Source organism: Vombatus ursinus, unplaced genomic scaffold (genome assembly GCF_900497805.2).
Source record: "Vombatus ursinus unplaced genomic scaffold, bare-nosed wombat genome assembly UNPS02014858.1, whole genome shotgun sequence".
In the NCBI taxonomy this organism is placed as follows: Eukaryota; Metazoa; Chordata; class Mammalia; order Diprotodontia; family Vombatidae; genus Vombatus; species Vombatus ursinus.
The window spans coordinates 1,164,931-1,237,019 of record NW_020954636.1 but is presented as its reverse complement, the minus strand read 5'-3'; the positions used below and the strand labels follow the sequence as shown (position 1 = coordinate 1,237,019).

Genomic DNA, 72,089 nt, shown 5'->3' with positions numbered 1-72,089 from the left:
CCTCTAGAAAAATAGCATGACTACCATTCAACTGCACTTCTAATCAAACTCTTGAAATTTTTCTATGGCTTCCACACCACTTTTGGGTCTACTTTACTGAGGAGTAAGGTTGGATTGTTAAGTGTTTGAAATAGTTATCTCCAGATTCCTTAAGTAACCAGTTAATCCCTAAAAGATCTCCACTTCTGTAGATGCTGAGGGGTGGATTAATTCAGAGCATAGGTAAAAGAGCCTTTCAACTTACTCTAACTTAGTTAAAAATTAGTCAAAGGCAATGTAAATCAAAGGGCTGCAAAGGGAACAACTGTAATTGAGCCTGTGGGAGATTTGCATCCATTTCTTTCAAGATAAAATGCCGTTGGCTTGCAATCATGTATCTGCCTATCCAATTCTGCTACAGTTCTGAATCACCAAAGAAGAACCCAGAAAGAGGGCTTAGAAAGGGAGAAAGTGCTCTAGAAATCTGTACATATCAACAGCCATACTCCATTATTGGCTGTTTTTTTTTCTTCATTCTTGAAGAAGGCCAAAATGGCATCACTGTGTTGGAGTCAAAGTAGTGTGTCTGACTGTGGCCTATCAGATCAATATGAGATCTAGAAGACTGTACTATAGGAAGGATGCAAATAGCCCACAGGAATATTTGGAGTGCAGATATCTCTAAATTTGTGCATCTCACATTTCTTTTGACCTACTGCAATTCTGCTTTGCTTACAGAGCACAACCACTTCTTTGATGCCAGCATACCAGGCCAAGCAGTATTTTACCAGGATCTCTCATGTCTCATAATGGATTCCAAAGCTCTTCAGGGAGACCTTGAAGTGTCCTCATATCAATTCTCTTGATCTCCATGTGAGCACTTGCTTTGTGTGAGTTCTCTGTGGTCTTTTAGGCAAACATGCATTTGGCATGCAAGTATCATGGCCAGCCCATTGCAGTGGGAATCCATTATTACAGGGTGGGGTAGAACTTTTTTATCAATCAAGTAGGAGGCAATATAGTATAATTGAAATATTGATAGACCTCGGTTCACTTTCTGGCTCTGCCTTGTGCTATCTGTGTGTGATCTGTTGCTGCGTACTCTAAGGGTGATGAATGGAAAGACAGGCATAACATTTTCAGAAGACAAGAAAGCTTGAAGAGATTTAATTTTATATATTGGTGGAGGGAGGCTCCACATTAAGTTAAATCAATAAGCTTTTATTAAATGTTTACAATATGCTGAGCACCATGCTAAGCATTGGGAATACAAATAAAAGCAGAAAGACAGACCATCCCCTCAAGGAGCTTATACTTTACCATATATTCTAATAAGGGAAGACATATAAAAGGGAGCTGAAGGTGGGATGGGATTGTAGACAAAATCTAGAAGAGTCCAGGGTGCAATAAGAAAAGAAATGAAGATATGGCTGACCTGAGCCTCCTCTTTAAAATAGAGGTAGTAGGAGGAACTAGCCAATCAGAGATAGAGTCCACAGGGGCAGACAGCATTTCCAATGTGAGGATTCTAGGAAGTAGATGTTTCTGGAACATTTTAGTGAAAGTCCTGGAGAGTAAGGAGGGTAGACTAGAGATAATAAAAAATATATCACTAAGACATCAAAGTACCAGTGTCCAGAACAATATTTTGCACTTAGTAGGCACATAATTAATGTGGGTTAATTAAATGAGAAAATGAGGGAAGAATCTGGTAGCTTAACTCCTTGATATCTTGATAGAAAAAACTGGTCCCTACTAACTCCACAAATAGTACAAAGATGATGAAAAGAATAATACATAGTATCATCATTTTCCACATCACCCAAAATAGAGTAGTTAGTAGGGTTGCTCCCTTTTCACTTGTCTCCAAATATATATAAAGAAAACTGTGTTCTTTATCTGCATATCTAGATTAAGGAGAGTAGATGCAAAGAGGTAAGTCATTTAACTATCCCTTCATTTGGAGATGCAAATGCCCCTTGAATAGAATTACTATAGCTCCCTTTTCCAGTCCTTGTTTATCTAGCTAGCATTTGCCTAATCCTTACTGGAGCTGTGGGCAGTGGATCTGCAGAATGTGGAGCACCAGAAGATTAAAAAATAGTATGAGTCTACTACACATGGTCCCTTTTATGCTTGTTCACACGGCCTGAGAGCAGAGTTTATGGACACTGTCATTCCTCAATATTGGCCTCCTCATTAGAGGAGGGCTATTTCCTAGGCAGTCAAATTCCAGAGTTTTAGCCTATTAGTCAAAAATGGAGATGTCTTGAGCAGTTCCAGTCTTGAAGGTTGTTTCTCAAGACTATGACCTATCCTGAGAAGAGAATCTTCCAGTGCAGCGTATCTCTTGAAGAGAGAATAGGATTATCCATGTACCTGCTGCCCTCAGATGGAGGAGCAGTAAGGAGCTAAAGCCAAGACATGAGGAGAACAAAATATTTTGGCTTGATTTAGACTATCCAAATAGGTCTAATAGGAAGGGGTTTATCTGCCCAGAGCATGTTTCACTTCCAGGGAGATAAAATTCACGGGATGGCAATGTAACTTTGAAGGAGTCCGTATAGGACTCCCAAAGAGAAGACTCACTAGCATGTCAGGGTATTGCCCTGATGGTTACCCCAAGTTCTGTCTATCTTGTAGGGAAATTCAAATCACAGGGTAGTGCTGAATGAGTCTACAGCACCCTGTGAAAAAGTGGAACCACCTGGAGAAAGAAGAGAATTGTGCATATTGTTGATGAGTCTCGGAGAATCCCCTTGTGATTTCTACATTTGAATTCCTTCCAATCCCCAGCAGCTTCTGCATTTTCAGTAGGGTGAAATGTAGGCAGTCTTACACTCAAAACCACATGTTACCTTGAGTAGTTACACAAGAGCTAGTTTTACCTACATTTATAGAAACCAAGACATAAGCTATACACAAACTGTACTTGGAAGTTCCCCATAGTAAATTCTATGTGGAAATATAAAGAGTAAATGAAATAATAATTTTGCAGTATAGCTTCCAAAATTAATCTCCCTCTATTTAACCAAGAGTCAGGGACCTCTGGGCCACAGATTACAATATACACTTTACACTTTAAACCATTTACTTACCACTCCTGTGTGGTAAGGAGAACCAATCTGAGCAACCTAAGCCTGACTCACAAAGATAATATAAGATACAGTCAGCCTCTTGCCCTCTATTTTTGACTGGGTAAAAGGGAAGCTACTCTTCCTCTTTCCACCAACGCTACTCTAGATTTAGTCCCATCTCTGATGTTCCTCATATTCCAGTTCTAGTACAGTCAATATCACCCACGATTATCACTGTTTTATTCAACAAGCATTTATTAAATATTGACTCTGGACAAGTTCCAATGCTAATTGCTGAAGATACAAAAATAAATTCAAACTAGACTCTGTTTCTCAATCACCATCTAATATTTTTTCTAAGTATCCACTGTGGGGAAAGCATTACACCAGGTCCAAAAGACTCAAAAGAGGCTTTCCATATGTCCTCTTCCTTCAAGAAATTACAATCTCGTTGCAGACAAGCACATATACTGACAAAAAATATTTAACAATATAAGACAGAACATTTTAAATGGAAAGTAAAGTAAATGGCATAGGCAATAAGTCCTACAAGAGTTCCCAGGAGGGAACAATTGTTGAGGTTTGGGTGTTTAGGGGTGCTGGGACCCCAAAATCACAACACTCAGGTCCTGCCTTAATGACTTTGACCCAAGTCTTCTTTCAGCCAGAGACAAAGTTTATTAGAACATCAACCATATAGACCAGACTCTTAAGGCATCTAAGCACTTGTATCACTAATGCGAGTAGGTCAGATCTTAAGAATCTGAGCAGTGGCTACATTTTAAGAATCTGAGCACTTGAATAGAGACAAGGTGGATCTTATAATCAGAATGACTGGGGGAAGGATCTAGGAGTGAGCAAGTGGTTTGAGGTGAATGGAGGAAGGATCTCAGGAAGATCTGGATGGGAGTGGCCAGTAAGCTAGGGTGAACAGAAAGCCTGGAACCTGGACCTCTTGGCATCTAGATAGGATTAAGGTTGGGAAGTGGCTAGGGGCCATCTGGAGGTAATAGAAAATGGAGGGCTAGGTAACAGAATTGGAAGATCCCAATATCAACTAGGCAATGAAGAAAGGCCAGTTGATAGGATTATAGCCTCAGGTGAAAGACAGATATTTGGCCATATAAGAAAGTCTAGGATTTTTCCTTTTTTTGGGGTCCAGATCCCAAAGCTATGGTATTTTCCTTTCAGGGGCTCAGATCCTATCCCCATCACAATCACTGAAAACCAGGGAAGTCAGGAAAGTTTTCATAGAGAAGATGAGACTTAGAGCTTGTCCTTGAAGGAAATATGGGACTTAGATAAGTTGATAGAAGAGAGAACAGTATGGCAGGCAGAGGGAACAACTGGAGGCAGGTCACCATGTTCAAGGAACAAAGAGTAGGACATTTTGACCACTATTTTAGGGAATAATTTGTGGAGTGAGAGATAAGATTGAAGAGGTTGGAAGGGACCAATTATGGAGGACCTTAAATGCTAAGCTAAGGTGTTTAGATTTTATCCTATAGGAAATGAAAAGCCATCAGTGTTTCAACTGGCATGGAATGAAGAGGGCTTTATCCCAACATCCCGTGAGGCATGCTACCTCCTGAGAACAGAGTTCTTACCCTTCACCCTCCCAATCTCATGAATTCCCTTGAAGTCCTCTGCTGTCCCATGCTTCTGGGACCACCCCCAGACCACCTACTACCACTCTTCTATTACCATGGCTCACCTTTCCCCAGGCCCACTTTCCCTCCCAACTTTTGCTAGGCAGTGCCAGACTTTCTGGAAAACAGGCTTTCCCCTCTCCTTGCACTGCTGCTTCCATGACTGGACTGTCCTCTGCATAACTTCCTACCCCTTCCCTGTGACTGTTTTTGCCCACAGATGGGCATGGCTTGGGGGGTGGGGAGGACGAAGCCTAATTATGGCACTACAAGCTAATAAGTTTTTAAGGCTATCTGACAACAGATTTTAAAGAGAATACTAGAAAAACAAGAACTCATCAAATTTTGCAGTGTGCCTGGTAGGCATAAGAATCATGGTGTGGACTATGTTAATTCACAGAGTATATTGTTATATAGCAATTCATGGACTCTTTGTACATTTTTTGCTCCTCCTTTTCACTTTTGAGTAACTAGAAGAAGTAAAATATGTCTGTCCCATGGATACTCATGGTGATTAGTGGGACTGGTAACTTGGATTGGAAAAGAAGGATCTTCAGGGAGAGAAGACAAGGTCTCAAGAACACTTTTCTTTTTGCCCTCTTCTTGTACTAAGGAAATGAAATAGAAAGACCAGAGAATTCTATGGAAACATATTCTAGCTTGGCCCAACAATGAGGACAATGATCTATGCTATAGAAGGATGGGGAAACTAGAAAGATGGAGTACTATTCATATTTTTTGCTTATAGATATATAGAAATTAGAGAAAGAAATGAAGATGGACATGAAGATGGAGATAAGTATGGATATAGGTATAGATATCGATATAGGTACAGGTATAGGCATAGATACGGATACAGGTATAGGTATAGTATAGGCAGAAGGAGATGGAGAGGGGAAGGGAGGGAGGGAGAGAAAAAAGTGACAGAGGAGGGGAGAGAGAAGGAGGAGAGGAGAGAGAGGGAGGAGAAATAGACAGAGGGAAGAGAGAGAGCTATCTTTGGAACAAATTGTGATTGATTCTAAGAATTCTATTCTATTTTCCATCTTACCAAATGATAATAACAATGAAATAGCTTACACTGCATGATTGCAAGTGAATATTTGATCTCCAGACAATGGGGGTTACAACATATACTTTCCTTAGGTATCCTGAGTGGGGACTGTGAGCTATGAGAGTGAGAAAATTTTCCAAAATAAATCTTGGATCTTCATGTTATGGGATCGTCTCTGACACTAGAGTGACAGCCATTAACATCCTCAACAAAATGTTTGTAACATATATGTGCTGACATACAGACAAAAGATAGCTTGTCTTCTAGTTGCTTGCAATCCAATGGGAAGAGAAAATTTCTACACGTGTGCAAGGCAAAAAAAACAAAAATCAAAAGCTCAGCTTCTCTGTTTCCTGCATAGAATGAGTCACTGGGCTGGCCCCCTACAAATATAAGCTACCCTTCTTGAGTTCATCATGACTACTTCACTACAATGGGGATTAACTAGAATATAGATACCACCCCTAAAATGAGAGCTCTTTGAAAGAAATGCATGTATGTATACATGTAGATATGTGTGTATACATACATATATATGTATAAATAGGTACACATAGGTATACATACCTATGTACACATATATATGTTGTGTACATATGGAAAATATTTACCAAAAAAATCTTTCTGTTTAAATTCATTTCACTCATTTTTATCATCACTACTCTCTTTATCTTCTTCATAATCAGTATTAACTAAAAGACAAATCATAGGCCACATTCTGTAAGCCAGATTTAGAAGGGGGGGAACTGTGTCTACATCAATAAATAAGCTATATGCCAAGCCCTGTACTAAGCTCTGAACTCAGACCAATGTGATAAATAAATGTGCATAGAGGTGAAAGATTATTTATACTTTAGATAATCCAAGGGTGTAGAATACACTGTACTTAGTTGAGCAGGTAGGTTCTCTTCACCTGTCCAAAAACCATCCCTGCTCTTGGTTCAGGCCTCTCCTCCAAGACTCTCAAGTGTCTTTTCTTCCTTCTTTTCACTTTATAACTCTTGGCTTCTTTTTATTACTCTTCTTGACTCCTTCCCTTTTTGCACTGCGCCAGAACTATCAGTTACTGAATAACAGTGTTACTTTGGGCAAGTCATTTAACTATGTAGGGGCACATTTCCCCAAGTAGGGCATGATGACTCAGTTCTTCCTAGGTCTATGATTTTATTTTCATTTTTCCTATTTCAAATATTTAGATTTCCTCACTCTATAGTGATAAACTCAGATTTACTAACATCTTCTAGGTAATAAACTTTAACAGTTTTTCAGAACAAGAGAAAAGTGGGGGAAATGGAGAAAGGAACATTTCCTTTTTATCTCCATCTCTTATTTGTCCAAACCTTAGGGAAATATTTTCCTCTTCTGTAAGGCATCTTCGTTTCACGATTTCATGAAATGAACGAGCCATTTTTCTAATAATAATATATTACTAGTGTTGCCATATAGCAGTGGAATACCATTGCCTCTAAGAAATTAAAAACGAGTGTAATATAGCAGGCAACGGAAAGTAAATGGTGAGTGTGAGCAAACTTCACCATAGAGCTAGTGAGGAACTACAAAGAACAGGAGTAAAGAATGTTATCAAGGAATTGCTTGTCAGGAAGAGATGACAGGCTGGTCATGTGTGTTGCAGACGTGAATCTAAAGCTATTACACGTTTGGAGCAACTTCACAGTTGTGACAAAATGAGGTATTCGCAAGTCACTGAACATTTAATAAAGAAACAGGTTTACCTTGCTCTAACAGAGCAAGAATATACAACAGGGATATTAGCTTCTCTGGACATGGTCCTCTTCCTCTCCATCTGGAAACTTCATCTGGTCAATAAATCGTGTGGGTATGGAGACTTACATAATGGCAGGCACACACCAGGCCTGAGGGGCTTTGATTCCATTGGGCTGGGACCATTTCAAGACCCCAGATGAGGAAGCTATATCAGGGAAGCTAGAACCAATCGGCTTTTGGAGGGGAAGAGAGAAGTCCTGGAAAATGAGTCATTAAAATTCTGGTCCTATTATAACATGGCAAGAGAAAAGTATGATGTACAAACAGGCAGAGTACTCCATGGTATCTTCAAGATGTTGGGAAAAGATGAGGAAGGTCTTCCTTCATTACAGTGGACATACCCCCTATAAAGAACTTATAAGAGTACAATGACAAGATCACAGGAAATATACAGACATGTATAAAATGTGACCTGCAACACTGGAGAGAAATCCCAAATGGATAAGATCACAAAACTATCTGAGTATTTCTTCCTTTTTTAATTAATAAATTTATTTATTCATTTTTAGTGTTCAATAATCACTTCCATAAGATTTTGAGTTCAAAATTTTCTCCCTATGTCTCCCCCAACCCCCACCCTAAGATGGTGTGTAAGTTGATATAAGCTTAACATATAGATTCATATTAAACTTATTTTCATATTAGTCAAATTGCAAAGAAGAATTAGAACCACTGGGAGAAACCATGAGAAAGAAGAAACAAAAAAAGAGAGAGAAAAAACAAATAATATGCTTCAATATGCATTCAGACTCCATAGTTCTTTTTCTGAATTTGGACAGCATTTCTGTCATGTGTCTTTTGGAGTTGTCTTATATCCTTGCATTGTTAAGAAGAGATAAGTCTATCAAAGTTAGTCACCACACAACATGGCTGTTACTGTGCACAATGGTCTCCTGGTTCTGACCATTTCACTCAGTATCAGATCATATAATTCTTTCCAGGTTTTTCCGAAGTCTGCCTGCTCATCATTTCTTATAGTACAATAGTATTCCATTACATTAATATACCACAACTTATTCAGCCATTCCTCAACTGATAGGAATCCCCTCAATTTCCAATTCTTTGTCATCACAAAAAGAGCTGCTATAAAAAAATTTTGTATATGTGGGTCCTTTTCCCATTTGTATGATCTCTTTGGGATACAGACCTAGAAGTGGTATTGCTGTGTCAAAGGGGAACTATCTGAGTATTTCTAAGCCATACAGACTTTATTATATTCAAGGAACAATAACAGATAAATTCAAACAGATAAATTCTCAGTAACTAATATAACACCAAGGTGGGCACTATGATCAGTGCCTAGACTGTTTGGTAGTGAGGTCCATGCTATATCTGCTATCACTCAAATATTTTCCCACATGCCATATGAACTACCAAACTGGAGAGGGTGTCCAGAGTCATCCCAGCTCCTTGAGCATCTCTCAGGCCTATAGGGAGCCAACTACCACCCTCCTCTGGATGCCATCTCTTTCTGGGTGCTATTCCAGATTCATATTAGTTTGTGATTTGTTATATAAATTATCCAATTGGATAAATAGCTTGATGTTCCCATACTGCTAGATTCCCCTTCTCAATGCATAGTGTATGTGACTGATATTTGCAGGATAGACACAGAGGCAAATAAAAAGGATTGTACCATCATGTGGACACAAGGAGTTTAGAGCCCAGGACAGGGGCTATTCCTGTGCCTTTGGGTGTGAGGATGAGAACAAAAGTCAAGGAAAGATAATAACATTGTGAAGTGAATTGAATGCTGGACTTGGAATCCAGAAGAGCTGGGTTCAAATTCTGCCTTAGACACTTACCAGTTGTTTGACCCTGGACAAGTCACTTGATTTTTCATGACCTTAGTACCCATCACCCAATCTGTAAAATAAGGGACTTAGCCTGCAAAATACCTTTCAATTAACTATAAAGTAGTACAGAAGAAATATTAACAGGGTTTACGAATGAATGAACGAGCCAGTGAAGGAAGAGAGAATGGTGAACATGAAAAGTCAATACCGAAGTTATTGTATAGGTATCACCAAAATATCATAAGTATGTAATTAAATATCTTTTTCCTTCCTTTCTTCCTTCCTTCACTCCTTCTCTTCCTTCCTTTCTAACTCTTATGCATCTATATCACAAATAGCAACATTGGTCATCACTCAGTATCTAGCACTGACATTGATCACTTTAGAGCTGATTTCCCCCTATGCAGTCTCTGGGTCATGAAGCATCTTCTTCAGAGCCCTTCTCAGTTTTGAGGTGTTCAGGATCAGTGAGGCAGAATGGATAGAGATGCCATCATAGATGACTGCCTCCCATAGCCAAAACCAAGAGCTGTAAATTGAAACAGGTGCTATGAGGGCAATGATCAGAGGCAGAATGTATGATGTATAGAGGATGAGAAAGAAGAAAAGTGACTTCAGGGTTGTAATGTGGACCTGCATACTCTGATCTTGAGGACCACAGCTGGGGTGCTGCATGTTCCTCAAGTGTTGGCATAGGGAGGAAATGAGCAAGATGGTGGAGGCCAGGAAGAAGAGGAAAGGAATTAACAAAACTAACATTTTCAGTGACAGGTGAGAATACCTCTGTAATACCCATGTCCTATCATCCAAAGTGGTCTTTTCTGAATAATTACCAGTGACTGGCAGTTGGAAAATAAGATAGGCTTTTACAAGAGATGGGATGATTATTGAATTGAATATCAGTAGGGAACACAACAGTAGCCAGGGGACAAATCAGGAAATTCTCAATTTCAGCCGAGGAAGATTGGGTGAGTGAAGGAAGAAGTTTTCACACAATAGAAAACGGCAAGCCAAGTGGTGAACCAGAATGTGGCTACTAGTAAGAATCCAGAAAAGGCCAAAGTATAGACTGCTGTTAGTTGAGGAGAAATATCTGTAGAAGTTACTAAGAACTGCTGTCCACTGTAGAAAGAAGCAGGAGATGCCCAGGCTGGCCAGGATCATGTCACCGGGGGTAAGGTACAATATTGCACCCACTCCCTGCCCAGCACCATGGTGATGAAACCATTTTCTATGATTCCTGCCATAGACTCCATCAGAAAGAAGATCATGAAGAAAAGATTGAGTAGGGTGGGCATTTTTTTCTACTGAGCATCTGCTGAGACTGAAATTTTACAAGACACTTTACCCAGAAGTGATCAGATGGTAGGCCAGACTCTCCAAGGATTCAGCACCTCTTTTTGCTTTATGCAGGAGCCCAGCTGGAGGAGAAAGTGAAGGAGCAGGAGGACACTATGCATGCCTGATGTGAATTCAAAAAGAATCCTACCACCTCCATGGATGCAAATTTGACTTAGATGACTCACTGAACCCAGTCTCTATTTGTTTATCCTAGACTTGCCTTTCCCTGACCAGAGCCAGGGCCAAGAAAATATCTGGATATGGGCTACTGATCCTGGCACCTTTCGAGAATCCTCCCAAAATGTATACTTCTTGCCTGCCCATCTGGCTTCTCTCTTTAAGTCTAGTTATAAGGCTCCACCAGATCTACCCCTACTCCTGTTCTTGTGGTGACACATTTATCTACCATCTCCCCAACTCCAACTACTAAACATCCCCTGTCTATAATGTAAACACTTAGTCATCCATTTATGACCCAGAGCCATGCATCTATTTTGCTCTCTGTGACTAGTGTATCATGTGTCAAGTTGACATTGAACTGCTTATTACTTCTGTTTGGACCCCACCATTCAACCAGTTCTGAATCTGCCTAATTGCACAATCACTCAACCCACATCTCTCCATCTTTTCCACAAGAATAGCATTAATTCACACTTTGGCATTAATTTGTTCCTGATCCCAGTCAGTAGCAAGGCCCTGGAGGAGCATAAAACAGGACAGATGAATTTCTATGAAGGGAAAAGGAAAGAGATAAAACAGGTCTCTACTCAGAGAAAAAGTATCCCAGGAGGTTAAGTACAGGAGTAGGGAGGGGAGGTACTCTGAGAAACTGGGGGTAAATAACTGTGAGCAATTTGAGTAATTGAAAGGGAGAAGGGGGAGGTTGGGTGGCATGGAATGAAGGCACAGACTTTTCCTACTTTATTTTACCCTGGGCCAACTCTGCCCTATAATTAAAATGAGAAACAAAGCAATACAATGGAAAGCATATTGAAAGTGAAATCAGAAGGCTTGGATTCACATCCTGACTCTGCCAATAACTACATTTCTCAACATCTCTGGGCCTCAGTTTTCTCACCTGTACAATGAGGGGGTTGGACTCTCTGATCTCTGAAGGCCCTTCCAATTTTCAATCAATGGTTCTGTCCCATTAGGGTTCTATGATAATACTTCAGATCAGCCAATTCAGAAATTGGGAAAAGAGATGGATGAGCCAGAGGAAGGCCTGGTATAGCAGGCATAGTGAGAGGACATCAAGAGAGCTAAGTGGGAAAGGGTCTATCAGCACAAACCCCACTCTATGTAAGCCAATGAAAGAGAGTTAAGGGAGGATGAAGGACAAATTAAGAAAAGAACAGGGATAAAGGGGAACTAAGGAGAAAGGAGACAAATGGGAGTCCTTGTGTCTCTACTCACATATGACAGCTGAACCAGGTTCTAGGCACATTGTGCGTCAGTTTCCAGTCAAAATCACATCTCATGACATTACCAACCAGTCAGAGATTACATTAATCTAAAGCAAAAGACATGTAATTAGATAACACAGCAAAATAAATGACAAGAAAGACTCTCCTATACAAAGACTGCCGTATGTCCACTGAGAGAAAGGATGCAGAAGATGCATCATCAGGGTAACTCAGGTTTCTACTGCAGATGCTTATTCCCCCACAGAGCAACCAATATCCTTTGGTGGTATTATCAGGAGAGCTGCTTCCTTCACAGAGCTGAGATTCATTATGCATCTATTATTACTTCTGTTTGGATCCCTAAGAAGGGGCTCTACTGAATGGCTGCCACTGAGTTGCCATCTACTGCTCTTCAGCTTTATGGGGCTTCTTCTCCCCTCTTCTTCAGTTCTTAGCTCCAGGACTGTTACAGCTCTTTTGTGACTATGGCACTACTCTGCTACACCTAGCCACCTAACAGAAGTCCTTAGGAATTTAAGCCCATTGTTTTTTTATTAATCAATCTATGTCTTTCTTACATGCCACTCCATGACCCTAAGCTACTATCTCATCTGAGTTTAGCAATTTCCTTTCCTTACGGGACCTTCCCAGCGATCCCTAAGTCACTCAGGGATTTGGCCACCTGGCTTTGGATGCTATGTTTTCCCTCCAGAGCCTAACCAGCTTTCAGTCCGGGATCTGGCTACCACCTGTCCAACCTCCTCACACTCACATTGTGTCTTTCCTCCAAGCCCTTCATAAGGACCTCCATGAGGTCTATATCAATTCTGTGAGAAATGAATACATCTCTCTCATATTTAGTATCTAATTTTTGTATTAGGACCAAGGTTTTTCCCCTTTTCTACTTCCTAATTCAGAAATCAACCAGTGTGGGAAATCTCCCTTAGAGATTTGCCCAGCTCAAGATCTAATCAGACAGTAGAAGAAATTCTAAGTTTAGGTTAATGGGTATATTCCTGTTCATTTTGTTTGTATTTGTTCAGACAGGTCTGGGGAAATGTTGATTCTCCCTATAATCATGATAGATGGATATAGAACTGATATCTCTTTGACCAAGATTTAAGTGACCTAAGTCAAGTATTCCAAGTTTGTCCACCTCCCGTTTGATTCACTAATCAGAGTTCAGTAGGAACACCTTCTCTTACAAAGGGATATAGACCATGACCCCAACATCATTATCTGTCTTTGGTCTGAGAGAGCCAGCAAAATGACCACCCTTTTGATGAGGTAGAAAGGAGTGCTCAAGGCAGATGGAGCAAGCAGGATGCAGGATGTGAGATATAAGTTAAGATACAGGATGTGACCAACCAGAAAAGTAATCAAAGAAGACTATGCATTGAAGCCCCCCACCATGGACTTGCCTGTGTGCTTTCACAAATCACCCCGTTATTTGACATTCCAGAACAACTCTTCCCCTCCCCTTTCCTGTTCTCTTTATTCCTCTGTATGGACTCCGGAGCAGCACTTCTCTTTGCCCCTCTTCCCCTTTCCTGTTATCCTTGCTTATGTATATGACAAAGGCACCTTCAGATTACCTGATATTCTAGGCATTCCAGAGCTGTGCTTGCCCCTCTTCCCATTATCTTTTCCCCTTTTCCCTTATTCCATAAAATTGCATTTAAACCAGATCTTTAACCTGGCCAACTGCTCTGCCTCCCATGTGGAATAGAGCCCACTGGGGCTCTGCCTCATGAGAGTAGGCCCACTTGGGTGCATCACTCCAATAAATGCCTTTCTTTAAATTGGAGACTGTCCCAATGAATTTGAATTCTTTCAAGACACTAGGATCCACATGTCTTTACTCCATCATTTCTGGTGCACCCATTTTGGGGTGCCCTTGAACTCATTACTTTTATTAATAACTTACAGGTCATATTAATAAAATGATTAAATTATCCAGAAATTATGTCTCCTGACTCTTTTAATCATCACAGTTATGGTGACCAGAGGAAGGGATTGTTGAGGTAAAGAGACAGATCTGACTTGAGGTCTCCCAGGAAACAGTAAATGTTCTTTCCCAGGAAATGCTCTTTCCTTCAAACACGCAACAAGTGAAACTCTGTCACCTAGGAAAAGGGCTTTTCCTGAGAAATTGCAAGTTGAACTTTTGACTTCCTCCTCAACTTGAAACTTCTGATCCTAACCTTTGATCATCTCTGAGTAATCACATATGTGTCTATATGTCTGCTCTAAGTGTTTGAACTACAGTCTTTCTGAATTTTTACTCTCTACAGTAGGGAGTGATCTTGGCACAGGTATAGAAACATATTGATTGCTATTGAGAGCACAGATTTTTGGAGAGCCACATGGGAGGTTTGGATACACTGTGGAATAGGGACCTGTACCATTTCAGTCTTGTCAAACAGGCATGGTCCAAAGTCTCTGGCAAGAGAGTTTAGGTAGAAGAACCCTAGATTCTGGAAAAGATGTAGTGTTCTGCCAAAGAGAGCTTTTGAGAGTTCCATTTAACAGGGCTCATATCTGAACCAAGGCCATTGTGAGAATTCCCTGTATGTTTTTGTCTGTGTTCTGTCTCTGTCTTTGGGATGTAGTCTGTATTTGAGAGGTGTAGGGAATTGAAAAAACAGAGTGAGACTTCCTCAGGCTATCTGTTTCAAAAAAGTAATTGTGAGTTTTGGAGGGGAAAATCAGGGAAAGCCTTTCCTCTCTGAGAACTTCCTTGAAGTAAAAGGCCCAGTTTTTACCTAGAGGCTCAGACCTATAGCCTGCTAGGGCTGATTAGAGAAAACTGTCTTTGATTGTTTTTAATGGACCAAGTGAAGTAAAATTCAAATTCATTTAAAGTGAAACTAAATAGCCACAAAGGGTTTTTTTTTTCTGTGCCTGAAGAAAGGAAGACAAAAGGAAAAGCCAGTGCCAGATGTGGCAGGTGAGTAATAGCCTTGAATGCAAATACTTACAGGGAGCCATAAAATCCTAACTGAAAGATGAGACTAGGTAGAGATTGGAAAAACTGCAGAAAAAAATCTATTTTGTCCAGATAAAAGATAGCACCTTAGTTATCTTAGTCAGATGAACATTTTAAACTTGATTTGTAGACTTAAAGCCTGTACTGGTGAGAGGGCTTTCAGATATATATATTGCCCTCATTGGTTTAATGGAAGGGAGCTTTAGAAGAAACACCCTGTTTAGGAGGTGAGGGGAGAACAACCAGCCCCAACCCCCAGCTACATGGAAGTTTGATTCTTCTGTAAATGGAATTTAGAATTCTGAGGGGGAGGTATCCCTTTCTGTAGTTACATAAATTTAGAAGAAATTCCATAAGCAAGGTGTTGCTAAGTGTGATAATTAAAATCTGTTATATACTACCACTTTTAAAATCTTTTGTAGTGGATTAACTGGACATTTAATTAATTATTTAATTCCATTTAAGTGAAATTTATTATTATTTTATTAGTAGTAGTAGTATTATTATTATACTATATCAGGAACCTTATTAACTCTGTGGTTTTAAGCCCAGTTACCCCAATTATGTGTTTTGTAATGTGCCTAAAGATAATGCCTAACATTAATTTGATAATTTACTATATTAGAAAGATTGTTAGAAATGTGAACTCTTCTTTAATTCTTTTGGGTTATTGATTTAATTAATAAAAGACCAATATAAAGAAAATAATCAGTAATCCAGATAATTTGGAAGTGCATCCAACTATATTATATATAGGAATTATAGGAACATATTGAAGAATTAGCACAACCTCCTTATTGGTGCCCATCTACTCTACTTCTCTCTTGGTAAGAACATATGTAGACCATGGTATTAATTCCAACTATCTAACGTTAGGAAAGACATTGATAAGCTGGAGAATATCTCAAGGAGGACAACAAGAATGGTGAGGGGCCTCAAGATGAGGCTATATGAGAACTGGGTGAAGGTATCTGGCACACTTCCTGAAGAATAGAAGACAGGAAATTATGATAGCTGGCTTCAAGTTTTTATTGGGTTGTTTCCTGGACAAGGGATTTAAATCTGTTCTTCTTTTCCCCAAGGAAGTGAATAAGGAATACTGGGTGAAAATTGGAAAAAGGTAAAGTGGGATTATAGTGAAGATAGGAGGGAGTCATTCTAGAATTAAAGAAGGAAAAGGTCTTTCTTTTTCATTTTGCCAACCTGTGAGGAAAAAGGAAAAGTGAGGATATTAATGAAAATTGTATTAATGAAGTATGATGACCTAAAATTGAATGCTGAAAACTTTTATCACACTTTTGCATTAGACATATCACTCTCACCCAAGTGTTCCACCTGTGTTGCCAAAATGATCTCAGTAAAACACAGAAATGAAATGGAGCCACTTGCAATCTACTATTGCCAAGGATTCAACATCATGATGTCATTCTACTCCTTCACAATCCTTCCACTTGCTTCATGGTGCTAAAAGGAACCAACATTGTTTACTGTCAGTTTCTGGGCTGTGCAACCCTGCTTACAACCACTCAGTTCTTCTGAAGTGGGAAAGGTGATAGTATATGTGTGCTTGTTTTCACCTGGACTCATTTCTTCTTTTCAGGGCCTATCACTGTTAGATGATAGGATTTAAGCATATCCCAATAAGTGACCTTAAAGGAAAACTTCTTACAAGTTACCCCACACCACCCCCACCAAACACTGCCCGACATACCCCAAGTATGCTTTACTAGAAATCGAGAAACTTGATTACTAATTCATCTATTATCAATTGTAAGTAATAATGAATGCTTTGCTTTAAAAATTAAAATACTTTATCATAAGAAAAATAACATATAGAACCAAACAATAGAAGTTGTAATTCAATTCAACAAGCAAAGTGCATTACAAATCACATCTTATTTGATCCTCACAACATCTTTGGGAAGTAGGTGCTATTATTATCCTATTTTATACAGGAAAAAACTGAGGCAGGTAGAGGTTAAGTGACTTGCCCAGGGTCACATAGCTAGTAAATGCCTGAGGCTGAGTTTAAAATCCTCTCTTCCTGACTCCAAGTGCACTGCTCTGTCCACTTAGAAGGGATGCTAAAGCTGCTAATCACCATCTACATGTTAAAAAATAAAACATAGGTACAAAGGGGGTGCAAATACAAAAGCAACCCAGTCTCCACCCTTAAAGAGATTATATTCTTCTGTGGGAGTGTGGGGAAAAAAAGAAGGACTGGACAGACAGACACAGAGAGAGAGAGGGACCTAAAAGGTCTTTGTGTAACAGGGAATACATGAGATGTACCTTGAGAGAAGCTAAGGATTCCAAGAGACAAAGTGACGGAGAAGAAGGTGCATTGAGGGATTATCTAGGGAAGACCAAAAGGCACAAGATGAATTGATATGTTCCAGAGATAATTAATACACCAGATTAACTGCTTTTACATTAAAGGAAGAATATTAGGTGAACTGAGAAAGGGAGTGGGAGTCAGATTGCAGGGAACCTTAAATTTGCAAACTAAGTATTTTATATTTTTCCCTGGACCAAACAGGGAGCAACTAATGACTTTTTTTTAAGTCATGACTACGAAAAGAATGGAATTAATACTGGATTTGGAACCAAAGTTCAAGCCCTGTCATGTATTAGCTGTGTGATCTTCAGCAGATGACAGGATAATCATAGACATAGAGCAAATAAGTAACTCAGAGGCCATCTGGTCAAACCCCTTCATCTTTAAGTGGATGTGAGACCTCACTGTAACAATTCTTCCATTCCTGCCTCCTTGGAATGAGATAATTGGCCCTATTTTACCTCTCCTTAACCAATTTTATTTTTTAGGATCATCAAATCATATGCAACTGAACCATAAGCCTTCTATCATGTATGCTTTTCCAAACTACCAAGTAATGATGACATTCATAAGTTACCAATAGCATTTCCTCTAGAAGAATTAAACTGCTTAAGCTTATTAAATCCCTTATAATTGATCTTTAAAGTTTACCTTTTTATGTTTCTACTGATTCTTGTAGGTCAAGTTTTCTGTTCAGTTCTGGTCTTTTCCTCATGAATTCTGAAAGATATTTTTTCATGCAGGATTACACTCAGCTTTGCTAGGTAAATTATTCTTGGTTGCAAATTCAGCTCCTCTGTTCTAAAGAATGTAATGTCCTATGTCCTTTGCTCATTTAATGTAGAAGCCACTAAATCTTGTGTTATCCTGAAAGTAGCTCCACAGTATTTAAATTGTTCTTTTTTCCTAATTGCAGATAGTATTTTCTCCATGACCTGAGAGCTTCAAAACTTGATTATAACATTCCTATGGATTTTCATCTTGTGATCTCTTTCAGGTGGTGATTGGTGGATTTTTTCTATTTCTATTTTACCCTTTAGTTCTTAAATCAGGGCAGTTTTGCTCAATAATCTCCTGAAGTATAGTGTTTAGACTCTTTGTTGATTATTACTTTCAGGTAGTGCAACAATTCTTATATTGTCTCTCCTTAATCTGTTCTCTAGGTCAGTTGACCTTGCCCAATTCAGATTTTTATGGAGTTACCTTCTTCTGTAAGTTTTTGGATCTCTTTTCCCAATTAGTTGACTTTCTTTTCATAATTTTCTTGCATTACTCTAATTTTTTTTCCTAATTGTCCCTCAAACTCTGTTATTTAACATTTTGTCCTCTTAAAACTCTTCCAAGAACTCTTTTTGGGTTTGTTATCTTTTTTTTTTGAAGTAGACATAGCTATTTTCACTCTACTGTCTTCTTATGAGTTTGAACCCAGATATTCTCTATCGCTGTAGTAACTATGTTGTGTTCTTTCTCTTTTGCTTACTCATTTTTTTTAAAGAGGCTTATTCCTGGATTTTGACTTCAGGTAGCCAAGATGGCAGAGTAAGCAGTAAGCTGCTCTCACTCTCCTTTGTTGACCTCTAAAAACTCAGAAAATATCATGCCAGGAAAAATTCTGAAACAGCAGAGCCAGCAGAAAGATGAGATGCAGCAGTCTTTTAGCCCAGGAGGCTTGAGGGATCAATGGGAAACATCACTCTTGGTCTGGTAGAAGGGGAGCAGTACAAGATGGGAGGCATACTGGCAAGCCAGCAACAAGCCCCACCTCAGCAAACCAGCAGGAGATCCTGAGCTCCAAGTTGGTGGAGCAAGCAAGTGCCAACACAAGGACCCCCCACATGCCTTGGCACAATCAGAGGAACCAGAAGACTCCAGCTTGGAGAACTACTATGTGTGCCAGCAGAAGGCATCCTCCAGCAGCCAAACCTCCTTGTCCTTCAGCAGAACTCCATGCAGGTAGGCATCCTCCAGTAGCCAAACCTCCCTGTGCACAACTGAGATCAGCAGGCATCCTCCAGGTTCCAGACCCTCCCACCCCACCCTGAGAGTTTCAGTTTGGCCCCAGGGAAATGCAGAAAAACCCCACCTGGCCTCAGCACACACCAGTCACCACCACTAGGACCCCAGCTCAGCACCAGGCAAGCTGACAGTACCTGAGGCCCCAGCACACAAAACCACTAACCAGACCCTTAGCCCACAGCATAAAAAGCCTGGGACAGTGCCCCCTGTGCCCAGAAGCAAAGATCAACTTTAAAAGTCAGGAAAAAAACAAACAACATGAGCAAGAAGCAACAAAGAAAAACAATGACCATAGAGAAATATGTTGGTGACAGGTAAGATCAAAACATAAATTCAGGAGAGGACAACATTGTCAATATACCCACATCTGAAACCTCAAAGAGGAATATGAATGGGTCTCAAGCCCAAAAAGCATTCTTGGAAGAACTCAAAAAGGATATTAAAATTCAGATAAGAAAGGTAGAAAAATAATTGGGAAAAGAAATGAGAGGTATGCAAGAGAGTCAACAGCTTAGAAAAGGAAGGAGAAAAATTGACTGTAGAAAACAATTTCTTAAAAAATACATTTGGCCAAAGTGTGGGGAAGAAGTATACTGAAGAAAACAACTATTTAAAAAGTAGAATTGGCCAAATGAAAAAATAGACACAAAAACTCACTGAAGAGAATTCTTTAAAAAGTAGAATTGGCCAAATGGAAAAGGAAATACACAAGCTAACTGAAGAAAACAATTTGTTAAAAATTAGAATTGGGCAAGTGGAAGCTAATGACTCTATGAGACATCAAGAATCAGTCAAACAAAATCAAAAGAATGAAAAAATAGAATAAAACATAAAATATCTCATTGGAAAAACAACTAACCTGGAAAATAGATCCAGGAGAGATAATTTAAAAATTATTGGTCTACCTGAAAGCCATAATCAAAAAAAAAAAAGAGCCTGGATAGCATCTTTCAAGAAATTATTAAGGAAAACCACCCTGAGGTCCTAGAATCAGAAGGTAAAATAGTCATTGAATGAATCCACTGATCATTCCCTGAAAGAGATTCCAAAATTAAAATGCCAAGAAATATTGTAGTCAAATTTGAGAATTATCAGATCAATGAGAAAATACTGCAAGCAACCAGAAAGAAACAATATACATATTGTGGAACCATAGTCAGAATTATGTAGGACCTTGCAGCTACTACTTAAAAGACCAGAGGGATTGGAATATGATATTACAGAAGACAAAGGAGCTTGGATTACAACCAAGAATCAATTACCCAGTAAAACTGAGCATAATCTTTCAGGGAAGGAGATGGACATTCAACAAAATAGGGGACTTCCATACCTTTTTGATGAAAAGACAAGAGCTTTAATTAATTCAGTGTCAAATTCTGACTTCAAAAAACTGATAGTCAATTATGCCTCTCTATTCTCAGCAGAGATGTTGTGGACTACAGGGGCCAAATGAGGCCAACATCTTCAGGAAAGACCAATATGTTCATTTGTTTTGCTTAACTCTAGCTATTTGTTAAAAAGAGAGGATTCATCTATGGGGTAGGTGAGTCATTGGGAAGAGGCAGTGATGGAAAAAAAAATAAAAAAAGAAAAGAGAATCAATAAAACATTTAAACAGAAAATAAAAAGTAAGAATCTCCAGGTAACTTGATAAGATGCTCTACAATTGGGAACCATCTGATCTTTCTTATTTTTTATTCCCCCTCAACATTCTCTCTGTGGACTTGCCAAACTGGACTCCTTTCTGAAGATACTTTATACTTTCCTTCCTCTGTGACTTTGCACAAACTGTTGTCTCTGCCCAGAATAGTCTGTCTACACTATTGTTTTTGCCCATTGCAATCCTACCAACCTTTACAGAGCAATAGAAAGGCCATTTCCTCCAGAAAGTTTTCCCAGAATCTCCAAGTGGTAAAGACATTCTTTCTTGTACCTCATTACCACATAGCATTTTTTCCTGAACTTTAATAATGTACTTGTCATATATTGTTGTGTTAAATATGCAGAAATCTTTGTCTCTACTAAGCCCAAGATGAGTTTTGGTCTATCTTCATCAGTGGCATTAGGACACTCTTCCAAAATCATAGGCACTGGAAGTATCAAATTATAGTCATTTATGGGTGACATTTGCCACTTTTGAACAAACATATTCCAGGAGAGTAGGAATCCTTTCTCATCTATGCTTCATAGCTCTCCCAGCAGCTAGCATACTCCTTTGTATGTAGTAGGCAATTAATAAATATTTGGTGGTGATTTGGGAGCCAGAACAGGGACAGAAGGATGAGTTGGATTTTGAGTGGAATGGAGCCCCCAATAAAAACAACAAGATGGTATTGAATCAAGTGAGAGGGGGCATGGTGCTCCTTGACTCATCAGTCAAAAATCAATTAGTTTTACTGATAGAAAAATAAGAAGGGATGGCTTCATCCTTTGAGTTTTATTTGACCCATTTTAGGGAGGGTATTGATAAGCTGAGAGCATCCAGAGGAGAACAACAAGGATTGTTAAGGGCCTCAGGTTGATGCCATGACTATTTGATGAAGTGGTGATGTTTCACTTAGAAAAGAGAAAACTTGGGAGAAACGTGAGAGCTATCTACAACAACCATTTATTAATCACCTACTATAAAGCAGTCACTATGATAAGTGCTGAGGACAAAAAAAAGGCAAAGGACAGTTCCTGACTTCAAGGAGTTCACATTCTGAAGAGGGAGACAGCATACAAACAACTATGTACAGATTAGAGAGAGACATGATAAATTCACACACTTGAATATAACTATCTTGAAGTGAATGAATGGCTAAGATGTACAAGAGGAATTAGATTTGTTCTCCTCAACACAGAGGACAGAATAGTGGTAGAAACTGGCAAATAAACAAAACCAAAAAAAAGACCAATTAAAGTAAAGATAAACTTCCTAACAATTTTGTTGTTGTTCAATCATGTCCAACTCTTTATGACCTCATAGACCATAGCACATTAATGCTGTCAATGGAGTTTTCTTGGCAATGGAATAGTTTGCCATTTCCTTCTCCAGGGAATTAAGGCAAACACAGGTTAAGTGATTTGCCCAAAGTTACAAAGCTAGTAAGTGTCTGAGGCCAGATTTAAACTCAAGTCTTCCTGACTGCAAGCCTAGCGCTCTATCCACTGAGTCAACTAGCTGCCTCCTCCTAATATGGAAAGCTGTCTGAAAGTGGAATGGACTACCAGAGGAGGTAGTAAGATCCATTCACTGTGAGTATACAAACAAAATCTGGATGATCATTTGTCAGACAAGTTGTGGAAGGGTTTCTTATGGAAGCATGGGCTGAGCTGGATGGCCTCTGAGGTCTCTTCCAACTCTGAGATTCTGGGATTCTATTTCAGACTCTCAGAGAAACCACACACTAGACGAGCAATAGAAATAGCTTTGTCTGTTTTCCTGGCTTTCCAGGAGGATGCTTACCTGTACCCATGCTTACCTGCAAAATACCTGCATGCCATTAGGTTAGAGTTAAGTGTGTTTTTTTTCTTTTTTTCTTAAATAGTATTTTATTTTTTCCAATTATGTGTAAAGACAATTTTTACATCCATTTTTAATAAAATTCTGAGTTCCAAATTTTCTCCCTCCTTCCCTTCCCTCCCTCCTCCACAAGAAGGTAAGCAATTTGATATAGGTTATGTATGTGAAGTCATGTAAAACCTATTTCCATATTAGTCATGGTATGAACAAAGAAACAGTCTGAAAAAAAATTATAGTTTGTAGAGGGAAAAAAATGAAAAAAAGAAAGAAAGTGAAAATACTATGCTTGAATCTGCATTCAGATTCCATAAGTTCTTTCTCTGGATGTGGATAACATTTTCTATTCAGTCTTTTGGAATTGTCTTGGATCATTTTATTGTTGAGAAAAACTAAATCAATCATAGTTGGTCATCTCAAAAGGTTGCTGTCACAGTGTACAACATTTTCCTGGTTCTACTTACTTCACTGCACCAGTTCACATAAATCTTTCCAGGTTTTTCTAAAATCTGCCTGCCCATTGTTTCTTATAACACAATGATATTCCATTACATTCATATACCACAACTTGCTCAGTCATACTCCAATTGATGGGCATCCCTTTAATTTCCAATTCTTTGCCACTAGGAAAAGAGCTGCTACAAATATTTTTGAACCTGTGAGTCCTTGTCTCTTTTTATGAACTCTTTGGGATATAGACCTATTAGTGGTATTGTTGGATCAAAGATATGCACAGTTTGATTACTCTTTGGGCAGGGTTAGAAATTGGTCTCCAGAATGGTTGGATCAATCCACAACTCCATCAAAAGTGTATTAATGCCCCAATTTTCCCACATCCTCGCCAACGTTTATCAATTCCCTTTTCTATGATATTAGCCAGACTGATAGGTGTGAGGTGTTAACACAGAGTTGTTTTAATTTATATTTTTCTAATTAATAGTCATATAGAGCATTTTTTCATACAACTATAGATAGCTTTGATTTCTTTATCAGGAAAACTGTCTATTCACATCTTTTGACCATTTATCAATTGGGGAATGACTCATGTTGTTATAATTTGACTCAATTCTCTACATATTTGAGAAATGAGACCTTTATCAGAGACAATTGCTGTAAACATTGTTCCCCAGCTTTTTGCTTTTCTTCTAATCTTGATTCCATTGGTTTTGTTTGTGTAAAACCTTTTTGAATTAATATCAAAATTATCCATTTTATTTCTTGTAATGCTCTCTTTCTCTTGTTTGATCATAAATTTGTCCCTTCTCCATAGATCTGACAGGTAAACTATTCCTTGCTTTTGGTAACACCCTTTATGTCCAAATCATCTACCCATTTTGACCTTCTCTTCATATATGGAGTAAGATGTTGGTCTATATCTAGTTTCTACCATACTATTTTCTGGTTTTTCCAGCAGATTTTGTCTTTGGGTTTATTAAACATTAGATTACTATGGTCATTTAGGACTGTGTCTTGTGTACCTAATGTATTCAACTGATCCACCACTCTATTTCTTAACAAGTAGTAGATTGTTTTGATGATTACTGCTTTATAATATAGTTTGAGATCTGGTATTGCTAGGCCACTGTCCTTTGCATTTTTTTTCATTAATTACCTTGATATGCTTTTATTCTTCTTTGAGCTTTTGTTCTTCCTGATGAATTTCATCATTACTTTTTCTAGCTCTATAAAATAATTTTTGGTATGTTGAATGCTATGACCCTGAATAAGTAGGTAGAATTCTTATTTTTATTATATTGGCTTGGCCTACCCATAAGCAACTGATATTTTTCCAGTTGTTTAGATCTTACTTTATTTGAGTGAAAAAGGGTTTTGTAATTGTGTTCATACAGTTCCTGGGTTTCTCTTGGCAGGTAAACTCTCAAGTATTTTAAATTGTCTACAGTGATTTTTGGGGGTGCAATGGAGGTTAAGGGACTTGCCCAGGGTCACACAGCTAGTAAGTGTTATGTGTGTGAGGCCAGATTTGAACTCAGGTCCTCCTGAATCCAGGGCTGGTGCTCTATCCACTGTGCCACCTAGCTACCCCTCTGCAGTGATTTTAAAGGGAATTTCTCTTTCTATCTTTTACAGCTAAGTTTTGTTGGTAACATATAGAAATGCTAATGATTTATGCGGGCTTATTTTCTATCCTGAAACTTTACAAAAGTTGTTTATTATTTCAAATTGTTTTTTAATTGATTCACTAGGACTCTTTAAGTATACCATCCTATCATCTGCAAAGAATGACAGTTTTGTTTCCTCATTGCTTATTCTAATTCCTTCAATTTCATTTTCTTCTCTTGTTGCTGAAGCTAACATTTCCACTACAATATTGAATAATAATGGTGACAATGGCCATCCTTGTTCCACCCTTGATCTTATTAGGAAGGATTCTAGCTTATCCCCATTATGAAGTTTGCTAATGATTTTATATAGATACTGCTTATCACTTGAAGGAAAGCTCCATTTATTTCTATGCTCTCTAGTGTTTTTAATAGGAATGGCTGGTCTATTTTGTCAAATGCTTTTTCAGCATCTATTGAGATAATCACATGGTTTCTGTTGGTTTTGTTATTGATATGGTCAATTATGCTGATAGTTTTCTCAATATTAAACCAGCCTGGCATTCCTGGTATATATCCCCTCTGGTTATATCATATGACCCTGGTGATAGATTGCTGTAATCTTGTTACTAGTATTTTGTTTAAAATTTTTGTATCAATGTTAATTAAGGAAATTGGTATGTAGATTTCTTTCTCTATTAAGGCTCTTCCAGGTTTGGGTATCAGCACCATATTTGTGTCATTAAAGAAATTTGGTAGGACTCCTTCTTTGTCTATTTTCCCAAGCTAGTTTATATAGTATTGGAATTAATTCTTCTTTAAATATTTGGTAGAAATCATTCGTGAATCCATCTGTCCTTAGGGATTTTTTCTTATAGAATTCATTAATAGTTTGCTCAATTTCTTTTTCTAAAATGTGATTAAATATTTTATTTCTTCTTCGGTTAAAGTGGGAAATTTATATTTTTGTAAATATTTATCTATTTTGCTTAGATTGCCAGATTTATAGTCATATAATTACACAAAGTAGTTCCTAATTATTGCTTTAATTTCTTCCTCATTGTTGGTGAATTTATCCTTTTCACTTTTGAAACTGGATATTGGGTTTTCTTCTTTCTTTTTTTTTAATCAAATTAACAATGGTTCATCTTTTTTTTTTTTTTCATAAAACCGGCTCTTGGTTTTATTTATTAGTTCAATACTTTTCTTACTTTCAATTTTATAAATCTCTCTTATAGGCCCTTACCTTACCCATAAACACTTCAGGGCCTGCGTGGTCTTGTTGAGTCTGATGAAAAAAAAGGCTTTTGATTGGCTGGCAAGTCAGAATTGTGCATGCATACAAGAGGCTTGAATAGACAAAATTTCTTTCTCTTCTTTGGCAACTTTCACATAAGGAAGAAGAAATTCATGGGTTGCTAGGTGGTGGGAAGAGAGGTAGCTCTGATCATTGATCCTAGCTGCCTTGTCTCTCCACTTGGTCACCATGTGGCTATGGATACATCATGCCTCTGTTTCTTTTGTCTCTTTGTATTTCTTCTTGCCTGATCTTAAGTGAATTGACCCTGTGAGCTTCAAAAGCTATACACTTATTACACCTTTTTCTTTGAATCTGGGTGTCCTGAAAGGATGATAGAGATATTTTTCTTGCTTTCACTAGAGGCCTCAGTGGTTCCAGATCTTTAGAAATTGCCCTTGGGCCCCTGTGTGAAAAAAAAAAGGTTGTTTCAATCATGGCCCCAAATGTAATCCCATAGAGTCATCAACAACAGACATCTGGATCTCACTGGGAGAAGTAGACAGACAAAGAAGGGTAGCAGAAATTGTTCCTATCTTTCTCCTTTGGCACAGGCCCCAGTTTCTAAAGAAGTTGCATCGCCCCTTTCCCTTCACATGGGTTTTTAACCTGAGTTCTTTTAAAAATAGATGGTGGGCTTTTTTTTCTATAATTGTGTTTCAATATAAGAAGATTCCATGGTAATCATGGATGTTTCACTTTCTGAATTTAAAAACATTATTCTGAGACAGGAATATAGACTTAACTGGACAGCCAATGGGGGTCTGTAATCCAAAAAAGGTCAAGAACCTCTGATTTAGCAGTTAATTTTAACTGCCTCTTGATGGAGGACTGTAAGAAACAGGCTAGATCAGCTGCCATAAAGGGGTCATAGGAATATATAGCCAGAAAGGAGTTCAGAAGCCATCTTTTTTAACCTTCTTTGTGTCTGGTCCCTTTTGGAGTCTGGTGAAGTTTATGGACCTCTTTTGAGAATAATGTTTTAAATGAATAAAATAAAATATGTAGGATTACAAAGGAAACCACTTATATTGAAATTGTTGTCCAAAAAAAAAATACATATTTTTAAATTCATAAACCCAAGTTAAAAACCCCTGATTTAGTCAAACCCATTCACTTTAAAGAAAAACTGAGGCTTGGAAAAGTTACATGATTCATCCAAGGTCACATAGGTAATAGATATCTGGGCAAGGATTTAAACTCTGGTCATCTGACTCTAGAACCAATGTTCTTCCCATTGCCTTTCCCTTTCATAGAATAGAAAAAGGCAGTTGGAGAAAAAAAGGGAAGATTCTCTAAACCTCAAGAATCAGTTGGGAAGTGCTGACAGAAGCAAGAAACATAGAACCTAAATGCTGAGAAAAGGAGAGAAATGGTTCTTATGAAAATGAAATTGCATTCTCAGGATACACAACTCATTGACAGTGGGAAGAGGGAAGTACATGGAGTAGCAGGTAGAAAGCAGGTTGAACTGTACTAGAAAGAAGCAGGGATTATGAAATAAGCTTCATGTAAGCCTGCCCACCTTGGAAAGGAGGCATTTCATTGTGTGCTGTTAACGTTTTCTAATACTTGCCAAATAGCAGTGTTGCCCTTCCAAGGACAGGCAGCCATCCCTCTGGGTTTATGTCACCTAAATTTCTCCACAACTGCCCATTCTGGGGATTGAGGTCCATTGATATTGAGATGGAGTTCCATCCTGCTATTTATCTACACTTAGAAAAATTCTTATATCTATACTAGGGACATTTCCTAATTTGTTAACAAGGCCTACATTCTTCCTCATTGTGCTCACCACTGAGTCACTGTAGTCTCACCCACAAGATTTAGTCCTAAAGTAATGTCTTCATCTAGCCTATCCAGAGTGACTCTCCATACACCTAGCTGTGAAGATTACTTTGTTCTATGGTGTAGTTATCTTATTATCTCTTCATCTTCCTAAAGAATGGAGTGCAGAATTAGACCTCTTCTCCCTCCACAACACAGAGGGCTCTTTCCTTTTAGGTGGGATCTTCAGGTGTCTAGCCCACATCAGGATCTGAGTCTTGATCTGAGATAGAATGAGGAGAAAAGAAGAAACAGGGCATTCCAGACAGGTAGACAGATGCTTCTGAGAGAATGAATTGGTTGAATTATCAACAAAATAATGGACATAGTTGTCCAAGCAAGAGGCATCTAAAACATTAGTCCCAACACCACTTACAAGGCCTCTAGAAAACTAAGATGACTACCATTCAAGTGTAAATCCAATCAAACTCCTGAGAATTTACTATGGCTTCCATATCACCCTTATGGGTCTCCTTTACTGAGAAGTAAGGTTAGGTTGTTAAGTGTTTGAAATCACTATCTCCAGATTCCTTTAAGTAACCAGTTAAACCCTGAAATAATTTATGAAAGTTAATTCTAGGGTCATAGTTGAAGGCAAGGAAGATTTTTAACTAACTGAACAATAGAGATATGAGGCATATGGAGAACAATGTGAAGGGGAGTTAAATAAGAAAAAAATAAGAAAAAAAAAACCAGGTCATCCACAGAAGTGGAGGGATGGATAGATTCAGAGCAGAGACAGAAGAGCATTTCAACTCTTTCTAACCTTCTGACATTCAACATTCTAACAAAAAAATTAGTCAAAAGCAATGTAAATCAAAGGGATTCAAAGGGAAAAGCAGTAATTGAGCCTGTGGGAGATTTGCATCCATTTCTTTCAAGATGAAATGTCCTTGGCTTGCAATCATTTGCGTATATATATTTATATCTCCATACTCCATTATTGGCTGTTTTTTTTTTTCATTCTTGAAAAGGACCAAAATGACATCACTATGCTGGAGTCAAGGTAGGATGTCTGACTGTGGCCTATCAGATCAATATGAGATCTGGAAGGCTCTACTATAGGAAGGGCACAAATAGCCCATAGGAATATTTGGAGTGCAGATATCTCTAAATTTGTACATCTCACATTTCTTTTGAGCTACTCCAATTCTACCTTTCTAACTGAGCACAACGAATTCTTTGATGTGAGCATACCAAGCCGAGCAGTCCTTTGCTATTGTCTCTCATGTCACACAATCAATTCCAAAGTTTTTCAGGGGGACCTTGAGAGTGTCCTTGTATTCATTCTTCTGATCTCCATGTGAGCACTTGCCTTGTGTGAGTTCTCTGTAGTCTTTTAGCAGACATATATTTGGCATGCAAATAACACGGACAGCACATTGGAGTTGCACTCCAATATTATGGTTGGGGAAACAGGGGGAATCTTTTATCACTCAAATAGGAGGCAATATAGTACAACTGAAATGTTCATGATCTGGGTTCACATTCTGGCTCTGTCTTGTGCTATTTTTCTGTGATCTGCTGCATACTCTAAGGATGATGTATGGTAAAACAGGGATAAAATTTGCAGAAAACAAGAAAGCTTGAAGAGATTTAAATATATATTTGTGTAGGGAGGATCCATACTAAGTCAAATCAACAAGCTTTTATTAAATAATTATAATATGCCAAGCACTATGCTAAGCATCAGGAATACAAATAATAGTAGAAAGAAAGACAGACTCTTCCCTGAAGGAGTTTATACTCTAGGTTATATTTCTAACAGGGGAAGACATATAAAAGGAAGCTGAAGGTGGGCTGGGATTAGAGACAAAGCCCAGGAAAGTGAGGATACAGCCTGAAAAGGAATGAAGATGTGAGGAGCCTGAGCCTCCTCCTTAAAATAGAGGTACTAGAAGGAACTAGCCAATCAGAGATAGAGTCCACAATGCAGAAGGCATTTCCAATGTGTGGATTCTAGGATGAAGATGTTTGTGGGGCATTTAAGTGAAAGTCCTGGAGAGTCAGAATTATAGACAAGAGACAATAAAAAATATATCACTAAGACATCAAAGTACCAGTACCTAGAACAATATTTTGCCCTCACTAGGCACATACTTAATGTGGGTTAATTAAATGAGAAAATGAGGTAAGAATCTAATAGCCTGACTTCTTGATACCATGATGAAAAAAAAAAACTGGTCCCTACTAACTTCACAGATAGCACAAGGAATATGATGAAGAGAATACATAGTATCATCTTAACAAAAAAAGAGAGTAGATCATAGGGTTGCTCCCTTTTTAGATGTCTCCATATGTAAACAAGGAAAGCTCAGCTCTTTAGGTGTATATCTAAATAAAAGAGAATGGATAAAAAGAGGTGAGTCATTTAACTATCCCTTCATTTGGAGATGCAAATGCCCTTGGATAGGATTCCTATAGCTCCTTTCTCCAGTCTTTGTTAACCTAGCTAGCATTTGCCTAATCCTTACTAGAGCTATGGGCTGTGGGTTTCTAGTAAGTGGAGTAATAGAAGATAAAAAATAATATTGATGGGGTTGGGATCTGAGCCTCAGAAAGGAAAAGCCCTGGACCTTCCCACATGGCCAAATCTCTGGCATTCACCTGAGGCTATAATTCCATCAACTGGCCTTTCATTGGGCTATACCCAATCTCCCCTCCATCGTCTTACCTCCCTATATATGGCCTCTGGCCATTTCCACCCTTAATCCTAGCTAGGCTCCATTCTCCCTAGGCCAAGAGGTCCAGGTCCCAGGAGTTCTGTTCACCCTAGCTTACTGGCCACTCCTAGGTCCCTCCCATAATCTTTCTGGATACAAAGTCCATCTTGTCTCTATTAAAATGCTCTGATTCTTATAATTTAACCACAGTTTAGATTCTTATAATCTAGCCACTGCTCAGATTCCTAAAATCTAACCACTCCTTAGATTCTTATAATCTAGCCAATAGTTTACAAATGTTCAGACTCCTTAAGAGTTTGCCCGATATGACGGATGTTCTAATAAACCTTGTCTTTGGCTGAAAGAAGGCTTGCATTGAATTCTTTCGGGCAGGACACGAGTGTTGTGATTTTCAGGTCCCAGATCCCTGAACCCCTAAACAACATCAATATGAGTCTACTACACATAGTTCCATCTGTGATGTTTCTCATATTCCAGTTCTAGTATAGTAAATTATCGCTGTTTTATTCAACAAGCATTTATTCAACAAGCATTTATTAAGCATTGACTCTGGACAAGTTCCAGTGCTAGTTACTGAGGATACAAAAACAAATTCAACATAGACTCTGCTTCTCAATCACCATCTAAAATTTTTTCTAACTATCCTCTGTGGGGAGAGCACTACATCAGGTCCAAAGGACTCAAAAGAGGCTCCCCATATGTCCTCTTCCTTCAAGAAACTACAATCTCATTACAGACAGGAGCAAATACTGACAAAAATAATTAATAACATAAGACAGAACATTTTAAGTGGCAAGTAAATGATACAGGCAATAAGTGCTCCAGGAGTTCCCAGCAGGGAGCAATCGCTGAAAACTAGGGAAGTCAGGAAAGTTTTCATAGAGAATATGGGACTTAGAGCTTGTCCTTGAAGGAAATACAAGATTTGGATAAGTTGAGAGAAGCGAGAAAGGCATGCCAGGCAGAGGGGATAACTAACTGGAGGCAGGCCACCATGTCCAAGGAACAAAGATTAGGACACTTTGATCACTATTTTAGGGAATAATTTGTGGTGGGAAAGATAAGGTTGAAGAGGTTGGAAGGGAACAATTATAGAGAGCCTTGAATACTAAGCTAAGGTGTTTAGATTTTAGCCCATAGGAAATGGAAAGCCATCAGTACTTCAACTGGCATAGAATGAAGAGGGCTTTATCCCAACATCCAGAGAGGCATGCTACCTCCTGAGAACAGAATTTTTCCCCTTCACCCTCCCCATCCCATGAATTCCCTTGAAGTCCTCTGCTGTCCTATGCTGCTGGAACCACCCCCAGGCCACCACTACCAGTCTCCTGTTAGGCTCACCTTTCCCTCCCAACTTCTGCTAGGCTGTGCCAGACTCTCTGGAAAACAGGCTTCCCCTCTCCTTGTACAGCTGCTTTCATAACTGAACTGTCCTCTGCACAACTTCCTACCCCTTCCCTGTGACTGCTTTTGCCCATGGAGGGGCAAAACTTGATGCAAGTTCAGTGTTGAAACAAATTGAGGTAATTGAAAGTCACTGAACATTTGATAAAGGAGCATGCTTATCTTGCCCTAACAGAGCAAGAATATACAACAAGGATATTAGCTTCTCTGGCCATGGTCCTCCTCCTCTCCATCTGGAAACTTCATCTGGTCAATAAGTCATGTGGATGTGGAGACTTACATAGTAGCAGGCATGCACCAAGTCTGAGAAGCTCTTATTCCACTGGGCTGGGAACTTTTCAAACCCCCAGACCAGGAAGCTATGTCAGTGAAGCTAGAACCAATTAGGTTTTGGAGGGGAGGAGGGAAGTCCTAGAAGGTGAGTCATTAAAATTCCGGTTCTACCATAACATGGCAAGAGAAAAGTATAACATACAAACAGGCAGAGTACTCCATGGCATATTCAAGATGTTGGGAGAAGGTGAAGAAGGTCTTCCTTCATCCCATTGGGCATACCCCATATAAAGAATTTATGAGAGTACATTGACAAGATCATAGGAAATACACAGGCATGTATAAAATGTGACCTGCAACAATGGAGGAAATTCCTAAATGGATAATATCACAAAACTATCTGAGTGTTTCTTTTTTTTAATTAATAAATTCATTTATTTATTTTTAGTTTTCAACAATTACTACCATAAGATTTCAAGTTACAAATTTTCTCTCTAGCTACCCCAAGATGGCATGTAAATTGATATAGGCTCAACATATACATTCACATTAAACATTTTCACATTAGTCATGTTGTAAAGAAGAATTAGGACCACTGGAGGAAATCACGAGAAAGAAGAAACAAATAAAGAGAGAGAGAGAGAAAGCAAATAACATGCTTCAATATGCAATCAGAATCTATAGTTCTTTTTTCTGAATGTGGATAGCATTTTCCATCATGAGTCTTTTGATCCTTGCATTGCTAAGAAGAGATAAGTCTATCAAAAATAGTCATCACACAATGTGCCTGTTACTGTGTACAATGTTCTCCTGGTTCTGCTCACTTCACTCAGCATCAGATCATATAAGTCTTTCCAGGTTTTTCTGAGGTCTGCCTGCTCATCATTTCTTATAGCACAATTGTATTCCATTACATTCATATAGAACAACTTGTTTGACCATTCCCCAACTAATGGGTAGCCCCTCAATTTCCAATTCTTTGCCACCACAAAAAAAAGTTGCTATAAATATTTTTGTACATGTGGGTCCTTTTCCCATTTGTATGATCTCTTTGGGATACAGATCTAGTAGTGCTATTGCTGGGTCAAAGGGGAGCAATCTGAGTATTTATAAGCCATACAGAGATTATTATATTCAAGGAACAATAACAGATAAATTCAAACAGGCAAATGTTCAACAACTAATATGACACCAAGTAAAGCACTGTGACCAGTGCCTTAGACTGTTTAGTAGTGAGGTCCATGCTATGTGTGCTATGACTCAGATACTTTTCCCACATGCCATGTGAACCATCCAATAGCAGAGGGTGTCCAAAGTCATCCCAGTTCCTTGGGCATCTCTCAGGCCTATAGGTAACCAACTACCACCCTCTTTTGGATGCGATTCCTTTGTGGATACTACCCCAGATTCATATTAGTTTGTGATTTGTCATGTAAATTATCCAATTGGATAGATATTTTGTTGTTCCCATACTGCTAGATTCCCCTTCTCAAGGCATGGTGGTTTACTGATGGCTTTAATCAGACTACTAGAAATGAATTAAACAAACAATAGTGATATACTCAGCAAGAATTTTCCTGAGCTGCACCACCTCCATTACATCCCCTTCCCCCACACTCCAGCTAGGCCAAAAGTCAGAAGTTCAATTCACTTGAGCCAGTTCTTAACAGGAGCTGACAAAGTCATTTGTTTTAGGTTTTCACTCACAGTAACCCCTCTTATGTAAACCAGTGTTCAGACCACTGGAACCCTCTCCTCTCTCAATGAATTGGGGTGGGAAGGAGGCATTGTGCAAAAACAAATTATATCCACCTTGGGTCAATCACCATCTAAAATGGTAGCCACATTCCAGATATTAGTTCCATTGAACTCAATTCATTTATGTCTCTGATTCTGTCAAACCAATCAAATGAGAGGAGGAATTTCCTACCACAACCTGAGTATCAAAGTCCTGCCCAGAAAATTTAAAGACAATTTAAAGAGGAAGATGCCATCTCTGCTAGCAGGGTACCATGTTTCTTCTCTCTCTCTTCATATTCTCAGGGCTGGTTTTCTCTGTCATGCCACAGTAATGGATGAGGTCCTTCCACCATCCTCACTCCTGAAGCTTTTTCCTATCATGGAGAGCATTAAGGAGGCTAGAACCATGGTAGGACATTGCCAGAATGATTAGGATAAACAGAGAGAGTCTGGAATAACAGCATTATGCTTAAACTGAACATGTCTTAATTATAAATTCCTTCATTCAACACACATTTATTAAGCACCTACTATGTGTCAGGCCCTTGCCCCAATTGAATATAACCTCCATGAGAACAAGGATTATTTCACTTCTTTCTTCATATCTCTACAACAGCTATGTGGTACAGCGGATCAACTGTTGGACCTGGAATCAGGAAGACCTGCATTCAAATCCAGCCTCACATACCTATTATCTGTGTGATCCTGGGCAAGTCACTTCACCTCTGTTTGCCACTGATTCTTCTGTCGAAAATAGGGATGATAATAATAACACCTACCTCCAAGGATTATTTTAAGGGTAAAATAAGATATTTGTAAAGCACTCTGCAAACTTTAAGGTGCTCTATAAATGCTAGTAGTTCTTGGCATATAATAGAGGCTTAATAAATGTTCATTGATTGAAGGTATTGTTCCAGGCGATAGAGTTTTGTTTTGTTTTTATTGGTGGGGGAGGGAGGGAGGAGCAAGAAGAGTGGACCTGCAATTTCATTAGTATAGGGAAATCCCAGCACAGATCAGCACCTGCTCAGCAACCTATAACCCTAAAGTACTGTCATTGGTCCTGAAAGGTTAAGTCAATTCTCTTAGTCATTCAGCCAACATATGTCTTCGGTAAGACTTGAACACAGGTCTTTCTGACAAAGAGGCTGGGTCTTTGCAGTTCCATTCATCTATGGGTCCAAAGACACAAACTAATGCATTCAAGGAATTGATGTTGTACTGGGAATAGAAGATGTGTTTCCAACTATGTTTTGGAAGGAATAGGAAAGCAACAAAAAAACAGTCAGGCCATGACTGTAAAAGCCTTTCGAGTATAATCATCTGAGGTGAGTCCAATGAGAACAGTCTAGTGTCTGTCAATGGGGACAGAGTTGTGGTCAGCTGAAGCTCATGATGCATTTCAGCTGGACTGTGAGAGGAAAATGTCAGCCCCTCTAGGTTTCTGAAGAGGGTGAAAGTGGAATAGCAAGAAATCTTGTACCTCTACCATTTAGAGGTTGATAAAGTAAATTGCTTTGTACCTTCCTGAGGTAGGAAGAAAAAATATTATTATCTCCATTGTGTGTATTGTGTGTATATAAAATTATGTATATCTTTTTCCTTCCCTCATTCTTTCTCGTCCTTCTTTTCTAACTCTTATACATCTATATCACAAATAGCAACACTGGTCATTGCTCAATATTTATCACTGACATTGATCACTTCAGAGCTGAATTCCCCTCATGCTATCTCTGGGTCATGAAGTATCTTCTTCAGAGCCCTTCTAAGTTTTGAGCTGCTCAGGATCAGGAAGACAGGATGGATGGAGATGTCAGCATAGATCACTACCTGCCAAACCCAAAACCAAAAGCTGCAAACTGATACAGGTGCTGTCAAGGCAATGATCAGAGGCAGAACGTATGATATATAGAGAATGAGAAAGAAGAAAAGTGACTTCAGGGTTGTAATGTGGACCTGTATACTGTGATCCTGAGGACCACAGCTGGGGTGCTGCATGTTCCCCAAGTGTCAGCACAGGGAGGAAATGAGAAAGATGGTGGAGGCCAGGAAGAAGAGGAAAGGAATTAACAAAATAAACATTTTCAATGACAAGTGAGAATACCTCTGTAATACCCATGTCCTATCATCCAAAGTTGTCTTTTCTGAGTAATTACCAGTGACTGGCAGGTGGAAAATAAGATAGGCTTTTACAAGAGATGGGATGATTATCAGATTGGATATCAGTAGGGAACACAACAGTAGCCAGGGGACAAATCAGGAAATTCTCCATTTCAGCCAGAGGAAGATTGGGTGAGTGAAGGAAGAAATTTTCACACAGTAGAAAATGGCAAGCCAGGTGGTGAACGAGAATGTGGTCACATTGGTAAAAGTCCAGAAAATAAAAAGGTGTAGACTTCTGCTATTTGAAGAGAAATATGCATAGAAGTTGCTAAGAACTGCTGCCCAATGTAGAAAGAAGTGAGAGATGCCTAGACCGGCCAGGATCATGTCACCAGGGGTCAAGGTCCAACATCACACCCACTCCCTGCCCAGCACTATGATGATGAAACCATTTACTAGAATTGCTGCCATAGACTCCAGGAGAAAGAGGATCATGAAGAAGAGATTGAGTAGGCTGGGCATTCTTTCTCTACTGAGTATCTACTGAGACTCAGATGTTACAGAATACCTTACCCAGAAGATACCTGATAGCAAGTCAGATTCTCCAAGTATTCAGCAGCTTTCTTCACTTTATGCAGGAGCCCAGCTGTAAGAAAAATTGGAGGAGCAGGAGGACACTGTGTGCCAAATGTGGATTAGAATAGAATAGTACCACCTCAATGGATGCAAATCTGACATAGATCACTCACTGAACCCAGTCTCTATTTGTTATCCTTGATTTACCTGACCCTGACCAGAGCCAGGGCCAAGGAAATACCTGGATATAGGCTACTGATCCTGACACCTTTCAAGGACCAAAAAATGTACACTTCTTTACTTCCCATCATACTTCCCTCTCTTAAAGCTAGCTATAAGGTTCCCCAGATCTACCCTCACTCCTGTTCTTGTAGTCATGCACTTATCTACTGCCTTCCCTGGCCCACTATTAAACATTCTCCTGTCTATAATATAAACACTTAGTTGTCCATTCATGTCCTGGATTCACACATCTATTTTACTCCCTGTGACTACTGTATCAAATTTCATTTTGTAGGTGTCAGGTTAACATTGAACCACTTATTTCATCTATTTGGACCCCACCATTCAACCAGTTCTGAATCTGCCTAATTGCACAATCATTCAACCCACATCTCTCCATCTTTTCCACAAGAATAACATTAATTCACACTTTGGCATTAATTTGGTCCTGATCCCAGTCAGTAGCAAGGCCCTGGGGGAGTGTAAAACAGGACAGCTGAGTTTCTATGAAGAGAAAAGGAGATAGGACAGGTTTCTACTCAGAGAAAAAGTATCCCATGAGGTTAAGTGCAGGAGTAGGGAGGACAGGTACTCTGTGAAGCCTGGGATAAGTAACTGTGAAGGTTTTGAGTAACTGAAAGCAGAAGGTGGAGGTGGAGTGGCATGGAATAAAGGCACAGACTTCCCCTCCTACATTTTGCTCAGGGCCAACTCTGCCCTATAAGTAAAATGAGGAATAATGCAATACAATGGAAAGCATACTGGATGTGAAATCAGAAGGGCTGGATTCAAATCCTGGCTCTGCCAATAACTACACTTCTCAACAACTCTGGATCTTAGTTTTCTCATCTGTACAATGAGGGAGTTCTACTCTCTGATCTCTGAGGGCCCTTCCAACTTTCAATCAATGGTTCTGTCCCATTGGGGTTCTATGGTAATACTTCAGACAAGCCAATTCAGGAATTGAAAGAAGGAACGAATGGGCCAGAAGAAGGCCTGGTATAGCAGGAGTAGTGAAAGGACATCAAGAGAGCAAAGTGAAAGAGGGTCTGTCAGCACAAAGAGCCCATTCTATGTAAGGCAATGAAAGAGAGTTAAGGGAGGATGAAGGACAAATTAAAAAACAGGGATAGGGGAGAACTGAGGAAAAAGGAGACAAATGAGTCCTTGTATCTCTTCTCACATATGTATGTCCTGACAGCTGAGCCATGTTCTAGGCACAGTGTGGGTCAGTCTCCAGTCAAAATAACATCACATGACATTACAAACCAACCAGAGATTACATTTATCCAAAGCAAAGGACATTTCATTAGATAGCATAGCAAAATAATGGACAAGAAATACTCTGCTATACATAGGGCTGCTATATCTCCACTGAAAGAAGGATACACAAGATGCATCATCAGGGTAACTCATATTTCTACTGCTGATGCTTGTCCCCCTACAAAGCAACCAACATCCTTTGGTGGTATCACCAGGGGAGCTGCTTCCTTCACACAGCTGAAGTTCTTCATGAATCTATTATCACTTCCATCTAGATCCCTGTTAAGGGGCCCTCTACTGAATTGCTGCCACTGAACTGCCATCTACTGCTCTTCAGCTTCTATGGGGCTTCTCCTCTATTATTCACTTCACAGCCCCAAAACTATTACAACTCTTTTGTGACTATACTCCCTACTCTGCTACACCTAACCAACAATAGAAGTCCTTAAGAATTTAAGCCTGGTTTTTTTTAAAATCAATCTATGTCTTCCTTACCTGCCACTCCATGAACCTAGGCTACCATCTTATCAGAGTTTAAAAGTTTCCTTTCAGCTGGGCTTTATTAGTAATACATAGAAATGCCAATGATTTGTGTGGGTTTATTTTATATCCTGCAACTTTGCTAAATTTATTATTTCAAGTAATTTTTTACTTGATTCTCTAGCATTCTCTAAATATAACATCATGTTATCTGCAAAGAGTGATAGCTTTGTTTCTTCTTTGCCTATTCTAATTCCTTCAGTTTCTTTTTCTTCTCTAAATGCTATAGGTAACATTTCCAGCACAATATTGAATAACAGTGGTGATAATGGACATCCTTGTTTCATTCCCAATCTTACTGGAAATGCTCCTAGCTTATTCTCATTGCATATAATGCTTGCTGATGGTTTTTGAAGATGCTATCTATCATTTTGAGGAAGAATCCATTTAATCCTATGCTTTCTAGTGTTTTTAATAGGAAAGCATGTCAAATGCTTTTTCTCCATCTATTGAGATAATCATATGACTTCTGTTAGTTTTGTTGTAGATATGGTTAATTATGCTGATAGGTTTCCTAATACTGAACCATCCCTGCATTCCTAGTATAAATCCTACTTGCTCAAAGTATATTATCCTCCAGATAATTTGTTGTAATCTTTTTGCTAATATTTTGTTTAAGATTTTTGCATCTCTATTCATTAGGGAGATTGGTCTATAATTTTCTTTCTCTGTTTTTGTTCTTCCCAGTTTAGGTATCAGCACCATATTTGTATCATAAAAAAATTTGGTAGGATTCTTTCTTCACCTATTTTCCCAAATAATTTATATAGTATTGGAATTAGTTGTTCTTTAAATATTTGATAGAATTCACTTGTATATCCATCTGCCCTGGAGATTTTTTCTTAGTGAGTTCATTGATGACTTGTTCAATTTCTTTTTTTGAAATGGGTTTAAGTATTGTATTTCCTCTTCCATTAATCTGGGCAATTTATATTTTTGTAAATATTCATCCATTTCACAAAGATTGTCAAATTCATTGGCATACAGATGGGCAAAATAGCTCCTAATTATTGTTTTGATTTCTTCTTCATTGGTGATGAATTCACCCTTTTTATTTTGATACTGGTAATTTGGTTTTCTTCTTTTTTTTAATCAAGTTAACCAAAAGTTTATCTATTTCACTGGGGTTTTTTTCATACCACCAGGTCTTAGTTTTATTTATTAGTTCAATTAGTTTTGATATAGTTTTTTTCAACAGTTTTCTTAATTTCAATTTTATTAATCTCTCCTTTAGTTTTCAGAATTTCCAATTTGGTATTTAATTGGTGATTTTCTATTTGTTCCTTTGCTAGCTTTTTTAGTTGCATGCCCAAGTCATTGATCTTTTCTTTCTCAGTTTTATTCATGTAAGCATTTAGAACTATAAAACTACCTCTAAGGACCACTTTCACTGAGTCCTATAATTTTTGGTATGTCATCTCATTATTGTCATTCTCTTAGATGAAGTTATTGATTGTTTCTATGATTTGTTGTTTGACCCATTCATTCTTTAGGATTAGATTATTTAGTTCCCAATTGATTTTTAGTCTATCTTTCCATAGCCTTTTATTACATGTAATTTTTATTGTATCATGATCTTAAAAGGATGCATTTAGTATTTCTGCATTGGATTGTGAGGTTTTTATACCCCTGTACATGGTCAGTTTTTGTGTAGGTTCATGTACGGCTGAGAAAAAGATATACTCCTTTCTGTCCCTATTCAGTTTTCTCCAGTCAACCATATTTAACTTCTCTAAAATTCTATTATCTCCTTAAATTCTTTCTTGTTTATTTGATGGTTAGATTTATCTAGTTCTGAGAGGGGAGGTTGAGGTCCCCTACTAGTATAGTTTTGCTATTTCTTCCTGTATCTCCCTTAACTTTTCCTTTAAAAATTTAGATGCTATACCATTTAGTGCATATATGGTTAGTAATGATATTACTTCATTATCTATGATACATTTTACCAGAATGTAATTTCCTTCCTTATGTCTTTTAATTAGATCTATTTTTTCCTTTTGCTTTGTCTGAGATCAGGATTGCTACCCCTATTTTTTTTTTACTTCAGCTGAAGCATCATATATTCTGTTCCAGCCTTTTACCTTTACTCTGTGTGTATTCCTCTGCTTCAAATGTGTTTCTTGTAAATGACATATTGTAGGATTATGGTTCTTAATACACTCTGCTATCCATTTCCATTTTATGGGAGAGTTCATCCCATTCACATTAACAGTTACAATTACTATCTATGTCTTCCTCTCCATCCAATCCTCCCCTCTCCATTTCAGCTTTCTCTCCTTTCTCCATTTCCCTTCTTAGTAGAGTTTTGCTTTTGACCACCACCTGCCTCAGTGTGCCCTCCTTTCTATTAGTCCCCTCCCTTTTCTTCCCCTTTACCCTTTCTATTTCTTTCCTCCCTTCTATTCACCCCCTTCCCTTTTCTTCTCCCTTTCCCCTCCTATTTCCTATAGGGTAAGTTAGATTTCTATACCTAACTGAGTATGTTATTCCCTCTTTGAACCAAATCTGATAAGAGTAAGGTTCAAACAATGCTCATCTCTCTCCCTTATTTCCCTCTATTGTATTAGGTTTTTGCGCCTTTTCATGTGATGTAATTTATTCTTCTCTGCCTCCTCCTTTCCTCTTCTCCCAATACAATCCCTTTTCCTCACTTAATTTGATTTTTTACCATCACATCAAAGTCAACTTATACCCATGACCTCTGTCTAAGTATACCCCCTTTTAAATGTCATAATAACATTACAGTTCTCAGGAGTTACAAGTGTCATCTTCCCTTGTAGGGATGTAAACAGTTTGCCCATATTAATATTATGTTGTTGTGGTTGTTTTTTCTTTCTTGTTTACCTTTTTATGCCTCTCTTGATTCTTGTATTTGAAGGTCAGTTTTTCTGTTGAACTCTAGTCTTTTCATCAGAAATATTTGGAAGTCTTCTATTTCTTTGAATGTCAAATTTTCTCTTCAGTTCTGCTCTTTTCATCATGAATTCTGAGAGCCCTTTTTCCATGAAGGATTACACTCAGCTTTGCTAGGTAAATTATTCTTGGTTGCAAATTCAGCTTCTTTGCTCTAAAGAATATGATGTTCCATGTTCTTTGCTCTTTTAATGTAGAAGTTGCTAAATCTTGTGTTATCCTGACAGTAACTCCATCATCTTTAAGTTGTTCTTTTTTCTAACTTCATGTAGTATTTTCTCCATGACCTGAGAGCTTCAAAACTTGGTTGTAATCTTCCTACCAGTTTTCATCTTAAGATCTCTTTCAGGTGGTGATTGGTGAAGTTTTTCTATTTCTATTTTACAATTTAGTTCTTAAATCAGGGCAGTTCTGCTCAATAATCTCCTGAAGTATAGTGTCTAGACTCTTTGTTGATCATTACTGTCATGTAGTGCAACAATTGTGCTGAGGACACAAAAAAAGGCAAAGTTCAGTTCCTGACTTCAAGGAGTTCACATTCTGAAGAGAGAGACAGCATGCAAACAACTATGTACAAATAAGATTGAGACATGATAAATTCACACACTTGAATATAACTATCTTGAAGTGAATGATTGGCTAGGATGTAGAAGAGGAATTAGATTTGTTCCCCTCAACACAGAGGGCAGAATGGTGGTAGAAATTGGCAAAAAAAAAAAAAAATAGACCAATTCAAGCTTAAAGTAAAGATAAACTTCCTAACAATTTTGTTGTTCAGTCCTGCCCAGCTCTTTGTAACCTCATGGACCATTGCACACCAACACTGTCAATGAAATTTTCTTGGCAAACATACTGGAATGGTTTGCCATTTCCTTCTCCAGTGGATTAAGGAAAACAGAAGTTTAAGTGACTTGTCCAAAGTTATAAAGCTAGTAAGGGTCTGAGGCCAGATTTAAACTCAAGTCTTCCTGCCTGCAAGCCTAGCACTCTATCCACTGAGCCACCTAGTTGCCTCCTCCTAATACTGAGAGCATACAAACAAAATCTAGATGATCATTTGTCAGACAAGTTGTAGAGGGGTTTCTTGTGGAAGCATGGGTTGGGCTGGATGGCCTCTGAGGTCTCTTCCAATTCTGAGATTCTGGGATTCTATTTCAGACTCCCAGAGAAAACCCAGGCTAGATGAGCAATAGAAACAGCTTTGTCTGTTTTCCTGGCTTTCCAGGAAGATACTTACCTGTACCCATGCTTACATGTAAAATGCCTGCATGCCAATTGGTTAGAGTTAAGTGTGTTTTTTTTAATAGTATTTTATTTTTTCAAATTATGTGTAAAGACAATTTTTACATCCATTTTTAATAAAATTCTGAGTTCCAAATTTTCTCCCTCCTTCCCTTCCCTCCCTCCTCCACAAGAACATTAGCAATTTGATATAGGTTATGTATGTGAAATCATGTAAAACCTATTTCCATATTAGTCATGGCGTGAACAAAGAAACAGTATGAAAAAAAATTATAGTTTGTAGAGGGAAAAAAATGAAAAAAAAAAAGAAAGTGAAAATACTATGCTTGAATCTGCATTCAGATTCCATTAGTTCTTTCTCAGGATGTGGATAGCATTTTCTATTGAGTCTTTTGGAATTGTCTTGGATCATTTTATTGCTGAAAAAAACTAAGTCAATCACAGCTGATCATCTCTAAAGGTTGCTGTCACAGTGTACAACATTTTCCTGGTTCTACTTACTTCACTGCACCATTTCACATAAATCTTTCCAGGTTTTTCTGAAATCTGCCTGCCCATTGTTTCTTATAGCATTCATATACCACAACTTGTTCAGTCATTCCCCAATTGATAGGCTTCCCTTTAATTTCCAATTCTTTACCACTAGAAAAAGAGCTGCTAAAAATATTTTTGAACCTGTGGGTCCTTTTCTCTTTTTTATGAACTCTTTAGGATATAGACCTATTAGTGGTGTTGCTGGATCAAAGAATATGCACAGTTTGATTGCTCTTTGGGCAGGATTAGAAATTGGTCTCCAGAATGGTTGGATCAGTTCACAACTCCATCAAAAGTGTATTAATGCCCCAATTTTCCCACATCCTCTCCAACATTTATCAATTTCCTTTTCTCTGATATTAGCCAATCTAGTAGGTGTGAGGTGGTAACACAGAGTTGTTTTAATTTATATTTTTCTAATTAATAGTCATACAGAGTATTTTTTCACACAACTATAGATAGCTTTGATTCCTTTATCAGGAAAACTATTCACATCTTTTGACCATTTATCAATTGGGGAATGACTTGTATTCTTAAAATTTGACTCAATTCTCCACATATTTGAGAAATGAGACCTTTATCACAGACAACTGCTGTAAACATTGTTTCCCAGCTTTTTGCTTTTCTTCTAATCTTGATTCCATTGGTTTTGTTTGTGCAAAACCTTTTTGAATTAATATCAAAATTATCCATTTTATTTCTTGTAATGCTCTCTTTCTCCTGTTTGATCATAAATTCTTCCCTTCTCCATAGATCTGACAGGTAAACAGTTCTTTGCTTTTGGTAACACCCTTTATGTCTAAATCATCTACCATTTTGACATTCTCTTCATATATGGAGTAAGATGTTGGTCTATATCTAGTTTCTACCATACTATTTTCTGGTTTTCCCAGCAGGTTTTGTCTTTGGGTTTATTAAACATTAGATTACTATGGTCATTTAGGACTGTGTCTAGTGTACATAATGTATTCAACTGATCCACCACTCTATTTCTTAACAAGCAGTAGATTGTTTTGATGATTACTGCTTTATAATATAGTTTGAGATCTGGTATTGCTAGGCCACTGTCCTTTGCATTTTTTTCATTAATTACCTTGATATTCTTTTATTCTTCTTTGAGCTTTTGTTCTTCCTGATGAATTTCATCATTATTTTTTCTAGCTCTATAAAATAATTTTTGGTATGTTGAATGCTATGACCCTGAATAAGTAGGTAGAATTCTTATTTTTATTATATTGGCTTGGTCTACCCATGAGCAATTGATATTTTTCCTGTTTAGATCTTACTTTATTTGAGTGAAAAAGGATTTTGTAATTGTGTTCATATAGTTCCTGGGTTTCTCTTGGCAGATAGTCTCCCAAGTATTTTAAATTGTCTACAGTGATTTTAAAGGGAATATCTCTTTCTGTCTTTTACTGCTAAGTTTTGTTCGTAACATATAGAAATGCTGATGATTTATGTAGGTTTCTTTTCTATCTTGAAACTTTACTAAAGTTGTTTATTATTTCAAGTTGTTTTTCAATTGATTCACTTGGACTCTTTAAATATACCATCCTATCATCTGCAAAGAATGACAGTTTTGTTTCCTCATTGCTTATTCTAATTCCTTCAATTTCATTTTCTTCTCTTGTTGCTGAAGCTAACATTTCCACTACAATATGGAATAATAATGGTGATAATGGCCATCTTTGTTCCACCCTTGATCTTATTAGGAAGGATTCTAGCTTATCTCCATTACAGATGATGCTTGCTAATGATTTTATATAGATACTGCTTATCACTTGAAGGAAAGCTCCATTTATTTCTATGCTCTCTAGTGTTTTTAATAGGAATGACTGGTCTATTTTGTCAAATGCTTTTTCAGCATCTATTGAGATAATCACATGGTTTCTGTTGGTTTTGTTATTGATATGGTCAATTATGCTGATAGTTTTCTCAATATTAAACCAGCCTGGCATTCCTGGTATATATCCCCTCTGGTTATATCATATGACCCTGGTGATAGAGTGCTGTAATCTTTTTACTAGTATTTTGTTTAAAATTTTCGCATCAACGTTAATTTAGGAAATTGGTCTGTAGCTTTCTTTTTCTATTTTGGTTCTTCCTGCTTTAGGTATCAGCACCATATTTGTGTCATTAAAGGAATTTGGTAGGACTCCTTCTTTGTCTATTTTCCCGAGCTAGTTTATATAGTATTGGAATTAATTGTTCTCTAAATGTTTGGTAGAAATCGTTTGTGAATCCATCTGTCCCTAGGGATTTTTTTCTTATGGGATTCATTAATAGCTTGTTCAATTTCTTTTTCTAAAATGGGGTTAAAAATTTTATTTTCCCTTCTGTTAAAGTGGGCAATTTATATTTTTGTAAATATTCATCTGTTTCTCTTAGATTGCCAGATTTATAGGCATACAATTACACAAAGTATTTCCAAATTATTGCTTTAATTTCCTCCTCATTGTTGGTGAATTTATCCTTTTCACTTTTGAAACTGGATATTGGGTTTTCTTTTTTCTCTTTTTTAATCAAATTGACAATGGTTCATCTTTTTTTTTTCATAAAACCAGCTCTTAGTTTTAATTATTAGTTCAATAGTTTTCTTACTTTCAATTTTATAAATCTCTACTTTAACTTTCAGGATTTCTCACTTTTTTCTAATTAGGGATTTTTTAAATTTGTGCTTTTTCTAGCTTTTTTTTTGGCTGCATGACAAACTCATTAAACTATTCTTTCTCTATTTTATTGATGTAAGAATTTAGAGATATAAATTTTCCCCTAAGTACTACTTTGGCAGCATCCCATAAATTTTGCTATATTGTCTCATTTTGGTCATTCTCTTTGATGAAATTATTGATTGTTCTATGATCCACTTATTCTTTAAGATTAGATTATTTAGTTTACTATTAATTTTTCATCTATCTTTCCTTTTATGGAATGTAATTTTTTTCCTTTGCCTTTTATGGAATGTAATTTTTATTGCATCATGATATGAAAAGGATGCATTTAATATTTCTTCCTTTCTGCATTTGATTGTGAGATTTTTAATGTCCAAATATATGTTTAATTTTTGAGCACATGTCATGTACCACTAAGGAAAAGGTATTTTCCTTTCTATCACCATTCAATTTTCACCAGAAGTCTGTCATTTCCAATTTTTCTCAAATTCCTTAATTTCTTAACTTAATCTCCTTAAAATCTTTCTTGTTTATTTTATGATTAGATTTATCTAATTCTGAGAGGGGGAAATTGAGATCCCCCACCACTATAGTTTTACTGTCTGCTTCCTTCTGTAATTCATTTAAATATCCTTTAGATATTTGGATGCTGTATCATTTGTTGCAGAGATGTTTAGCATTGATATTACTTCATTGTCTATGGTACCTTTTAGCAAAATATAGTTTCCTTAACTCTTTTAATTGAACCTATTTTTGCTTTTGTTTTGTCTGAGATCATGATTGCTATCTCCTTCCTTTTTTACTTCATCTGCTCCAGTCTTTTACCTTTACCCTGTGCTTGTCTCTCTGCTTCAGATATGTTTCTTGTAAACAACATATTGTAGAATTCTGGTACTTAATCTACTTTGCTATCAGCTTCAGTTTTATGGGAGAGTTCATCCCATTCACATTCATAGTTATGATTACTAACTGTGTATTGCCCTCTATCCTGTTTTCCCATTTATACTTTTCTCTGTCTCTTTCTCTCCTTTCACCCTGTTCTTCCTCTCTAGAGTTTCCTTCTGACCACCTCCTCCCTCAATCTTCCCTCCTTTCTATCAGCCTCTTGTTCTTTTGTTGGCCTCATCCCCTCCTACTTCCCTATCAGGTAATATAGATTTCTAGACCCAATGAGTGTGTATGTTAATCCTTCTTTGAACCAAATCTGATGAGAGAAAGGGGCAAACAATGCTCACCACCACTCATCTTTTTTTCCCTCCACTGTAATAGGGCTTTCATGCCTCTTCATGTGATATGATTTATCCCTTTCTGCCTCTTTCTTACCTTTTCTTCCTGTGTATTCCTCTTTCTCACCCCTTAGGTTTTTTTTATGTCATCCCCTCAAAGCAAAAAAATACCTGCATCCTCTGTCTGTGTATCTCTTTTCAACTGTCCTAATAGAGATACAGTTCTTAGGAGTTATAAGTAACATCTTCCCTTTTGATGCTTCTTTTGAATCTTTTATTTGAAAATTAAAATTTTTGTTTAGCTCTGGTCCTTTCATCAGAAATGTTTGAAAGTCCCCTATTTTGTTTAATGATCACTTTTCCCCTGAAACATTATGGGCAGTTTTGCTATATAGTTGATTCTTGGTTGTAATCCAAGCAACTTTGCCTTCTTCAATAAATATCATATTATAAGCCCTCCAATCTTTTAATGTAGAAACTGCTAAATCCTGTGTTATCCTGACTATGTCTCTTTGATACTTGAATTGTTTCTTTCTGGCTGCTTGCAGTATTTTCTCCTTGACCTGAGAGTTCTGGGATTTGGCTATAATATTCCTGGATGGTTTCATTTTATCATCTCTTTCAGGAGGTGATCAGTGGATTCTTTCAATTACTATTTTCCCATCTGGTTCTAGGATATCAGGACAGTTATCCTTGATAATTTCTTTAAAGACACTACCCAGGCTCTTTAATTTTTTTTGTCATGCCTTTCAAGTAGTCCAATGATTTTTAAATTATCTCTTCTTTATCTGTTATCCAGGTCAGTTGTTTTTGCAATGAAGTATTTTATATTTTCTTCTGGGTTTTTTTCATTTTTTTAATTGATTCTTGATGTTCTGTAGAGCCATTAGCTTCTACTGGCTCCATTCTAATTTTTTAAGGTATTATTTTCTTCAGTTATCTTTTGTACTTCCTTTTTCATTTGGCCAATTCTACATTTTAAGGAATTGTTTTCTTTTTCCCAACTTTTGACCTTTTTTTCATGATTCTTTTGCATAACTCTCATTTGTTTTTCCAACTTTTCTTCTGCCTCTCTTCTTTGATTTTTAAAATCTTTTTTGAGCTCTTCCATGAGGACTTTTTGGGCCTGAGACCAATTCATATTCCTCTTTGATGTTTTGCTGGTAGATGTTTTGACATTGTCATCCTCTTCTGAGTTTGTGTTTTGATCTTCAAGATAGTAGCTTTCTGTGGCCAGGGCTTTTTTTTGTTTGTTTGTTTTTTGCTCCCTTTCTAGCCTATTTCATGACTTATAAAGTTGAGCTCTGTTCCTGAGGTACAGGTGACACTGTCCTAAGTTTCTTGAACTAGAGACCAGACTACTGGTCACTGGCTTTCTGTGTCAGAGCCTCTGGGGCTGGCAGCTCACCTGCTGTCCTGATGTCACTAATCTAACTGTGCTGGGGCCTCCAGGCCTGCCAGGCCTGACCACTAACCTGCCACATTTGGTCTGGAGGCATCACAGCTGGCCCACTATGCTTCTGGCCTGTTGAGCCAGGATGTGAGGACTACATTTCTGATCTGTGATGGGGCTAGGAGTGTCCCCTGGCTTGCCTAGACACCACCTATGTTGGGCTATGCTCTCCTTTAACCCAAGTGAGACAGACCTTTGTTGAAGTCATTCTAAGTTATCTTGGGTTGGAAAATTGTTTCATACCATCCTTTTGTGGGTTCTGTTGCTCCAAAATTCATTTTGAAAAACAATTTGGGTTGCTGGGACAAAAATTGGGGAGATCTCATACAAGTTCCTGCCTTTTCTCCTCCATCTTGGCTCCACCTACTGGAGAGTTATAAGAGCTCTACAAATGCTAGCTATCGTCATTGTTGTAGCATTCAGAGCCCCAAGAGTTAAGTAATATAAATAAATGCCCTGTCTTCTTCAACAACCACCAACAACTCTATGGTTATTATACATGAGTATGACTATAAGAATTTCCTTCCAGGCCTTGTCTCATAGAGGACAACCCAGTCATAGAGATACAGTCTACTCTTCCCCTCCACCAACAGCTGCTATCACACACTCTTAGGTGGAGTAATAGTGACAAGAAGTTTCTCTTTCCCTAATGCTCAAAGGGCTTCTACATGAGTAGGGCCATGTGAGGAAAAGCAGACATAGAAAAATGTTTGTTGGGCCAGGAATCTGGAGTACAATTAAAAGTTTAGGTAAGATGTTTTCAAACTGTTTATTCCAATGGGAATTTAGAGGAGGGGAAGCTGTAGGTGCAGAGAAATAACTGTTTTAGAAGAATGGGAGGAAAAAAGAGGAAAAAGAAGGCATCAGGAGAGGGTAATTGCCCTCAAGAGATTCTTAGCCCTGGAGAAGTTACCTGCTGTGAATGGCACAAACACACACACACGCGCGCACACACACACACACACACACACACACACACACATACCATTACTCAAATTTTATTCCATTGAATTTTTTCATTTCAGTTTGATTTGATTCTGTGACTTCTATAAATCAACCATTTTGTCTATTTTATCTTGTTTCAAGAAACATCAAAAAAATCTCTGATTCAAACCTAAGAAATCTAAAATAAATAAATAAATAAATAAATAGTGAAAGACAAAATATGAGAACTAAATACCTCAGAGACACTCTCATTCACTGTATCAGACTGGACAAGGTCATTATGTAACCTGGATTATCACTACAATTCAATAAGCATTGTTTAAGCAATTACTAAACACAAGTCATTGTACTAGGCCCTTAAGCACTGGAAATACCTTTTTGTTGTTGTTGTTGTTTAAATAAAATCCAGGCCTGTGATTTCATCCTCGTGGAAAATGTCAAGTGTGGAAATTAACTTAAAGGAGGCAAATGGGCAATTGGTCAAAAACTTGGAATCTTAGAAAATGACCTGGAGCAATGAAATCATTCATGACTTATGCATAATCACACAGTTAGTGTATATCAAGAAGAACTTGAATCCAGGTCTTCATGACTACAGAAATGTCTCCTTGTAATGCTCGCATCAAAACTCAAGGATTGTATTCAGTTCTGGGTACCACATTTTAGGTAGGTCATTAATAAGCTAGGTAACATTAAGTGGAGGAGAAGTACAATGGCAAATGATCACAGGGTCATAGATTCAAAGCAGGGAGAGATCTCAAAGACCTCTAGTCCACTCCCTCATTTTACATACAAATGAAGAAACTTCAGAGGAAGGTGTGATCTTATTCAAGATCACACAAATAACACTAACAAACTCGTGTCAGAAGGGTAAAGCATTAGCTAAAGGAAATGAGAGTGTTTAGCCTCAAGAAGAGAAGACAATGGGAAATGTAACAGAGATAACTGTTTTCAGGTATTTTAAGAGCTGTTAAGGGGCAGCTAGGTGATACAGTGGATAGAGTACTGGCCTTGGAGGCAGGAGGACCTGAGTTCAAATCCAGCCTCAGACACATAACACTCACCAGCTGTGTGACTCTGGGCAAGTCACTTAACCCCAGTTGCCTCACCAAAAAAATAAATAAAATGTTTTTTTTTTTTTAAAAGAGCTGTTGAAAAACAAAAGGCTTAAACTTGTTCCTCTTAATCCCAGAGGGCAGCTCTAGGAGCAATGATTAGAAGTTGCTGGTTGTCAGAGAAATTTTCCTAACAATGAAAGCTATCCAAAAAAAGAATGATCTAGATTGGGAGGCATTGAGTGCCCTCTCATTTGAGAAGGCCTCATTATGGTTTTCAAGTAAAGGAGGAATAGTCACTTGTCAAGAATGTTTTAGAGGGAATTTCTGTTCAATCATGAGCTGGCCCACCTAGATGACCGCTGGGGTCCCTTTGAATATTTCTCTGATGCCCCGACTCTTGCTGCTGCTGTCATCATTTTGACTTTACTCTTTCCAATCTACAGCCAAATAATGAGCAATAACAATGTTTGCTCTTTTCAGGGCTGGACAAAAACAGGAAGATAAGAAATGGTGGAGAAGGAGGTAAGGGTTGTGTGCTAGTACATTAGAATTGAAGAACATTAGAGAGGAAAATAATATCCCTAGGATTTCTTAACCTATGAATTTACATTAATTAATTAAGAAATGCTGGTGTCATAGTTAAATGTTTTATTTTCCCTAGGGGGCCTGGTCAGCAAGGAGGAAAACAAAGATAGAGATACTTTGTTTAGTGGCCCCCTTTCTGGTCTTAGCAATGAGAGGAATGGCCCTCACATGGAAAGTCTAGAAAGACAGGGCTGTTATAGCTCCTAAACGCTTAGACTTTCTAAATCAGTGCCTTCATCAATGACAAAACATTCCAAATATTTTCAGTAGAAGTGAAAGACTGGTGCATTGATCTTTTATTAATTTCTTCTTTAAATAATCAAACTACTGTCAATATTTTCCTAATAGCATATTTTCAAGAACTAGAGAGATTATTAGAGTTAGCAACCGCAAAGTGGGGCTACTTTCATCACTCAAGGATTAACATTTGTGGAGTCAACCAAGTTCTTCCCCTTCAAAACCCAGGTCAAGAATCTCAAGAATAAAGTTCTGTTCAATTTGTTAGAATCAAGCAGGAACCCCAAATTCTATCCTGAATGGCATTTTGCTATTACTTCTCTTTTTTCTGGAAGCCTGGCCTTCCCTACTTCATGGGAAATGATAAGATGGCCTAAAGTGTGAAAATGTTCATCTTGTTAGGACTCTCTACTGACCAGAAGACTCAAGTTGTTCTGTTTGTATCCACTATTTACTGACTTTGCTGGGCAATGGGCTGATCATTCTTTTGATCTGACTGGATATTCAACTGCACTCTCCCACATACTTCCTCCTCTGTAACCTCTCAGTCATTGACATCTGCTACACACCCAGTGCAGTCCCACAGATGCTAGCACACTTTTGTCGTGGAGAAAAAGGCCATCTCCTATGCCTGGTGTGCAGCTCAGGTCTTCTCCTTGGCATTAGATGGAATCAAGTTTCCACTGATGGCAGCAATGACTTATGACTGATACATGGCAGTCTGTGACCCTTTGCAATATGTCATGGTCATGTGCAGAGGAATGTATAAGGGCCTGGCCATCACCCTCTGGTTCATTGGTCTGGCCAATTTATCAGTGAAGAAAGTGGTCACAATGAAACTTCCCACATGTGGACAGAATGTCTTGAACCATGTAGCCTGTGAGACCCTGGTGGCCAAGGTACAGCAGGTTTGCATAGACATCACCTTTAATCACATTATTATTTTGCTATCTAGTATCATAGTGCTACTGGTGCCCTGCTGCCTGATTTCCCTCTCCTCTGTCCACATTGTAGCAGGTATCCTACATAAGATTCCACTCCAAGATGTTACAAAGCCTTTGCAACGTGCACCTCCCAACTCACTATGGTTTCCATGTCTTATGGAATGGCCCTGTTCACTATATACAGCCCCATGTCAGCACCTCAGTTGAGCAGGACAAAACTGTAGTCCTATTCTATGCTGTGGTTACAGCCTCAGAAACAAAGATATGAAAGCTGCACTGAAAAAAAAGTGATAGGAAGGAGCTCAGTCTGAGGAAGGGAGAAAGATTATTGCTTAACAAAAGAGGGAGAAATTCTTCATGAACAATAGGGCATTGACTCAAGGTGACCTATAGAAAGATGAGAAGGCACTGGGGAGCTGCACAGTCGGCACTTAGAGTGAGGATGACAATAATGACCTTAGACATTTTGCCAAGTGGCCTGGAATCATGGCAAAGAGCCCAACTTGCTTTGGGGAAATGATCTTGAACAAGCTGCTTAATCTCCCTATACTTCAGACCCCTCAGCTGTAAAATGAGGGAGTTGGACCAAATAATGTCTGAGGTCCTTCCCAGCTCTACATCTATGATCTTATGTCCTATGATCTCAAGATGTTTTCAGGTCAGTAATTACACATTTATTTACATGCCTTTTATATTTATATTTATTTATGTGTATATATTATATATATGTGTATATATATATATGTATATATTCATGCATATTACATCCCTTTCCTGTGCCCACAACCATTTCACCCAGATGATGATGATGCAGAGCCTTGAGAGTCTTACCTCCCACCTCTCTATGTTCTACATGTCCTATGGGATTGGTGAAATAATCAGCAGTCCTCTGCCAGTGGCATATCATTATAATGTATGTGTGCATATCTATGTATGTATATATGTGTGTAGAAATATATAAATAGATACACATATGAATTTATGCATAAAATCTCTTTTGATCCTTACAACAACCCTTTGAAATAGATAAGGGAGGCATTATTATCCCCAATATTAGATAAGAAAATAAGCTCCAAAAGGTCAGGTGACTTTTCTAAGGTCACACAACTAGTAAGGGACTAAGCCAGACCATGAATCCAAATGCCATATTGTTTCATTGATACCATACTGCCTTTCCAATAAATCAGCAACCATACTTATTGTCTACTACACTGCACCACCAAATATTAGAACCCAGTGATGAACAGATATCAGTGTTTAAGAGAAGAAGTTTCAATGAGATAGAATTTACAGATAAATTCTTAGGGTAGGTCTAATGGGAAGGTCAAACACACACATGGGTGAAACAAATGAACACAGAAAGCCAAGACTACAAATGCTTTCCCTGATACTGGAGCATCCAAGACAAGGAAGTTCCCATACATCTGAGACAAAAAATTTGGAACCCAAAGTTTTAAAAATTAATGTTAAAAATTGTTTTCAGACATCATGGGGCAGGGTTGGGGACATCAGAGAGGCAAGAGCAGACACCACCGAGTCAGGCCAGAGTCACTGTTGTCAGCTTGCCCACCACAAATATATATATATATGTATGTTATTTATACAATGTTTTTTCTCTGAATTTCTGTGTATTTTTAAGATCCTGACATATATACTATCATTCATATCTTCATATGTGTTTATGCAAGTTCTGTGAAATAGGAGCTGAGTTTTACAAGTAATCATTTTATATGTCCTACTTTGTTCCCAAAAACATATTCTCTTTCTTTAGTATTCATCAAATTCAGAATAAAAAAGTAAAAGTTTAAAAAGAAAATCTGGATTCAGAAAACAACAAGCCCCATGGTCCCATCTACAGCATTTGATTACTTTGAGAATCTGATGTGACTGAGCAAAGGAGGGAAGGGGCGCTACTTTTTTTTTAACTCATCAATCATTTAAATCTAGACATGATTTCTGAGCTGCTGGCACCAATATTTTAAAGATCATGGAAAATAAGCAAAGGACTACAAGATTGGGGAAAAGTGCAAATGTCCTCATTTTAAAAAGAGAGAGAGAAAAGAATCAAATCTCCATCGGCCAATGAACTTGACTTGGATTCTTTAGAAAATTCTTGAACAGGTTATTAGAGATGGGTAGTGAACACCTAGAAAGGAAAGTGCCAGTTACCATAGGAATTTCAATGATCATCTGGTTCAGAGGTGTCAAACATGCCACTCCATATAGCCCACAACACTTCTGAGTGCCATCCAAACCATCTACAATGGGTGGCTCCATTTCCTTCTTCTCACTCTCTTCTTAACTCTCTATAGTCTGGCTTGTAGCCTCATCATTCAAACAAAACTACTCTCTCCAAAGTTACTAATGATCTCTTAATTGCCAAATACAATGACCCTTTCTTAATCCTCATCATTTTTGACCTCTCTGCAGCCTATGACACTGTCAGTCTCTTCTCTTTGACATTCTCTTCATTCTAGGTTTTCCTGACGCTACTCTCCACCTCATTCTACCTATTTGGTCATTCCTTCTTAGTCTCTTTTACTGGATCTTCATCCAGATCATACCCACTAACTACAAGTGTCCCACAGGACTCTGTTCTGGACACCTTCTTCTCTTATCTCTCTATACTATTTCACTAGATGATCTCATTAGCTTTCATGGTTTCAAATATCATCCCTATGCTAGTGATAATCATATCTCCTTACCCAATTTAACTTCTTTCCTGACCTCCAGAATCCCATCTCCAATTATCTACCAGACATTCAAACTGGATGTCCTATAAACATCTCTAACTCAACATGTTCAAAACTGAACTTATTTTTCCCACTAATTCTTCCCCTTTTTCTAACTTCTCTATTATTGTTGGGGCTACCACCATTCTTCCAGTCATCCAGGCATGTAACTTAGCTGTCATCCTCAGCTCCTCAATCTTCCTTTTACTGTCCCATATTCAGTCTATTGCTAAGAGCCGTTGATTTTACCATTATCATATCTTTCTCATGTGCCTTCTTCTCTGCTTTGACATTGCCACCACCCTGGGGAAGGCCCTCATCACCTGATGCTTGAACTATAGGAACAGCCTCCTGGTTGGCCTCCTTGCTACAACTCTCTCCTCACTCCAGTCCATCATCCACTCATCTAAGTTATCTCCCTGAAGCTCAGGTATGACCATTTCACACACACACACACACACACACACACACACACACACACACACACACACACACACACACACAACAATAACTCCAGTGGCTCTCTATCACCTCCAGGATCAAATATAATCTTCTATTTGGCATTCAAAGCCCTTTTCAACCTGTCCTGGCCATACACACACTTTGCCAAAATTTTTATACCTCATACCTCATCGAATTCTCTATAATACCAGGACTGGCCTTCTTGCTAGTGTTCCTTGCATAGATGGTTTATATCCAGACTCCAGATATTTTCACTGACTGCTCCACTTGCTTGGAATCTGTCTCTTTTCATCTTCCCCTCCTGGCTTCCTTGGCTTCCTTTAAGTCCAACTAAAATCTCACTTTCTCCAGGAAATCTTTCCAGATTCTCCTCAATTCTAGGGTCTTCTCTCTATTAATTATTTCCAATTTACCTTGTATATAGCCTATTTGTACATAGCTGCTTTCATGTTTTCTCCATCCTTAGACTGTAAGTTCCTTGAGAGCAAGGACTATCTTTTGCCTTTCTTTGTATTTTGACTGCTTAGCATAGTACCTGACACATAGTGAGCAGTTAATAAATGTTTATCTAATAGATTTCTCAGTGTTTGTTGGTTTTAAACTTTCATGTTCATTTATATTCTTATCAAGTGAGATGTTTTTGTAACTATGTCAAGAAAGAGAAACTATTAGTGGCTGCAAAGGACTAGACATGGTGTATTTGTCAGCTGCAAATTGTAAAGCGTAAGAGAATGCAGTATTTTACCATCAGTTAAGAGGACATACAATTGGGGGAGATATTTTTAACCTAATTAATTCATAATAATGAATTCAAAGGAAAACAAATCAAAAAATTTACTTGTGAAATTTACACCGATGGAGCAAAATCAGTGACTGGAAATATTGAGGGTGTTATTTGGCATGTTAAAAAAAATTAACATGAAATGGACACACTGCAACATACATAACAATGCATCAGCATCACAGAGAATGGCACAACTTAAAAATGTATTAGATAATGCTATCAAAATTATTAAATTTATAAAATCAAGACTAATTCTTAATTGTTTACCATTTTATGCAGACAGATGTATATCAAGCTTGATACACTTCAAACACATAGAGATGTTAGATGGCTTTCCTGTGGAAAAGTTATTACACACATATATGAATTGAGAAAAGAGTTAGTTGCAATCTTTACTTACGTTTTTACCTGAGGGAGTATTTGAGCCATCAAGCTGCATGACATGGATACAAAGATTAGCACATTTAAGAGACATTGCTTCAAAAATGAATGAACTCTATAGATCATTACAGGTTAAGAATACAAATATATTCAATGTTCAAGATAAAGTAAAAAGTATAATTGAGAAACTAAAATTTTGGAACCATGAAATTGAGAACAGTACTGAGTGTTTCCTATATTTCCTCACTATCCTTCTCATTCTATTGCTATCCCTTCTCACTCCTCTGCTTTACCTACAACCTTACCTCCCTATTTGTTAACCTACCCACCCCTGCAAGAGTCCTTCCTTTATCCTCTCACCCTACCCTATCCCTTACTTTCTTATTTCTTCCTTCTAGATATATAAGTTGTTCCCTCTTTGACCCATTCCCAATGAGAATAAGGTTTCAGCACTACCCACCTCTCCCCTACTAGCTTCTTCTGTAACAATTTTTCCTTTTTTGCCTCATTTGTATGAGATAATTGCTCCTTTTTATCTCTCCCTACACAGTTTTGTTTTTTAGAATCACCCCATTATTCTCAGCTCAACCCGTCATTCTTTCAAACAACTCAAATAAAAATGAGAGTCATAGAAGTACTGATAATATTTTCATATATGAGAAGTAAACAACTGGACCTTATTGAATCCTTTACAATTGGTCCTTCATGTTTACCTTATGTTTTTCCTAGATGTTATATGTCAAATTTTCCCTCAAGCTCTACTGTTTTTCTCACAAATATCCGAAAGTCTTTCAGTTCATTAAATGTCCATATTTTTTTTTCATTCAGGATTATACTTATCTTTGCTGGGTGAGTTACCTTTGGTCATATTTCTGTTTGCTCTATGAAATATAGTATTCCAAGACCCAAGGTCTTTCAACATAGTAGCAGGTCTTCTGTAATCCTTATTATAGCTCCACAGTATTTAGATTGTTTTTTTTTCTGGTTACTTCTAATATTTTCTCCTTAACCTGGGAATTTTGAAACTTGGCTATGATATTCCTGTAAATTTTCTTCCTGGGATCCCTTTCAGGTGGTGATTGCTGGATTTCTTCCTATTTCTGCTTTGCCTTTTTATTCTAGAATTTCAGGGAAATTTTCCTTGATAATTTCTTGTAATGTCATATCAAGAATTTTTAAGCATAATTTTCAGGTAGTCTGACTGTTCTTATATTGTTTTTCTGATGAGAAGTTTCACATTCTATTCTATTTTTTTTTTATTCTTTTGATTTTATTTTATTATTTCTTTGAGTTTAAAATGTCATTAGCTTCCCTTTGCCCAATATTAATTTTCAAGGAATTATTTTCTTCTTTGTTCAAAGAAAATCCAAAATCCAAATCAACTTTATATATGATTGTTACATTATGCTAAACATCTTCCAAGTTGTCACTTACTTCATTTAAAATGTTGTTTTTATTCAACAAGAATATAAAGAAATTCAATCCAAAGTTGACAGATCATAGTAAGCATATGATGTCTTAATGAATTACTTGTTTTAATTCTTAGAGAATATCCAACATAAAATATTTTAACTGTTTTATAATCACAGTTTAATAATTTTACATTTAGTGGTCAATTGTGTATTTTAATTATACAGAATAAATTTTAATTTTGAGCTTTTGAGGACAAAAATTGTCATTTTAGTTATTACAAATAGTAATAATATTATATTACCCTGAAGATTCATAATACATTTGTTGGTGGTAGTGGTGGTGGTGGAGTTTAAAGAAGTTCCAAAAACAAAAAAGGTGGAACCACTGGTTTAGTGAAAAGAGACTTGATTTGAACTCAAAAAATCTGAATTCAAGTTACCTGTGTGACTTGGGAGTAATTTTATTTCTCTAGGTTTTATTTTCCTCCCATGTAAATGACTTCAAAGGTCCCATCAACTCTAAATCAAAGAAGATTCTATAAACGTTGCCCTTCCAGTAAAAAAATAAACTGTCCCTTGAAATTTACTTACAATGTCTTCTTCTAATATCTGGCATTGAGTCTAGCAACCTGAGCTTCTTACAAACTTCCTTCCATAATTAATACTGTAACCTAGATTTCCTCAGATTGCTTTTTCAAATAGCTTCTATCCTAGCCAGAACAAAAGACTTTAAAATAACATTAAAGGGGCAGCTAAGTGGCACAGTGAATAGAGCACCTGCCCTGGAGTCAGGAGGACTTGAGTTCAAATTCAGCCTTGGACACATGATACTCACTAGCTGTGTGACTCTGGGCAAGCCACTTAACCCCAATTGCCTCATTAAAAAAAAAAGAAAGAAAGAAAAGAAAAGAAAATTACATTAAAACAAAATTTTTTACAATTTCTTAAAATAGAAAAATGAAGTGATTTCATCACATGGATATTGTGATAGAAGAAGCATCTGTGATATTCTTAAACATTTGGTTTTTGGAATGACAACCCAGAAGTGACCTTTCTGAGGGTCATTTGAAGAAAGTCATTATGGTTATTTCAAAAACAAAGAAAATGGTCTTTGAAAGCTACATGATTTTTTTTCTTTTCTTAGAAGAATAGGACACAGTGATAAGGGTAAAAGATGACAAGAGGACAACCAAAGTATTCCACTGGCACTCTCCAAATGTCAGGAGGTAGGAAGGCCTCCAATGTGCAGGCTGGAGACTCCTTATGGTGAACTCAAGGGAGGACAAGAGGGAAGCAGGGTGGACAGGGACAGACAGACATCAATAAGGCCTCACTGGAAGTCAGACACTCCTAAATCCATGAGATCACAGATTCATCTGAATATATGCGTACAGGAATAATTAATGAGGAAAATGTTTAATTTCTATCCAGACTTCAATAGGATGAAAAAGGATATGCTCAGCTCCAGTCCTCAGTAAAGTCTTTTCTTTGGTATGGGAAAGAGAAGTGTGTATCTTAGATGGGAGATGACATCCTCTTGTCATTTCAGAAGGTTTTAGGCAGAAGAAACTTCATGAGTGCCCCTCCTAGGTGGGGGTTGCCAAGGATAAGGACGAAGGGATGAACACATGTGGACAGGTAAAGTACAATTTGCCTTGACCAGTGCCAGGTACCTTCAAAGCCAGAAAAGACAACAATATCCATGAGCATAAACAAAAAAGAAAGAGCACAATGGACTAAGAAGGAGACCAGACACTTCAGAGCTCTGGTGTGAGCCTCAGTACTGAGATCCTGGTTACTATGGGCACCGTGTTGCATTCTCCAGGAGTGTCTCCGCAGAGAGGTAATCAGCAGAACTGTTGAGACTACAAACATAGAACAGGGGACAGACAAAGTAATGAGTTTCAAAGGTAAAAATAGCGGATTTCTAGTTTCCAAGTGAAGCCATAATAAGTTATGTTGCCAGAGTGTACCCTGCAAGAATGCTTGGTACAAAGCAATGTTCCCCAAAAAATACAGCATGGTGACAATGAAAGAGACTAGCAGAGAGACTAGTAGGAACCAGGGTACCAGTCCCTTGACTCTCCACTTCAGCCAAAGGAAAATGGGGTAAGTGAAGTTTGCAATCTTCACACAGAAGAGGACGCTAAGCCAAGCAGAAAACCAGAATGTGGTCGAATTCAGAAAATCCCAATAAATTCCAAAGTACTGGTGGGCAGGCTCCTTGGAATATTGTAGGTGGTGAAAAAAATAGTAAAAGTTTTGTATCATTCCAAGCCATAGCAGATAGAAACAGGGGGCACCCAAACTGATCGGGATCATGTCACACGGAGACAGCTGGTGGCATTGAACCCATTCATTTCCCAGTACCACAACAATGAAGCCATTAGCCATAATGCCCAGGAAGCACAACAGGACATAGAGAATTATGGCAAAGATTGTAAATGGTCCTATCATTTCAGTCACTCCTACAATGACAGCTCTTGCTTAGATCTATCTCTACTGGCCTCTGATTCATGGAACTCCTGCTTTGCTTGATGAGATTAGTAAGGATAAAGCTCTAGCCTTTCTCTTTATGATTGAAGAACTCTTTGAGGTTGGGGAGGAAAGGTCCATGCAGTTCTGTGTGGACGCAAATCTCCACCAGCCTCAGTTACCTCTGCTTTTTTCAACTGCACGTGATTTGCATTCCTTGCTTGGATAAGTGAAAATAATTCTCCAGCTCTCATAATGGAAATTAAGCATTTGTATCATAATATCATAGGGCTATAGCTAGAAAGGTCTTCAGGGGCCATCTAGTCCAACCCTTAAATTCTATGAATGTAAAAATTGAGGGCTGGTGACATTGTGACTTGACCAAGGTCACACAGGTATTAAGCATCAGAGGTGGGGATTTGAATCTATGTCTTCCAATTAGAGAGTTAGCACTCCTTCCATTGTGCCAACCTGCCTCCCAACCCTACTCCCTGAAAACATGACTATTCCTCCAGATGACCTGCCAACACTTATAGTATAGGGCTTGTGATGTCCTGTCATTATAGGTAAGAGTAAGAGAAAGGAGAACTACGTTTTTGTGACTATATGTACAGTTTTTTTTCTTTTTCAAAGATGAACACTTCTCCAGGATGGGCCTTTATCTAATGATGAACGAACCAGGAAGACAGCACAAATGGTAAACCTGTCAATAATCTCAGTTTTGAAAATGAACTAGACATCCAAGTTGATCCAGAAAGAAGAGATATGGAAAAGGGGTGCCCTGGAAAGAGTGCAAGTTTAAAACAGGAAAGTCAATTGGAATTTGCCAAAGACCCTTACAGAGAATAACATGGAGAAGCCAGGCATCCCTTCATTAGGGCCCTGGAGGATTGAAGCTAAGAACAGAACCAGCCATAACAACCAGCTAGTAAATTCACTTCAGAAAAATGAGAATAGAGATAAATGTGTGAAAGGTACTTGAAATATTCCAGGTGTCAGAGCCACCAAACATCCAGGAAGATGAAGGAAGTAATAATATATTAATTAAAGGTGGCCTGAAGCCCAGAAGAGGAATGGCCAAGGAACAATTTGTATGAAAAAGGCAGGGTGGGTGCAGTGTTAGTGGATGCAAACTCAACATGAGTCAGTAGATGATGTGGCGGTCAAAAGAGCTAGTGTGACCTTAAGTTGCATTAGTAGAAATATTGTGTCACAAATCAGGGAGATTTCAAGTTCCATTTTTCTCTGCCCTACTCAGAGCACATTTTAAGTATCATGTTCAGTTTTAGTTGCTACAACTTAGGAAAAATAATGAAAAGAGAAGGGTCATCAGAATGGTGAAAAGACAGGAAGCCATTTCGTTTGGGAGGGGGTTCAAGAAGCTGAGTTTGTTTAGCCTGGAAAAAAGAAAAAAGTAATAATAGTAGTTCTTAAATACTTCAAGAAGAACTGAGTTAATTTTTTTTATTTGTCCTATAAGAGCCGAATTATGAGCAATGGACAGAAAATGAAAAGGGACAGATTTTGGTTTAATGTAAAGAAAAATGTCCTAAAAATTAAAGGTACCTCAAAATGAAATGGACTACCTTAGGAGATCATAAGTTCTAAACAATTGAAGGTCTTAAAACACAGGCTGCAAGATCTCTTGTCAGGTATATCTTAGCAGTGGTTCTTACTCAGGTATAAATTGTCATGGGCGGCTATGGAGATCCCTTCAAACTTCAAACATCTCTGATTCTATGAACCTTAGGGACCAGAATGGGAAACTGCTTTCTCAAACTTGGGTGCCCACACTTGGAGCTAAGACTAGGAAATGAGGGACAGAAAAGCTAAGAAACCTTGAAGCTTATCTAGTATAATGATGAGCTGGGCTTTGCTCTGCTTCTCTGAGGCCACAGGAACTGATGACCTGTGCAAATCTCTGTCCTTAAGAGGCAGCTGGTAATGCAATAGAGTGCTGGGTCTGCAGTCAGGTAGATCTGAATTCAAATCCAGCTTTAGACATTTATTACTTATGTGGCCCTGGGCAAGCCACTTAACCTCTGTTTGCCTCAGTTTCCTTAACTGTAAAAATACAGATAAAAATAGCATCTGCTTTGCAGAGTTGTAAGGATGAAATGAGATTATATTTGTAAAAGTGCTCAGCGTAGTTCTTGGCATATAGTAGGTACTATACAAATCCTTCTTTCTTCTATCCCTCCCCTTTACCTAATGTCATGATTTGCCCAGGGTTTAGCTCTGAAGAAACTCTGACTTCTCAATAGGAGAAGCAGGTTACCTATTTCTCAGATTCATTTGATTTATCACACCTACAAATTACTTTTGGCTCTATTCCAAGATTTCCCAAAAAGGGGGAAGATAAAAGAGGTGCCCAATTCATCATGTGAACTGAGTAAAAGACAGGGCATTTTATTCCCATAGAGAAAGCAAGGATAAAGAGACCATGATGTTCATTGACAGAATATTTTAAGCAGGACTCAGAAATTCCTTTTTTAAGTACATTACAATATGCAGAAGTCTGGTAGCAAGCTTCATCAAGACAAAATGCAGTCTGACAATTCTGCTGATTAGATTTTCACATTTTACTTCTACTGAGCACAAGATTCCAAGAATGTTCTTCTTTTCTGGTGACCTCTCTCTCTGATGCTGGTTCTTCCCTTGGCACTGGATCACTCTAGCTATTGTCATTATGACCATAATTAACCACTCAAGTGGACATTGAATGAACTCACAGCCTCACTGGTCTTTCAGGACCTCAGGACTTTTTGAAACTCACTAGGTTGCATGGACTTATCCTGAACTTATCAAGGTCACTGCTAAGTCACTTGAAAAAGGAAGAACAAGAAAACTGAGCAGCCCCATCCCAAGTACAAATTTGCTAGCTAGGATATGTGGGGATGAATATATGGGGCCAAGAGGGAAATAAGGCTTCCAACATTCCACCAATCCCAACACTACTCTCTTGGACACAGCTCCCAAAACTCCTCCCTTCAAACTTGGAAAGAAAGAATAACACTGAGGGGGAAAGGTCATCCCTTTAGCATATCCACAAAGTTCTAGTTCCTCAACCAACTAGGGAACTCAAACCAGTGAAGAATCATACATAGCCAGAAGCAGGTAGGGGATGCTCAAGTTTCCATAAGGTCACCATGAAAAAAAGGAAGAACACTCACTACTCATGAATGAAACTTATCTAGAAAACAAAGGCCAACTGACTCCAGAAACAAAGCTTGGACAAAGAGATTCATTCAGGAAATAGAATGTTGAGAGAGGAGAGAGAGATAAAGAAGACAGCTTAGCAATATGGAAGCCTATCTTTCTCTAATTTTATATGCAAAACTAACAATAAATTATAAAGACTATGTAACTTGTAACATTTCCATATTTCTGGTATAATGAAAGAACTTGTTGATAAGGTTCCAGTCCTTAAGTCCTTAAAGCACATGCAATATACTCTGCCTCTTGACAATACATATGGAAGCTTTGGTGAAGGTTGCTTCTGGAAATGGGTGATGGAGGGGCCATTTCCTTTCCCATAAACACTTCAGGGCCTGCATGGGCTTGTTGAATGCTGACCAAAAAAAAAGCCTTTTGATTGGCTAGCAAACCAGAACTGTGTGTGCATACAAAAGGCTTGAAGGGACACACACACACACACACACACACACACACACACACACACATATATATGTACCAACATCAATACTCCATTATTGGTTGATTGATTTCCTTCATTCTTGAAGAGGACCAAAATGACATGTTGGAGTCAAGGTAGGATGTCTGACTGTGGCCTATCAGATCAATATGGTTTCCTCTATAGGAAAGGCACAAATAGCCCACAGGAATATTTGGAGTGCAGATATCTATAAATTTGTGCATCTCACATTTCTTTTGAGCTACTGCAATTCTATTTTGCTAACAGAGTATAGCGACTTCTTTGATGTGAGCATACCAGGCCAAGCAATCTTTTTCCAGTGTCTCTCATGTCACACAATTGATTCCAAAATTTTTCAGGGAGTCCTTGGGTGTGTCCTTGTATCTCTTCTTCTGATCTCCATGTGAGTACTTGCCTTGTTGTGAGTTCTCTGTAGTCTTTTAGCAAACATACATTTGGCATGCAAATATCATGGCCAGCCCATTGGAGTTGCACTCCAATATTATGGAGGAAGGAATGGGGGTGGGGGGAATCTTTTATCAATCAAATAGGAGGCAATATAGTACTGATGGGGTATTGACCCAAGTTAAGATCTTCACCCCTTGCCCCAAAGGGAATCTGGCTCTACAGGCCCCAGCTCCTTATCTCCCTTTGAAAGCCTTAGCCTTGCATTTTGATCTTATTCAGATGCACCTTTTCCTCTTTGTGCCAAAAGGAATTTGACTCCCATTTGTTTACAGACTCCAGAAAACCTTTAAACTTTTTTTACTCTGGTCTAACTCCCCTTATCTCCCTTTTGAAAGCTCTAGGCCCACCTTCTGATCCTTTCAAACTTCTACCTTCCAGTTCCCTTCATTATCTATTCCCATTGTCTATTCAATCTCTCAGACCTTCCAACTGGAATTCTTATTTAGACCCTTTTCCCAGCCCCCTCCTCTGGCCACCCAAAGTTACTTTAGCATATAAAAGACCCCGGCCCCCCATTAAAACACTGAGAATCTCTCATGCCTAGAGGCTGAGCTTTCTCATGCCCACTCTGCCTATGTGATTTATCTCTAATAAACTTTTTCTCTGGCTGGAAGAAGATTTGAGTTGAATTCTTTCAGGCAGGGTCTGGTGCCATGATCTTGGGGTGCCTCTGTGCACCTAGGAGCACCCCAAAACTCTTCACCTCTTCAGTACAACTGAAATGTTGATTACCTGGATTCACATTCTGGCTCTGTCTCGTGCTCTCTTTGTGTGATCTCCTGCATACTCTAAGAATGATGTATAAAAAAACAGGCATAAATTTTTCAGAAGACAAGGAAGCTTGAAGAGATTTAAATATACATATTGGTGGAGGGAGGATCCACATTAAGTCAAATTAACAAGCTCTTATTAAATGCTTATAATATGCCAAGCACTATGCTAAGCATTGGGAATACAAATAAATGCAGAAAGAAAGACAGATCATCCCCTCAAGGACTTTATACTTTACCTTATAGTCTAACAGGGGAAGACATATAAAAGGAAGCTGAAGGTGGGGTGGGATTGGAGACAAATTCCAGGAAAGTGAGGATACAGTCTGAAAAGTAATGAAGATGTGAGTGGCCTGAGCCTCCTCCTTAAAATAGAGGTACTAGAGGGAACTAACCAATCAGAGATAGAGTCTACGATGGCAGAAGGTATTTCCAATGTGTGGAATCTAGGATGAAGATGTTTCTGGGACATTTTAGTAAAGTCCTGGAGAGTCAGGAGTATAGACAAGAGACAATAAAAAATATATCACTAAGACATCAAAGTGCCAGTGCCTAGAACAATATTTTACACTCAGTAGACACATAATTAATGTGGGCTAATTAAATGAGAAAATGAGAAAAGAATTCTGATAGCTTGACTGCTTGATATCATGACAGAAAAAAAAAACTGGTCCCTACTAACTTCACAGATAGCACAAAGAATATGATGAAGAGAATACATAACATCATCATTTTCCATGTAACCCCATAGTTAACATTGTTGCTCCTTTTTAGATGTCTCCATATGTACATAAGGAAAGCTGAGTTCTTTATGTGTATATCTCAGTAAGAGAGAATAGATAAAAAGTGGTGAGTCATTTAACTATCCCTTCCTTTGGAGATGCAAATGACCCTTGGATAGATTTCCTATAGCTCCCTTCTCCAGTCTTTGGTAACCTAGCTACCATTTGCCAAATCCTTACTGGAGCTATGGGCAGTAGGTTTCTAGTATGTGGAGCACCAAAAGATAAAAGAATACTATGAGTATACTACACATGGTCCCTTCTGTGGTTTTTCACATGGCCTGAGAGCAGAGCTGATGGATACTGCCACTCCTCAATATCAGCCTCCTAATTAGAGGAGGAGGGCTATTTCCTAGGCAATCAGATTCCAGAGTTTTACCCTATTAGTAAAAAATGGAAATATCTTGAGCAGTTCCAACCTTGAAGTTTGCTTCTCAGGACTATGACCTATCCTGAGAAGATATTTTCCAGTTCAGTGTACCTCTTGAAGAGAGAATAGGATTGTCCATGTACCTGCTGCCCTCAGATGGAGGAGCAGTAAGGAGCTAAAGCCAAGACATGAGGAGAACAAAAAATTTTGACTTGATTTGGACTATCCAAGTAGGGCTAAGAGGAAAGGGATTATCTGTCCAAAGCATGTTTCACTTCCAGGGAAATAAAATTCATGGGATAGCAATGCAACTTTGTAGGAGTCTCTATAGGACTCTCAAAGAGAGGAGTCACTAGCATGTCAGGTTGTTGCCCTGATGGTTACCCCAAGTTCTGTCTATCTTGAAGAGAAATCAAACCACAGTGTAGTGCTGAGTCAGTCTACAGGGCCCTGTAGAAAAGTGGAACCCCATGGAGAATAAAAAGAATTGTGTATATTGTTGATGAGTCCTGGAGAATCCCTTTGTGATTTCTACATTTGAATTCCTTCCAGTCACCTGCACCTTCTGAATTTTCAGTAGGGTGAAATGTAGGCAGTCTTATACCTAAAACCATGTGTTACCTTGAGTAGTTACACAAAAACTAGTTTTATCCACATTTATACAAACCTAGACATAAGCTATACACAAACCATACTTGGAAGTTCCCCATAATAAATTCTATGTGGAAATAATAAAGAGCAAATGAAATAATAATTTTGGAGTGTAGCTTCCAAACTCAATCTCACTCTATTTCACCCAGAGTCAGGGGCCTCTGGGCCACAGATTACACTACACACTTTACACTTTGTATACCTTATTTACCACTCCTGAGTGGTAAGGAGAGTCAATCTGAACAACCTAAGCCTGACTCACAAAGATAATATAAAATACAGTCAGCCTCTTGCCCTCCATTTTTGACTGGGTAAAAGGGATGTTGCTGTTTCTCTTTCCACCAATCCCTCTCCAGATTTAGTCCCATCTCTGATGTTCCTCATATTCCAATTCTAGTACAGTCAATATCACCCATCATCATCACTGTTTTATTCAACAAGCATTTATTCAACAAGAATTTATTAAGCATTAACTCTGGACAAGTTCCAATGCTAGTTACTGAGGATACAAAAACAAATTCAACTTAGACTTTGCTTCTCAATCACCATCTAACATTTTTCTAACTATCCTCTGTGGGGAGGGCATTACACCAGGTCCAAAGAACTCAGAAGAAGCTTCCCATATGTCTTCTTCCTTCAAGGAGACTGCAATCTCATTGCAGACAAGAGCATATACTGACAAACATATCTAACAATATAAACAGAACATTTTAAGTGGCAAGTAAATGGTATAGACAATAAGTCCTCCAGGAGTTCCCAGGAGGGAGCAATCACTGAAAACTAGAGAAGTCAGGAAAGTTTTCATAGAGAATATGGGACTTAGAGCTTGACCTTGAAGGAAATGTAAGATTTGGATAAGTTGAGAGAAGCGAGAAAGGCATGCCAGGCAGAGGGGATAACTAACTGGAGGCAGGCCACCATGTTCAAGGAACAAAGATTAGGACACTTTGATCACTATTTTAGGGAATAATTTGTGGTGGGAAAGATAAGGTTGAAGAGGTTGGAAGGGAACAATTATAGAAAGCCTTGAATACTAAGCTAAGGTGTTTAGATTTTAGCCCACAGGAAATGGAAAGCCATCAGTACTTCAACTGGCATAGGATGAAGAGGGCTTTATCCCAACATCCAGAGAGGCATGCTACCTCCTGAGATCAGAATTCTTCCCCTTCACCCTCCCCATCCCATGAATTCCCCCGAAGTCCTCTGCTGTCTATGCCACTGGGACCACCCCCAGGCCACCACTACCAGTCTCCTCTTACCATAGCTCATCTTTGCCCAAGCCCACTTTCCATCCAACTTTTGCTGGGCTGTGCCAGGATTTCTGGAAAACAGGCTTCCCCTTCTCCTTGGACAGCTGTTTCCATTACTGAATTGTCCCCTGCACAACTTCCTACCCCTTCCCTGTGACTGTGTTTGCCCACGGAGGGACAGGGTTTGGGTGGGGGGAGGGTGAAGCCTAGTTGTGGCACTACAAGCTATTCAGTTTCTAAGGCTATCTGACCTGCAGACTTTATACACAATACTAGGAAAACAAGAACTCATTATCACAATTTTCAGTGTTCCTGGTAGGCATAAGAATCATAGTGTAGACTGCGGCTAATTCACAGAGTGTATTGTTACATAGCAATTGATGGATTCTTTGTACATTTTTTGCTCCTCCTTTTCACTTTTGAGTAACTGGAAGAAATAAAATGTGTCTGTCCCATGGATATTCATGGTGATTAGTGGGACTGGTAACTTGGAGAGGGAAAGAAGGATCTTCAGGGAAAAAAGAAAAGGACTCAAGAGGATTTTTCTTTTTGCCCTCTTCGTGTACTAAGGAAATGGTATAGAAAGACCAGAGGATCCTATGGAAACATATTCTAGCCTGACCCAACAATGAAGACAATGGTCTATGCTATAGAACCATGGGGTAACTAGAAATATGGAGTAATATTCATATTTTTTTGCTTATAGATGTATAAAGATTGGAGATAGAAATGAAGATGGAAAAGAAGATGGAGATAAGTATGGATATAGGTATAGATATTTCAAATATTTGGATTTCCTCACTCCATAGTGATAAACTCAGATTTACTAACATCTTCTATGTAATAAACTTTAAGTTTTTCAGAAGAGGAGTAAAGGTGGGGGAAATGGAGAAAGGGACATTTCCTTTTTCTCTCCATCTCTTATTTGTCCAAACCCAAGGGAAATATTTCCCTCTTCTATAAGGCATCTTTGTTTCATGGGTTTCCCATGAAAGGAAAGAGCCATCTTTCCAATACTAATGTATTACCAGTGTTTCTATAGGGCAATGGAACACCATTGCCTCTGAAGAACTACAAATGAGTATAATGCAGTGGACAATGGAAAGGTCTATGGTGAGTGTGAGCAAACTTCAAAATAGAGCTAATGAGTAACTGCAAAAAAGAACAAGAGTAAAGGATGTTATCAAGAAATTGCATGTCAGGAAGAGAACATAGGCTGGTCACAGGTGTTGCAGAAATGGCTCTAAAGCTAGTACCCTCTTGCTGCAAGTTCAGTGTTGAAACAAAATGAGGTACTTGCAAGTCACTGAACATTTAATAAAGGAGCGGGTTTACCTTGCCCTAACAGAACAAGAATATACAACATGGATATTAGCTTCTCTGGCCATGGTCCTTCTCCTCTCCATCTGAAAACTTCATCTGGTCAATAAGTCATGTGGGTATAGAGACTTACATAGTAGCAGGCACCTGCCAAGTCTTATTCTACTGGGCTGGGACCTTTTCAAGCCCCCAGACCAGGAAGCTATGTCAGGGAAGCTAGAATCAATTAGGTTTAGGATGAGAGGAGGGAAGTTCTGAAAGCTGAGTCATTAAAATTCTGGTCCTATCATAACATGGCAAGAGAAAAGTATAACATATAAATAGGCAGAGTACTCCATTGTGTCTTCAAAATGTTGGAAGAAGGTGAAGAAGAAAGTCTTCCTTCATAACATTGCACATATCCCCTATAAATAACTTATGAGAGTACATTAACAAGATCATAGGAAATACACGGGCATAAATAAAATGTGACCTGCATTATTGGAGGGAAATCGCAAATGGATAAGATCACAAAACTATCTCAGTATTTCTCTTTTAATGAATTTTTAATTAATTTAATTAATAAATTTATTTATTTTTAGTTTTTAACAATTACTCCCATATGATTTTGAGTTACAAATTTTCTCTCCATCTCTCCCCTCTGGCCACCCCAACATGTCATGTAAATTGGTATAGGCTCAATATATACATTCATATTAAATATATTTTCACATTAGTCATGTTGTAAAGAAGAATTAGAACCCCTAGGAGAAACCACAAGAAAGAAGAAACATAAAAAGAGAGAGAGAAAGCAAATAATATGCTTCAATATGCATTCATACTCCACAGTTCTTTTTCTGAATGTGGACAGCATTTTCCATCATGAGTCTTTTGGAGTTGTCTTACATCCTTGCATTGCTGAAAAGAGCTAAGTCTATCGAAATTAGTCATCACACAATATCACTGTTACTGGGCACAAAGTTCTCCTGGTTCTGCCCATTTCACTCAGTATCAGATCATATAAGTCTTTCCAGGTTTTTCTGAAGTCTGCCTGCTCATCATTGCTTATAGCACAATAGTATTCCATTACATTCATATACCAAACTTATTCAGCCATTCCCCAACTGATGAGTATCCCCTCAATTACCAATTATATGCCATCACAAAAAGAGCTATTATAAAAAAATTTTTTATGTGGGTCCTTTTCCAATTTGTATGATCTCTTTGGGATACAGACCCTGAGAGGTTGTCAATTCTCTGACTCACCCAGCCAACGTATGTCTTGGGTAAGACTTGAATCCAGGACTTCCTGACAAAGAGGCTGGGTCTTTATCTGCAGTTCTTTCTTCTAGGGGTCCAAAGACACAAACTAGTGCCTTCAAGGAACTGACATTGTACTGGAAATAGAAGATCTGTTTCCAGCTGAGTTTTAAAAGGAATAGGAAAACAACAAAAAAGTCAGACAGTGACTGAAAAAGTCTTTCAAGTATAATTATCTAAGGTGAATCCTATGAGAACAGTATAGTGTCTGTCAGTAGGTACAGAGTTGTGGTCAGCTGAAGCCCATGATGCATTTCAGCTGGACTGTGAGAGGCAATTGGCAGCCACTCTATGTTTCTGAAGAGAATGAAGAGAAACAGAAATCCTGTTTCTCTACCACTTTGAGGTTAACAAAGTGCTTTGCTCTGGCTAATCTCCTGAGGTAGGAAGAGAAAATACTATTATCTCCATTGTATGTATTGTGTGTGTGTATAAAATTACATAAATATATATATTATATTTTTCCTTCTTTTCTTCCTTCCCTCATTCCTTCTCTTCCTTCCTTTCTAATTCTCAGGCTCACTTCAGAGCTGAATTCCCCTCAT

General features: G+C 38.1%; 1 protein-coding gene and 4 pseudogenes across 1 annotated transcript in view; 1 reads left to right on the top strand and 4 right to left on the bottom strand.

Annotated features, from left to right (window-relative positions):
- Positions 1–9,739: 9,739 nt before the first annotated feature.
- LOC114027259 lies at positions 9,740–10,638 on the bottom strand (annotated as a pseudogene).
- Positions 10,639–35,942: 25,304 nt separating this feature from the next.
- Positions 35,943–36,845, bottom strand: LOC114027256 (annotated as a pseudogene).
- Positions 36,846–52,175: 15,330 nt separating this feature from the next.
- On the top strand, positions 52,176–53,024 carry LOC114027301 (annotated as a pseudogene).
- Positions 53,025–60,019: 6,995 nt separating this feature from the next.
- LOC114027300 lies at positions 60,020–60,961 on the bottom strand (annotated as a pseudogene).
- An 11,124-nt stretch (positions 60,962–72,085) lies between these two features.
- Positions 72,086–72,089, bottom strand: part of LOC114027299 (taste receptor type 2 member 134-like) — a 903-nt gene continuing 899 nt past the window's right edge. The window contains exon 1 of the mRNA XM_027841288.1: positions 72,086–72,089. This exon is cut by the window's right edge and continues 899 nt beyond it. Coding sequence (XP_027697089.1) covers positions 72,086–72,089 — 4 coding nt within the window.